Source organism: Hakea prostrata, chromosome 3 (genome assembly GCF_041222555.1).
Source record: "Hakea prostrata isolate BN-2017 chromosome 3, UWA_Hpros_2, whole genome shotgun sequence".
In the NCBI taxonomy this organism is placed as follows: domain Eukaryota; kingdom Viridiplantae; phylum Streptophyta; class Magnoliopsida; order Proteales; family Proteaceae; genus Hakea; species Hakea prostrata.
The window spans coordinates 51,379,653-51,451,741 of record NC_142602.1 but is presented as its reverse complement, the minus strand read 5'-3'; the positions used below and the strand labels follow the sequence as shown (position 1 = coordinate 51,451,741).

The following is a 72,089-nucleotide window of genomic DNA, read 5'->3' as shown; positions in this document are numbered from 1 at the left end:
GTTATGACGTATCTTTCGATATGATGATGTATCATGTATGTATGAAATGATGAACTGAGAATGTGATTGGATAAGTATGATTTGGGATTGGGGAATGTCTTTTTGACATTTCTATCCTTGGACATCAGAGGGTTGCAAATAGCTAGACTTGGGCTCACGGGCGCTCGAAGATCGGTGAGTCATATCCGTGAGAGCACGTGAGAGCTTCCCGTCTACTATTTGTGGATGACCAATAGGGTTGATGAGTCCGATGGGTAATATTTGTGACTCTAGTATGAAGGATACCGGAAAGGATCCCGGGATGGGAGGAATGGAAGTATCCAGATTTGACTTGATACGACTGAGTAGATGACTTGCATTGGGCTAGGCTTCATCTTGACATGCGCCAATACTTAGACCAAATGGTGATGTGAGAGAGTGGTGACCAAAACCCCAACCATGGATTTGTCCGAGAGGGTTGCAGGACCCAATTCCCCCGGGTATTGAGTGACTGAGACTTACCTAAAGAAGTATGGTGCTATGACTTAAAGCATGTCTACCATAGAGACTGGAATTCATAGAGTTAGAATCATACTTGCATTATGTATTTCATATCATATTGCATCATGTTATGATTTGTATTTATATGATTATGAATTATGGAATAACTGCCTTGCTGAGTTCTTGTGAACTCATTCCTTTTGTGCAAATGTTGTTAGATTTTCCCATAGGTGTTGAAGACTCCGATGGCACACCCTACGAGACGGACTCTGATCCCACACACTACCCTCCAGGTGTTAGCTATGGTGAAGATCAGAGCTATGGTGTCGAGGAGGATTACATTACGTACCAAGGTTAGCCCCACTATGGTGAGGGAGTGGCCGTGCTGGGCTTTCTTCGTCCACAATTTTGAAAATATAATTATTAAGATAGAAGAAACCCTTGCTTAGTGCCCCATTTCCCTGGATTTTTTATTAAACATATAGGATATGTAATTGACTTTCTTTAATTTACTCTTTAGATATGGGATTGTAACTTAACTTGATTTTACTACTTTTCCGCTGCCATTGAGAGAGTGACTTCCGCTCATTTTCTCTTTCTTATAATCAATCTTATATACTTGGTATCATTTATTTCCGCACTCTGATTATCTGTTCTTATCTTATTCATGATATCTGTTATTTATTGCTTTTACATTGATCATCATTGTTCTTGATTGTGTTATCGCGTATGTGGGAGGCATGGTCCCTCGATGCTTGATCCTTGGACTGTGGATCACATACCCGAGTATGCCAAATAGGGTACCGGCTGGGTGGATGTGACACATAAGGATCTCGCTAGTTGAAGTCTTGCGATAAGAGCCTTATACTCTGCTTCATTATTTGAAGCATGAAATCCGAAACAAAGAGCACTTTGGATTACAAAGCCAGCTGGACTTTGTAAAATTAAACCTGCTCCAGACCCTTGAGAGTGACTCGAGCCGTCAACATGGAGAATCCATCTGTGAAACCCATCCCTAACCTTGACCCGGAACCCTGTTGTCTGTAGGTCCGACAACCCGAAGTAAGGCAAGAAGTCAGCTTTGGCCCATTTCAATAGAAGACTTGGTGGCTGGATTGAAATTCAGGAGTGTTGATGTCAGTGTTCCATTTATGGAAACTGCACCCTGTTGAAAATCGAATTAGTTGATGGACCTGGAGTGCTCTCTGTATTGGTTCGAAGGAATTTCTACCTACTAGGTAAGTCACTTTAGGTGTGTGCAAAACCCCGTTATGTTTGGACTTGATCTGAGCCTTCAATTCCCTATTTTGGTCTTGCTGTTCTGATTGGTCGACTCATTGGTTGACTAGACCAGTCGACCAATCAATCGACCAATTGGTTCTGTTTTTGCTAATTAGGTCGTGGCTACTCTATTTAAATCTAATCTCGGGATTACTCCACCTCATCTGCCTCCTAAGCCTCTGGAACGAGTTAGAACTCCATTCTAATCAATTCCCTTGCATCCTTGGTTGATATCTCGCAAGAACTGAAGTAATCTTCATCTTGCTGCATCAAAGGTATGTCTATGCTCTCTTTCTCTTCTCTATCTCTGAATTTCTTTTCTTTAATATTGTTCTTGATTGATTTTAGGAAGAAGAGGCTGCATTCTTGAAACCATCTATTCCATGATCTCATTCTATGCTTTGAGATTTATGATCATCGTCATGATCTCAACCCTAGCCGAATTAACACTTGAAACCCTAACCCTTGTATGACCTTTCTGGAAACCTTTTGTAACCTCCCATGTAAGGGAAACCTCATGGGTAATATTTATGTTAATCTAAATTTGATCTTTCTATGGTTTTTCTTGTTATTATTGGCCAATTATTAATTCCATTTCATCCTGTGATCACAACCTTTGCATGGGAGCAATAAAGGTTGAAACCCTAGCTTCTTGAGTCAAATCAAGAGCCTATTTTGATCATGTTATTATCCAATCAATGTGTTTTCTTTTGTAACCTATCATCCTCTAGTTCTTTATCCTTGATCATACCATTACTTTCTTCATAATCCATGATTAACCTAATTAGGGTAAACTTTTGGTTCCTAATTTGTAACCTGGGAACTTGATTAAATTAGTGGTTTGATGACCTCTATATACTAGTATACTACAATTAAAGTTTCCCCCTGAGTTTGTACCCTTTTGAACCACCAAATTCGGTTCTATTTTTCCAAAATTCGGATTCTTGAAGGCCACTGTCTCGGTTGGTCGACTCATTGGTCGACTGGGTCAGTAGACCAATCCAATCGACCAATGAGTACAGCAACCTCATTATTGGTCTGTTTTGATTGTTTTGATATCTTTCCTTCTAGGTATCTTTCCTAACATGTTGTATACACTTGTTTAAGACTTTCTTCTCATGTTTAGTCAAGGTCTTACTTGATTCCCTAAGATTCCTTTGCGAGTTATAAGGTAAGGACAGTTATTCCTTAATTACATAGATCGCATACTCTCTGGTTTCTACCTTATGAAACTATGAGTTTGTTTACTGTTCTTATATTTTATATTTCTAATGTACTACTGTAACTACAGTAGCACTTCACTTATGTTTCCTTTTAATTATTTAAGCTTATATGAATTGCTTATTACTATATTGTTTAACCATTAGCTTATGCTTTTACATTCTCTTTTATATGATGAATTGTTGGTTGTGTATGACATGACTGATCTGAGAATGTGTTTGATTAGGTATGATTTGGGATTGGGAGGTGTCCTTTTGACACTTTTGTCCTTGGACATTTTTGGAAATAGTATGGGATGTTTCTAGGGTTGCCCATCGACGCTTTCCCGAATCATTGGTTGTCATACCTAGGGCTTTCTAGCAGTGTTTGCTAGGATGTCCCTGTTATATCAGACCCAAATCGGAAGGGTATTGAGACCGAACGACCCGTGGTAGTAGTGTGATTCACGGGCTCTTAATACCGGTAACCAACCCTGAGAGGATGGGAATCATATAGTAGGCTATTTATTGGAGAGTTGCATATGGCTAGACTTGGGCTCATGAGCGCTTAAGACCAGTAACCAACCCGTGAGAGGACATGAGGGCTTCCCGTTTACCATATGTGGATAACCAATAAGGTTGATGAGTCCGTAGTCCAGGACTATTAGGACTCTAGTGGAAAGGATATCAGAAAGGATCGCCCAGGGCGAAGAATGGAGGTATCTAGACCTGAGTTGATGTAACTGAGTAGATGACTTGCATTTGGGCTAGGCTTTACCCTGACATGCGCCAGTACTTAGACCAAATGGTGATGTGAGAGAGAGGTAACTTAACCCCCAGCCATGGATTGTCCCGAGGGATGTTGGACCCACTAACAACAGGAGCCGAGTGACTGACCTACCCAAAGAAGTATGGTGCTATAACTTAAAGCATGTCTGCCAATAGAGACCAGCATACATAGAGTTTAGAGGCATACATACATTATCTGTTTCACATTGCATTGCATCTTGTTATGTTCTACCATATGTTATTTATGTTGTTGTGGATTAACTACCTTACTGAGTTTCTTCGAAACTCATTCCTTTTTGTACATCTCTTGTTAGACTATTCTACAGGTACTGACTACTATGAAGAACAATACAATGAAGCGCAAGCCGATGAAGCGTACTACACGCAAGGTGTTGGCGACAATCAAGATTACTCTGATGATCCCTCAGGCGATCACATTCCGTACTACGATTAGAGGCAACGTGGAATTGGAACATCTCAGTTGGATTGATGAAGTCCACTATTTTGAAGATGTCATCTATAGGATAGAAGACTCTTAGTTTAGTTGTCTTTCTTACTTTCTTTCTTTTCAATTGTTATTCCTTTTAGACTTATACTACGTTTCGCTGTATTTGTGGAGGGAGTTTCCGCCTCTCTCTACTTCTTTTGATGTGATTACATCTGGTATCATTTTTCCGCACTCTGATTATATTGTTTATTCATTTCTTGATTTGAATCTTTGTTTATAATATTTAAACCTTGATTATTTCTTGTTTATGATTATGTTATTGTATATGTAGGAGGATGATTTCCTCGATACTTAATCTTTGGGGTTGTGGATCACACTCCCGGGTATGCCAGTTAGGGTACCGGCTGGGGGGATGTGACTGAGTGGTATCAGAGCCCAAAGTTCAAGGAAATGCTAACCACAGAAAACAATAATGAAACATTCCTAAGTCATAGATTCAGAAGTGACTCATCTACTCTTAGAAGTGATTAATAGAACACTTGGATTAGAAACTTAACTAATGAAGCATAACTGTATATTTCTAAATAACATAAAATTATATTTGAACAAATTTCACTTAATGCAATAAAAAAAAAAAAGTGCATAATACACAGTAAAAAAGTGAAACAATAAGAACTTCATTAACTTTAAGAAAAGTTTTTACAACGATTACATCAGTTAATGCATAAATGGAAGTCCTAAGTACAGTCTATCTAGGTGCTCTCCTCTGATCTTTGAAAGCTCTGAAGTCCTCTGCTAGCTGAGTCACCTAATACTCTATCCTATTCTGTCGTGACTCCATCCTCTCATACATCTTCTCCTGTCTGACCTCCATCCTCTCTAGCATGGAAGTCATCGATCTCATCTGTGCACCAAGATCTGAAGTCTCTGGAACTGCATGAGACGGACCCCCTGTCTCAAAGTGTGATGAAGAAGGAAACTCGTGATGCTCCCGCTCAACCTCATGCATCTCTGTATCATCTTCGGCCTGATCATCACTATCAGGACCGATCCTCCATCCTCTGACTCCTGCTCCTCATCCTCTGTCTCCTCATCATCCTCACCCTCTGGACTAGGAGATCTCACTGTCTGTTTCAGCCTCATCTGACAAATGGTCCTAGTCCCGATAGTGTACCCCAGTGAACCAGTGTCCACTGGTGTATCCTCAAAACTCACTCCGAAGTGCCTGAAGATCAAAGTGAGAAGCCTCCCATAACAAAGGTTCCGCATGCTAGGCCGCAGAACCAGATCCAGCATGACCTACTGAATGATGTAAGAAAGGTCTATCTCGAAGCCCATGTAGATGCGGTCGATGACTAAGGCCTCCATCACTGTGACCTGATGGTGATGTTCAACCTTCGGCATAGTGTTTCGGCCGACAATGTGACCGATAATCCGTGTTGAATCTGTCATCCGCCCGCTGTTTCACGGAGTGTGGCATCGACGATCATCCCACAGTGTAGTGCAAATCTCGTGCAGCTCATACGACATCAAGTAGTTGTCGATTCCTGGCCCCCGCAGTATCCACACGCACTGTCGTGGATAGTAAGGAACCCGCAAGATCTCAACCAATGATCTCGTGGAGAAGTGAATGTGTGTCTGAAAGACCCTGCTCCTGAGGACTAGCCGAAGAGGATTTCCTGGACCTCTAGACTCCTCTATAGATGTAAGGTTGTTGAAGAACAACCTCACTAGCTTCGGATATACCGGCAAATCCTCGGTGAAGAGATGTGTCCACTGCATAGTGTCGAATCTCTGCCGAATCCTGAAAACTCTGAGCTGACAAAGGTGAAATAGATGTCCCAGCTCGATACTGCGCAGTAGCTACTGAAGTAGGCCTTGTACAAGAACTCGGCCTGTGGAGTGTCAAATCTGGTCGGTCTCCGAACCTCCTTTCTAGGCTCTGAAGGAACCTGACCTCTACCCCTGAGTGCACCTACGATGCGACCTCGACCTCGTCCTCGTCCTCCCCTCGGCATAGTGAATATCTGTGGAAGAAACAAAAGACATTGTTTGTTAGTGCTATTTCAAGATTTCAGCCAAAAGGGTATTTTCGTAATTTTTTGGAAATTTTCAAATTTGGGGAAAATTTGATTTGAAGATACTAGCATGTGCAAAATACTTGGAATTGCATGGCTATGAAGTTTATTTGAAGAAAATCGACCGAAAACTTGGTTCAAAGTGGAAAATTCAGCAAGAAGAATTTGGGGATTTTTGCATTCTAGGTCAAAATTGGATTTTTGAAAAGTTGAAATTGGTTAAATCAAACTATATGGACATATCTACAATATCATCTTGAGCATGTAGCATTTGATTTCGTGCAAAAACTCCAAGCGGTTTGTGAGAAAACGAAATTTTTCTAAAGTTAACGATTTCGGTACGAAAACGTTGTGAGAAGTGTTGGAATGTGTTAGAACATGTTGTCTATGCATGGCATTGTGATTAAAACCTAGGGAATATGTTTCTAAGTATTCCTAAACATGATTTCTAACATTGGATACAAGCAAAACATGGATTTTGTTGAAATGCAAGCATGAGAAGATGAAAATGGAAGAAGGAATGATGGATTTACCTTGTATGAGATGAATGTTTGATGTGGTGTTGTTGTTGAAGCACTAGATCACTCCTAAAACACTTGGAAGAACCTTAGAAGTCTTTCCCCAGAGCTCTCTCACGTTTTGAAGAAGAAAGAATGAAGTTGGAATGAGGAAATGAGGCTTAAAATGCGAATTTTCGTATTCTGCGAGCATTGGTCAACTCATTGGTCGACTAGGCCAATCGACCAATCAATCTACCAATGGACCCAGTGATCTCATTTTTTGTTGAATTTTTGGAAAATGTGATTTATGTCCTATGGATTATTGTTGGATGACTAAATGGATGTATTTAAGCATGATTTAAATTTTCAAATCATTTGGACATGTGGAATGTGTTGAAACTTCGAAATTCGGTATTTTGATGTTTTCAATTTTTGCAAAATGGTTACTCTGAGAAGTGGACATGGGGAATCCAGTGGTCATGGTCGTGATGAGATACCTGAAGATGGTCATGATCAGCAGACCAATACTGGTGATCAGGGTACCCATGACATACCCAATGCCCCGAATGTTGGAAGTTTTCGTGATATTGCCAATATCATGGGCAATATGATGCAGCAGCAAGCAGCCCAGTTTAACCAGATGTTGACCGGTTTCATGACTCTGCACAATGAGACTCGTGTTGGTGTTAATGGAAATCTTCATATTGTTGTCCCGAATGCGGGAGGTTTAGCTGGAACTCCTCATACTCGCTTGATGGAGAGTTTTCTGAAGATGCAAGTGCCCACTTTCACTGGAGTTACCAAGGACCTCTTGTTTCCTAACAAGTGGCTTCGTGAGTTGGAGAAGGCTTTTCATCATTTGCAATGTACGGAAGCTCAGAAGATTCTTTTTGTTGAACAGAAGTTGCAACATGAAGCTGACGCTTGGTGGACCTCCACTCGGCCTGTTTTGGAAGGTTTACATGCGGGTGTTGTAACTTGGGAGTTGTTCAAGGAAGCTTTCTACATGAACTACTTCCTTGAGGCGGTAAAGGATGTGAAGGAAGCTGAGTTTATGGTTCTCACACAAGGATCTTTGTCTGTGTTGGAGTACCAACAGAAGTTTGAGGAGCTTCATTTCTTTGCTCCTGATTCTCTGATGCTTAACCTCGCCAAAGCGAAGAAATTCTTTAAAGGATTGCGCCCTGCCATTAAAGCTTACCTCACTGTCCAGCCTATAGTGAGTTATGCTCAAGTGGTGCAGAACTCGAAGAAGTTGGAAGAAACTGAGAAGGAGAATGCATGTGTGCAAAGGCCATGGCAGCCTAGGAACCCTGGATTGGTGGATCGTAATGATCGGCATTTTGTGAGACCTACACCCTACCCGACTCCTGCTTTTCAGCCTAGGAGTGTAGGTCAGAGCTCTGGTTTTCAGCAGCCCGGCCAGTTTAGACAGTATGGCGGGAATCGACAACCAGTGAATGCAAATGCTAGGCCTGTGAATGCGAATCCTAGGCCATTGGTTCAGAAGCCCCCTGTTGCACTTACTTCATTAGGACCTAGCAATCCTAGTTGCTTTTACTGTAAGCAGCCTGGTCATTTTGCTCGTGACTATTATAAGAAGCCTGCTCAGTAGCCTGCCCCTGTAGTGAAGAATGTCCCTGCTCCTCCCTCTGGTAGAGTGTTCAGTATCTCCAGTACTGAGCAAGATGCGAGCCATAATGTGATTACAGGTACATTGTTAGTCAATTCTTTTCCTGCATTTGTTTTATTTGATACGGGTGCATCTCATTTGTTCATATCATCTACATTCATCAAGAAGACTGACCTAATCCCTGAGAAATTGAAATGTCCTGTGTTGATTGGTGAGAAGAACTTGGAAGCCAATTTAGTACTTCTTGAGATGAAGGACTTTGATGTTATTTTGGGAATTGAGTGGTTGACAGCCCACAAAGCTGTGTTTCTTTGTTCCTCAAGGAAGATTCAGTTCCATGTTTGTGGAAATCCGGTTTTTGAATTTCAAGGTGAGAAAAGAAGGGTTTGTAGGAAGATACTGTCTGCACTGATGCAAATCTATGCCCTAGTAGATGATGCTCCATCTGAAGGCAAGAGTAAAGTGGAGAATAGAGTTGACGAAGTCAAGATTGTCTGTGACTTTGTTGATGTCTTCCCTGATGATCTATTGGGAGTGCCTCCGGATAGGGATGCTGAGTTTTCTATTGATCTCATCCCTGGTGCCGCTCCGGTATCTAAGGCTCCGTATAAGATGGCTCCTACTGAGCTGAAGGAGTTACAAAACCAGTTGAATGAGCTCATTGATAGAGGTTTTGTACAACCTAGTGTGTCACCTTAGGGAGCTCCAATTTTGTTCGTCAAGAAGAAGGATGGTAGTATGCGTCTGTGCATCGACTATCGGGAGTTGAATAAGCTGACCATCAAGAATAGATACCCGCTGCCCAGAATTGATGATCTCTTCGATCAGTTGAAGGGTGCAGCTGTGTTCTCGAAGATTGACTTGAGATCTGGATATCACTAGTTGAAAGTGAAGCCTAGTGATGTTTTCAAGACAGCTTTCCGAACAAGGTACGGCCATTATGAGTTCCAAGTTATGCCTTTTGGATTGACTAATGCTCCTGCAGTGTTCATGGACCTCATGAACCAAGTCTTACACGATGTGCTCAATAAGTTTGTGATCATCTTCATTGACGATATCCTGATTTATTCAAAGAGTGAAGAAGAGCATGCAAGGCATCTAGATTTCACCTTGCGAAGACTGCGAGAAAAGAAGCTGTACGCTAAGTTTAGCAAGTGTGATTTATGGCTCAAGAGTGTAGTATTCCTCGACCATGTGGTTTCAGCTGAAGGTATTCGTGTTGATCCTGAAAAAGTCCAAGCAATGGCTCATTGGGAAAGACCGAAGACGGTTACGGATATAAGAAGTTTCCTTGGATTGGCGGGTTACTACAGAAGATTTATTGAGAACTTTTTTCAGTTGGCTGCTCCAATGACTAAGCTGACCAGGAAAGAAGAGAAGTTTGTTTGGTATGACGCTTGTGAGAAGAATTTCCAAGAGTTGAAGGATAGATTGACAAGTGCCCCGGTTTTGATTATACCTGATAGTTCCGGTGATCTAATAGTCTATACTGATGCGTCAATGATTGGTTTGGGTTGCGTTCTGATGCAACATGGTAAGGTCGTAGCCTATGCTTCTCGGAAATTGAAGGATTATGAGCGGAATTACCCCACTCACGATCTAGAACTTGCAGCTGTTGTCTTCGCTTTGAAGATTTGGAGACATTACCTCTACAATGAAAAGATTGCCATTTTCACGGATCATAAGAGTTTGAAGTACTTCTTTACCCAAAAGGAGTTGAACATGAGGCAAAGAAGATGGTTGGAACTAGTCTCTGATTATGATTGTGATATTCAGTATCACCCTGGGAAGGCAAACATTGTTGCTGATGCTCTTAGTAGGAAGATTCAGAAGAAGACTTTGGATTCGAATACTTTGAGTCTACCCTTGTTGTCCTCTATTGAGAGTTTTGATTTGGAAGTTGTCCCTGAGAATTCTGATTGTTCTTTCTTCCATGACGGGAAGATCTAACCTCAGAGATAAGATTGTTGCCCTGCAGAGTTCTGATCAAGAACTTAAGGAGAAAGTTGAGAAGATTTCTTCGAATCCTGAGTCAGACCCCGACTTTGGTATATCCATGGATGGTGCTTTATTGTTCAGAGGTAGACTGTGTGTGCCAACAAATGAAGAAATTAAGAAGGAAATATTGAAGGAAGCACACCAGTCAATCTTTACAGTACACCCTGGAAGCACCAAGATGTACAAGGACTTGAGGATACATATTTGGTGGATTGGTTTGAAGGCCGATGTTGATGATTTTGTTGCCAAGTGTGAGACTTGCCAGCGTGTGAAGGCCGTTCATCAACCTCCATCCGGGTTACTTCAGCCCCTTCCTGTTCCTAGTTGGAAGTGGGAGGATATCTCTATGGACTTCGTGACTAGCTTACCTCAGACAAGTAAAGGCAATGACACTGTGTGGGTGATTGTTGATAGGTTGACCAAATCAGCCCATTTCATTCCTATAAAGATCACTCATACTGGATAAGCTAGCTAGGCTTTATGTGGACAATGTGGTTCGTTTGCACGGAGTGCCAATGAGTATTGTTTCTGATCATGATCCTAGGTTTACCTCAAGGTTTTGGAACAGTTTGCAGAAGGCCTTGGGAACCCAATTGAATTTGAGTACAGCTCATCACCCACAATCGGATGGACAATCTGAGCGAACAATTCAGACCTTGGAAGATATGCTCAGGTCTTGTGTGGTGGATATGGGTGGAAATTGGAATGAACACTTAGCTTTGGTTGAGTTTGCCTATAACAACAGTTATCAAGCAACGATAGGCATGGCTCCGTTTAAGGCTTTGGATGGTAATACTTGTAGGACACCATTGTACTAGATTGAGATGGGTGAAAGAAAGGTCTTAGGTCCTGAGATGATTGAAGCTACTAGCGCAATGGTCGATATGATCAGAGAAAGTTAAGTCTGCTCAGTCAAGACAGAAATCTTATGCTGATAAGATAAGGACTGATCTAAAATTTTAGGTTGGAGAGAAAGTTTTCTTGAAGGTTTCACCAATGAAGGGTGTGATGAGATTCAATGTTAAAGGAAAGCTTAGCCCTCGTTTCATTGGACCTTTTGAGATTTTGGAAAAGGTTGGACCTGTTGCTTATTGATTAGCATTACCTCCGTCTATTGCTGCTGTGCACAATGTGTTTCATGTTTCTATGCTCCAGAAATACATTGAGAGTCCAGAACATATTCTACAGCAAGCACGTGAAGGACTTAGTGCTGATCTTACCTATGATGAAGAGCCAGCTGAAATTTTGGATAAGAAGAACAAGCAGCTACGGAATCGCACCATCCCTTTGGTAAAGATTCAGTGGAAGAACCATACCCCTGAAGAAGCTTCTTGGGAGAAGGAAGAAGATATAAAGGAGAAGTTTCCTCACCTCTTTGGAAGCACAGGTACGCTTTCAATTTCGGGGACGAAATTTCTGTAAGGGGGGGAGAATGTGAAACCAGCCCTAACCTTGACCCGGAACCTTGTTGTTTGTAGATCCGACAACCCGAAGTAAGGCAAGAAATCAGCTTTGGGCCATTTCAGTAGAAGACTTGGTGGCGGGATTGAAGTCAGCTCTATTTAAATCTAATCTTGGGATTACTTCGCCTCATCTGCCTCCTAAGCCTCTGGAACGAGTTAGAACTCCATTCTAATCAATTCCCTTGCATCCTTGGTTGATATATATCGCAAGAACTGAAGTAATCTTCATCCTCCTGCATCAAAGGTATGTCTATGCTCTCTTTCTTTTCTCTATCTCTGAATTTCTTTACTTTAATATTGTTTTTGATTGAGATCAGGAAGAAGATGCTGCATTCTTGCAACCATCTATTCCATGATCTCATTCTATGCTTTGAGATTTATGATCATTGTCATGATCTCAACCCTAGCCAAATTAACCCTTGAAACCCTAACCCTTGTATGATCTTTCTGGAAACCTTTTGTAACCTCCCATGCGAGGGAAACCTCATGGGTAATATTTATGTTAATCTAAATTTGATCTTTCTATGGTTTTTCTTGTTATTATTGGCCAATCATTAATTCTATTTCATCCTGTGATCACAACCTTTTCATGGGAGCCATAAAGGTTGAAACCCTACTTTATTGAGTCAAATCAATAACCCATATTTTGATCATGTTATTATCCAATCAATGTGTTTTCTTTTGTAACCTATCATCCTCTAGTTCTTTATCCTTGATCATACCATTACTTTCTTCATAATCCATGATTAACCTAATTAGGGTAAACTTTTGGTTCCTAATTTGTAACCTGGGAACTTGATTCAATTAGTGGTTTGATGACCTCTATATACTAGTATACTACCATTAAAGTTTCCCCCTGATTTTGTACCCTTTTGAACCACCAAATTCGGTTCTATTTTTCCAAAATTCGGATTCTAGAAGGCCACTGTCTCGGTTGGTCGACTCATTGGTCGACTGGGGCAGTAGACCAATCCAATCGACCAATGAGTACAGCAACCTCATTATTGGTCTGTTTTGATTGTTTTGATATCTTTCCTTCTAGGTATCTTTCCTAACATTATGTACACACTTGTTTAAGACTTTCTTCTCATGTTTAGTCAAGGTCTTACTAGATTCCCTAAGATTCCTTTGCGAGTTATAAGGTAAGGACAGTTATTCCTTAATTACATAGATCGCATACTCTACGGTATCTACCTTATGAAACTATGAGTTTGTTTACTGTTCTTATATTTTATACTTCTGATGTACTACTGTAACTACAGTAGCACTTCACTTATGTTTCCTTTTTATTATTTAAGCTTATATGAATTGCTTATTACTATATTGTTTAACGATTAGCTTATGCTTTTACATTCTCTTTTATATGATGAATTGTTGGTTGTGTATGACCTGACTAATCTGAGAATGTGTTTGACTAGGTATGATTTGGGATTGGGAGGAGTCCTTTTGACACTTCTGTCCTTGGACATTATCGGAAATAGTATGGGATGTTTCCGGGGTTGCCCATCGACGCTTTCCCGAATCGTTAGTTGTCATACCTAGGGCTGTCTAGCAGTGTTTGGCTAGGATGTCCCCGTTATATCAGACCCAAATTGGAAGGGTATTGAGACCGAATGACCCGTGGTAGCAGTCTGATTCACGGGCGCTTAAGACCGATAACCAACCCGTGAGAGGACGGGAATCATATTGTGGGCTATTTATTGGAGGGTTGCATATGGCTAGACTTGGGCTCATAGGCACTTAAGACCGGTAACCAACCCGTGAGAGGACATGAGAGCTTCCCGTTTACCATATGTGGATAACCAATAGGGTTGATGAGTCCGTAGTCCGGGACTATTAGGACTCTAGTGGAAAGGATACCCGAAAGGATCACCCGGGGGGAAGAATGGAGGTATCTGGAAATGAGTTGATGTAACTGAGTAGATGACTTGCATTGGGCAAGGCTTTACCCTGACATGCGCTAGTACTTAGACCAAATGGTGATGTGAGAGAGAGGTGACTTAACCCCCAGCCATGGATTGTCCCGAAGGATGTCGAACCCACTACCAACAGGAGCCGAGTGACTGACCTACCCAAAGAAGTATGGTGCTATGACTTAAAGCATGTCTGCCAATAGAGACCAGCATACATAGAGTTTAGATGCATACATACATTATCTGTTTCATATTGCATTGCATCTTGTTATGTTCTGCCACATGTTATTTATGTTGTTATGGATTAACTACCTTACTGAATTTCTTCGAAACTCATTCCTTTTTGTACATCTCTTGTTAGACTATTCTACAGGCTCTGACTACTATGAAGAACAATACAATGAAGCGCAAGCCGATGAAGCGTACTACACGCAAGGTGTTGGCGACAATCAAGATTACTCTGATGATCCCTCAGGCAATCACATTCCGTACTATGATTAAAGGCAACGTGGAATTGGAACATCTCAGTTGGATTGATGAAGTCCACTATTTTGAAGATGTCATCTATAGGATAGAAGACTCTTAGTTTAGTTGTCTTTCTTACTTTCTTTCATTTCAGTTGTTATTCCTTTTAGACTTATACTACATTTCGCTGTATTTGTGGAGGGAGTTTCCGCCTCTCTCTACTTCTTTTGATGTGATTACATCTGGTATCATTTTTTCGCACTCTAATTATATTGTTTATTCATTTCTTGATTTGAATCTTTGTTTATAATATTTAAACCTTGATTATTTCCTATTTATGATTATGTTATTGTATATGTGGGAGGATGATTTCCTCGATACTTAATCTTCGGGCTGTGGATCACACTCCCAGGTATGCCAGTTAGGGTACCGGCTGGGGGGATGTGACACCATCTACTAGGGATTTCACTGGGATTTCCTCGATCCATGGATGGCGAGACACTCTCAGCAATGAAGTCTACAAGGACCTGTGCTTTTATAGTGGTTCTAGGTTTATATTCAATGTCATGCTCTGTTAATTCATCCGCCCAAGACACCAATTTCCCAACAAGATCAGGTTTGTGCTGGATTTTCTTTAACGGCCAGTTAGTCAAAACAATAATTGAATAAGCTTGAAAATAGGGCCTAAGTTTTCTGGCAGCTATTATCAAAGCCAGAGCTTATTTTTCAAATTTAGGATATCTTGTTTATGTATCTAATAGTGTATGGCTCACGAAATAGATTGGGTTTTGAAGCATACCTTCTTCTCGAATCAATACTGCACTTATTGCTACCTTCAAAGAAGATAAGTATATCTACAGTGTCTCTCCTGAAATTGGTCTAGATAATACTGGTGGACTGGTCAGCCTTCTTTTTAGCTCCTCAAAGGAAGTTTGACAGTCCTCAGACCATCAAAACTCGTTCAGAGCCTTTAAATTTTTGATCGCCTTGAAGAATGGAGCACATTTGTCACCATATTAGGATATGAATCTACTTAGGGCTGCTATTTCCCTGTCAGACTTTGGATTTGCTTCATGTTGCTTGGAGGTGGCATATCTAGAGTAGCTTTGATTTTTTTTTTCTGGATTTACTTCAATGCCTCTTTGGGTAACCATGTACCCTAAAAACTTCCCCTCCCTGATGATACTCCGAATGCACATTTTTCAGGATTAAGCCTCATCCCATTTCTTCTCAACACATTGAAGCATTCTTCCAAATCAGAATGATGATCAGCCTTAAACTGGCATTTCACTAGGAGATCATTCACATATACCTCCATATTATGTCCGATTTGATCAACGAACAACTTGTTCATTGCTTTTGATATGCTGCAGCATTTTTTAGACCAAAGGGCATAACTTTGTAACAATAGCTTTCGCAATTGGTCATGAATGTTGTATGAGGTTGGTCCTCTTTCTTCATCATAATCTTGTTATAACTAGAATATGCATCCATAAAGCTTAGCATTTGCTGATTTGAAGTGGCATCGATCAATTGATCAATTCTTGGCAATGGATAACAGTCTTTTGGGCAGGCTTTATTTAAATCAATATTCATGTGTCCAAAATCTGCTCAGCCCTTGGATCTCCACGTGATGTCCTGCAAAACGAAAGCGTCAGATGTGGCCCGACCGTTGGGGTTGGGAGTCCACCTCCGAAGGCTAAGTCAGTTGATGAACTTAATCACAAACGGCTCTGCTAGAAGCGCAGAGCTAAGGAATGAAGAACTGGGAAAGGTGATCTAGATAGCAGATCGAGGATAGTTTAGGTCTATCAGTATGTATCTGAACCTGAGTCTCAGATAGTATTCTTCTTGATCGATTGATCCGTCCCTCACCTTGTATGGTAGTGAGGTTTATATAGAGTGTACCTTCGAATCTCCTTCGTTGGATGCACTTGAGCCTTCTTCGGGTAGTCGTTGGATCTTATCAGTTAGATCCGTTGAGCGATAGACTTCTACTAGTTTGGGCTAGTAGAGGACTCCTGAGATAACCTTTAGGTTATGCGATAGTTATCCCTTCGATAATGATTATCCGCAGCCATCAGTTTGAGTCTGCCATCATCAGGGTGATTACCCTAATCCATAAGTAAGATTAGGGCACGCTTGTAGCCGAATAAGCTTTCTTCTTCAGCAAGCCATCTTCCGGATCAGGTTCGCTCGGGAGCGATTCGGTTTTCTCCGTCTCGACCGGGGTCGAGGGTCGGACAAGGTATGAACCCGGTCGGATCATAAACTCTCCATATCACGAGCCCCCCAGACCAAGCGTTCGGTCGATCCCGAGGGCTTGGTTTTTAACTAGGTTCGTCGTCAAGTGATGATCTCTACGTGCTTCATTAAATGTCATATCACATTTAATGCGGTGGTCACTTTTCCTCGAGCGTTGTGAGTGTAAGGCCACATATCTCGTTGCAGTTGATCTGTCGTGGCTCACGTCATCCAAGCGACGGTTTCGAACGCCTATTTCGGATTCGTGAGTTCAAACTTTCAAAACGTCTTTCAATCTTGATCGTTGATTTTGAATCAATCTCGATCGTTCAGATTCCCGAACACTCGTGCGGGAGTTTTAAATGCGGTTCGTTGTCTTCGTAGGTTTCATTCTTCCTGTCTGGCATTTGAACCTTTGTTGTCTGGTTCGCGCCTTCCTGCCCTCAAGCTTCCGTCTCACTGAATCAGTAAGTTTCTTGGTCTTTTTCCTTTTGTAGTTTATGAAACGAGTAATGGCGGACGATAGGGCTTCTTTAGTACCCCATGTTGGTAATAGCGGTGATGCTTTTGCTTCTCCTGCTCCCGAACAGATCGGATAGTGATAACAAAACCCTAACTCGTCCTCCGGGCAGAGTTCGCTGAAGTTTCTCAAAAAGATTTTGAAAGAAAAACCGAAACTTCTCCTGTCCTTCTCGAGTCTGGATCTTCCAAGATTGTCGAGTCTTCTAGGCAGCCTCAAACCTCCGGGTCCAATGGTGGACCTGGCTCTGTTCCCTCCATTTACAATGAGGAAACCCTTCTTTCAGCTGTCCAAGATTTTGATCTTCCTTCCTCATATCAGGTTAGGGCTCCCCACCCTGATGAGAGGGTTGATTCATCCCTTTCGGGTGAATTTTCTCTGTATATAGATGCACTGGAAAGCGGGGTTCGCTTTCCCTTTTTTAATCCTTTGTTCTCCGCAGTTTTGAATCACTGGAACATTTGTCCCGGAATGCTCCTCCCCAATAGCTGGCGTCTCATCGTCGGCTTCTTGGGTTTGTGTTTTGAGCTTGGCATTACGCCATCTCTTTCTCTTTTTGTACATTTTCATGTTCTTTCTATCTCCCATCCTCCCGGATGGGTCTTTCTTTCCAAACGCAATAAGGTTGATCTTGATTGGAGGGGCAGCATCCTTGTCAAAGGAACTTGCCCTTCTAACCACAAAAGATGGCGCGAACGATACTTTTTCTGTCGAGCGCCTCCATCAGATCTTAACTTCCCAACCGCCTGGAGGAGGTTTACTTCTTCGTCCGAGAGTAACCGGGGCCTTCCCTTATCCAGAGAAGACGAGGCGGCCATCAGGAAGATCAAATCCATTCTGTGGTATCAAGAGATACATGGATATGAAGTGGAGTATAACTCCATCCTTCATTACTGGGGCTTGGCTCATTGTGAGCTTCTAACCATCATCCTTTGATTTGACTGAAGTGATATGTTTTGAATTCTGACTCTTGTCCTTCTTCTTTGCGGTGCCTCCCGAATGAACCCCGAAAGCTCTGCGGGTGAAGGCCGCTAGGGCCATTGTGACAGCCGGAGCAACGATCGCCTGGGGTCTTGACCGTAGATCAAGAGGCTTCTCTTCCCTCTCCCGACCCCTCTTACAGGGGTATCAGGAATATCAGGCCTGTAGCTGATGCTTCGGGTAAAGGGAAGAAACCAATGGTGGAGAGGGCTAATGTCTCTTCCTCCGCCCGAACCAAGAGGAGGCATGACACAATTGATGCTCCCTCCAATAAAAAATCCAAAGCTTCGACGGATGGTGAGGAGGTCTTCATCCCCCAGTGGACTCTGAAGATGACCGACAGGGTTACTCGGGATCCCGAGAAAGCTGCAGAATGGAGCTCCCTATGTCTTGCTCCTTCTGATCGCCAGGAGTTTGAAGCCCTGGATGACACCTCGCTTGTTAGTCAATCTACAAGGTACCGGTCTTCTTGATTACTTATGTTTTCATAATTTCTTATGACTTCTTCTCGATATCTTCCGTCTTCCCTGGGAATGTTGTGTTGAGCTTTTATCAACACATGGAAGCATTGAGCCGGGTTGGTCGCACCGGTTCCTTTGCCGCAAACTTGTGAAGAGAAATTGGCCAAGGCCAATTCCCGAAATAGACCCCGGTGACCGCAGCCTACCGTGGAGCTGCAGAAAAGCATGAGGAAGAAGTGATCTCCCTCAAGGAAGCCCTCGAAGCTTCGAAAATTCATGTCACTGCTGCCGAGCGCGAGGCCAGGAAGCAAAAGGCAGCTGCCACGTTGTTTGGTGACAGCCTTGAAATCAAAAGTAGGGAGCTCGAAGAACATCTGAAGTTGGCGATCCCTAGCAAGCCTGAGCATATAAAGCCAGAGCTTTGGAAGGAGTGCATTCGGAAATACCTGAATAGTGTACCTTTCTCCGAGTTGCTAGGTCTCTAGAACATTCAAGCTTATCGCATGGGTCAGAACGACGTTTGGGAGCAAATCCTTGGAACGATCCCAGACTTCGACACTGCTCCTTTTCGTGAGGTATGCCACCAAGAGGTCTTCGGGAAAGTTGGTATGGATCTCCCGGACTGGGCTTAGGAAGAAGATGATCCTTTTCCAGCTGACCCTCAATATGAGGCATACCTAAATGACGAGCCGGCACTTCCAGAGGAGAAATCACAAGCCGAGTCTCAAGTTGTTGCTGTAGAGGACTCAGCCGATGCCACTCTTGAGGAAGGCTCTTCTCATGGTCCTGAGAAAAGTCCTCCCGACCAGGGTCCCTCGGGCAACAATGAAGAAAAGGCTTAGGGAGTTGTCCTTTTGTAAAGATTTACCCTCAATTTAATGAATAGACATTTCTTTTTTCATATTGGCCTCTAAATTTCCCCGTCTCCTGCCGAAATCTTGCCTTGAATATCGAAGTGTTAATGATAAAACTTATCACTTAACTTTTCATTCCTCGCCGAATAATAATCTTGTAGAAACATTGTGAAGATGCGTTTCGGGAAGATGCATTAATCTTCCCCACTACTTCATTTATTGCAAAGTCCACACGTTTCCCTTCTGCGAAGTTCAACGTTTTCCTGCTTTTGTATACCATTCACTGTTTCCAATGAATTGGAAATACATCCGTTATTTTAATGGCAGTGCGACGATTGGAGGTATCTCTGCATCAGGTGCTCGCTTCCACATGTTTCCATGTGGCATCCCTTCGACCGTTGATCTTGCTTTTTGCGGATTTCGAAGCGTCATTTCGATCTGGGTCGTCGGTTGTCCTCAGCCTTCAACCGTCGTCTTATACCTGAGGCTATTTAAAGCCTTCGTCGGTACTCTCCATCCATCCTGACTTCTGCAAGTTAGATTTGCTAAAGTGCCAAAGCGACCTTTCGTCCTTCGGCCTGCCTCCGTATTCCTCGTACTCCAACAACAGCTCTATCCACTTCTGAACAAGTGAGTTTTTTGATTACTCATCTCTTTCCCCACTTCCCCCCGAGTAAACCGCACGGTAGTTATACTTGGGGTTTAGTTTGTTGGTTTGTCGAAGTCGTAGAAAACTAGGGTTTCCCCACTGTTGCTGTCGTTTATTTCTGTACTGATACGGCTATTTTTTTTTTGTTGTTGTTGTGAATAGTGGCTCCCAAGATCAACCCGAACTTTATCAGAGCCAAATCGTGCAAGAAAATCGTTCCGTCAGTGGTGGTTGGGGCCAGTGCGGTGGTTTCAGGTAGTGAATCCTCCAAGCGTAAGGCGATCGCTGGTGGTGAATCTTCAAGTCGATTCCCGCAGTTTCTATTGATGCCGTCCTCGCGCCTCCTTTGCCCGAAGTGATCGCTCGTCTTTCCCGGGAAGATCTTGATCACTCGTTGCCGATGGTGCTGCTGGCGCTCCTGCTGGCGCTCCTGCTGGTGAGCCTGTTGGTGAGCCTGTTGGTGCACCCCCGAAGGAGACTCTTCGGGCATCCGAGGCAACTATGTTGGCGTCTGATGAAGGTGTGGTCCCAACAGGTGCTGCTCCTATTTCTAACTCTAGTGCTTGTTTGGCATCCTTCTCCTCTCCTTCTGAGTTGGAGGATTTTGCCACTAGGAAGCGCCGTCGGGTGACAAGTGATGAAGCTCATCCTTCTCTTGGTGTAGTTCATCCTTCTCATCCTTCACCTGAATTAGTGTCAAACGAGTTTGACAGAGCGTTGGAATGGTGTACTGCTTCTCGAATGACTTCTGAGAGCGCAGTTCTTTCCAAACTTCCGGATGAAGTCTTTACGAAGTCACCGGTGATGTAAGTCTTTCTTCATTATCCTCTAATTCTGAAAAATTACTTTTTCGCTCCTCGCTAACTCGGAAGTTGTTTGCAGGAGTCTTGTCGGTAACTTCCACAACCAAGTGGAAGTAGTTACTAGACTCGAAGAGGTTGAGCAATGAAGTTTCTAGGCTTCGGGAAATCTCTCGAAGCTAAAGATGTTGAGATTGCTCGCCTTCGGAATCTAGCTTGGGAGGTGGCAGGAGAAAAAAATTCGATGATTGGTCGTCTTCGGTCGAACTTGGATGATGCCAGGGAGAAGATCCGGCGACTGGAGCGAGCAGTTGGAAAGTCCAGGAGCCAAAGGATCTGAAACGTTACTTGAAAGGCAAGCTGTCGTTCCTTTGCCCGAATCCCTTCCAACTGATTTTCGCAGAGCCTGCGTCTTCAAGTATTTACACAGTAAGCCCTTTGTTGATATGTTGAATGCTTATAACTTGCAGGCGCATCGGGATGGTGAGAACGAAGTATGGGAATCAATATTAAGGAAGGATCCTCATTTTGATATGACTCCCCAAAGTCTTGTTTGCCATCCCGAAGTATTTACCAACCCGGGTCTTCCTCCTCCCGACCGGACCAAGGATAAGATTGATCCTCCACCTTCCGATCCAGATATTATGCAATATCTGGAAGATTCTCCTGTTTATTCTCAGCTAGAAGAAGTCAATTATGACGAGCTTGTACTGAATGCGAATTTGATCGAGGACCATTCTTCTCCTGGACAAGCTGGACAAAGAGTATGAAATTGCGGAGGATTTTATGCATACCGAAATATTTTTGTAATCCTCATTTCTTCTCTTCTTTTCCTTGTATCCCCACCAATGGTTGACTCATATGTTGGTTCTAGCAAAGTCGCGTCGATCTTGTATAACTTGTTAACAGACACCTGTAATGACTTTCTTCTTTGATCAGAGATTGTATCCAGCTCTTGTAATTGTTTTGATACTGGCCTCTTTGGATCTTTTGAAGAAATAAGAAATTACTTTATCTTCAACTTTGCTAGCCACTTGAATCGCCGTTGTATTAGGTCTTAGTTGTCTGAAACAATGCCTTTACTTAAGGATTTCCGGAGAAATACAATAATTCTGAGAAGGAACTCACTCGGGTTTTAAACCGATGCCTTTACTTAAGGATTTCCGGAGAAATACAATAAGTCTGAGAAGGAACTCACTCGGGTTTTAAACCGATGCCTTTACTTAAGGATTTCCGGAGAAATACAATAAGTCTGAGAAGGAACTCACTCGGGTTTTAAACCGATGCCTTTACTTAAGGATTTCCGGAGAAATACAATAAGTCTGAGAAGGAACTCACTCGGGTTTCAAACCGACGCCTTGCAAAAGGAACTCACTCGGATTTTCATCCGATGCCCCGACTTAAGAAAGTTCGAAAAATTTCCATAAGTGTTGAAGTGTTGAAGGACCCATACGAATTTTCATCCGATGCCTTATAGTTGGATCTTGTTCTTGAATGTGGTGTATGATGCCCCCAATCAAAAGATAGTTTGTTGAAAGCCAAAAATTGCATTGATTGAGTTGAAAATGATTACATCGCGAACAAAATTGAAATCATCCTCAAGGATAAAACTTTTTGAGATGCCTAGCATTCCACAAACGATCCAACTCTTTCTGGGACTCGATGTTCTTCAGCCTGTAAGCTCCTGAACCGACCGGTTTCACAACCATATAAGGTCCTTCCCCGGAAGGGTCCAACTTTCTCTGGTGACGCGGGTCGGAAGCTAGGGTGTTTCTCAACACCAGATCTCCGGCTAAGTACCGACGATTCTTCACTCGAGTATTATAATGAGACGCTATCCTTCTTTGATAATGTTGAGTTCGTGCTATTGCCTTTGCCCGAAATTCGTCCAACAAATCAAGACTATCAAGCAGTCCTTGTTCATTTGCTTTTTCCTCGAACTCACGATCCCGTAACGTCCCCGCCATTATCTCCATAGGTGCCAATGCTTCGGATCCATATGCCAACCTGAATGGAGTTTCTCCTGTGGGTGTTCGAACCGTAGTTCTATAAGCCCACAGTACATTATGTAGTTCTTCGACCCAAGAAGCTTTGTCGACTTCGAGTCTTCTCTTTATTCCTTCCAAGTAGCGTTCGGTTAGTAACCTCTACCTGGCCATTGCTTTGGGGGTATGCCACCGAGGACATACGATGCTCGATCATATATGTTCCACAGAATTGCTCAAATTGTGGACAATCGAACCGAGTACCATGGTCGATGACAATAATCTTTGGAATCCCAAAGCGATATATGATTGATTCAAGCACAAATTTCTCCACTTTTTTCTTAGTAATTGTCGCCGTGTAATCGGCTTCTACCCATTTTGTGAAGTAATCAATTGCTACTATCGGATATTCCCGTCCGCCTGATGCCTTGGTGAATTTGCCCATGATATCAATTCCCCACATTGCAAAGGGAATGGGATTTAGAATTGAAGTCATAGTTTCCGCCGGGCGCTTTGATACTGTAGCATGAATTTGACAGTTACTACATCGACGAACGTAGTCCATAGCAGCCTCTTGGATCTTAGGCCAATATAACCCAAGTCTTAGAATTTTGTGGGCCAGGGCTCGGCCACCCATGTGAGCTCCACAAATTCCTTCATGAACTTCAACCAAAGCTGATTTTGCTCCTTCGGGGCCTATACATCTCATAAGGGGTCCAGCATAAGATCTTTTGTATAGTCTCCCATTCTGAATGACAAATCTAGCTGATCGAATCTTGATCAACCTTGCCTCCACTGGATCTTCGGGTAATTTGTCATCCCTTAGATATTCGATTATCGGATCCATCCAAAGAACGTTCGCTTCAATATAAGAAATTTTTTTCTCATGATAACTTGGAAAAGTTATCTCTTCAATGTAGACCGAAGGGTCTAGATTCTTTTCCTTGGCATTGGCTAGTCGGGATAGCTCATCTGCCACTGAATTTTCATTCCTCGAAATCGAGATATCTTCAAATTCCGAAATTGGTTTTGAAATGCCCGCACTATCTCCCGATATTTTTGCAAGCGTGGTTCTTTAATGCCATACTCCCCCTGGACTTGGTTGACTATAAGCTGAGAGTCACTACAAATAGTAACATCTGTAATAGCTAATGTTTTTGACAACCGAAGTCCTGCTATCAAGGCCTCATATTCTGCTTCGTTATTACTTGCATCAAATGCGAATCTCAAAGCATATCGAATAATAAATCCTGCTGGACTTTTTAATAGAATTCCAAGTGCTCTGCTCCATCTTTATTACTCGAACCATCCACATATACCTCCCAAGTGGTTGGTATAATGGGATCTTCAATGGTGGGCTCCACTGGTGTTGTAGTTTCTACTACAAAGTCGGCTAATGCCCGAGCCTTGATTGCGCTTCGGGCTTAAAGCTCACTTGGAACTCGCCGAGCTCAACCGACCGAGGACACCATCCTTCCGGACAAATCAGGTTTGTTAAGAACTTTACTAAGAGGAAAAGTTGTAAATACCTCAATTGGATGAGCTCGAAAATATGGCCTTAGCTTCCTAGCGGCCATCATGAGAACCAGAGCCTCGCTTCTCAATCTGCGAATATCTCGTCTCAAGCATCTAGCAACACGTGGCTTACATAGTAAATCGGCCACCGTTTTTTATCTTTCTCCCGAACAAGTACCGCACCGACCGCCGAAAGGGACTTCGCTAGATATAGCTGTAATATTTCCCCCTTCTCTGGCCTAGACAGGATCGGTGGTTTTCCAAGTGCTTCTTTTAATTCCTCGAAAGCTTTCTGGCACTCCTCAGTCCACTTTGTTTCCTTATCGCCCTTCAGGTCTTTAAGTGCCTTGAAGAAAGGCAAACATTTTTCTCCGGACTTGGAGATAAATCGATTTAAAGCAAGCAACTCTCCCCGTCAAACATTGTACATCCCGAACGGTTTTGGGAGCCTCAATATCAATCGAGCTTGTATTTTGGCAGGATTAGCCTCAATTCCCCTCTCGTGATACCATGAAACCCAAAAATTTGCCCGAGGAGACTCCAAAGGCACATTTTTCTGGGTTTAACTTCATTTGATGTTTCCGCAGTACTGAGAAAACCTCAGTCAAATCTGCAATATGATTTGCTTTTGTAAAGCTTTTCACTAGCATGTCGTCAACATAAGCTTCAACATTCTTTCCAATCAGCTCTTTGAAAATCTTGTTGACGGCCCTCTGATATGTTGCTCCTGCATTCTTCAAGCCAAAAGGCATGACCTTGTAATAATAGCTCTCACGATCAGTCATGAAAGCCGTATACTTCTCATCCTCCTTATTCATAAGGATCTGATTATACCCTGAGTAGGCATCCATGAAACTTAAAGTTTCATATCCTGCAGTCGCATCTATCAAGAGGTCAATCCGAGGCAACGGGTAGCAATCTTTCGGGCAAGCTTTGTTTAGATCTCGTGTAGTCCGTACACATCCTCCACTTCCCATTCGCCTTTTTCACCATCACCACGTTGGCCAACCAAGTTGGGCACTCGATTGGTTCTATGAAACCAGAATTCTTAAGTTTTTCAACTTCGCTTCGAACGGCTTCATATTTTTCAATAGAGAAATTTCTTCTTTTTCGTATCACCTGGTTTCGCCTTAGGGTCTATCCGAGTTTGTGCTCTGCAATGACCCGATCGATCCCGTGCATGTCCTCAGCAGACCATGCGAATACATCCTTATTCCGTTGAAGAAATAACTTCAACTCATCTTTAAACTCTTCCAATTGCTCGGACCCGATATAAGTAATCTTTTTCTCATCTTCGGTACACAGCTGGATTTGCTCCAGCTTTCTCCACTAGTTCGGGCCTTTGCATCTCTCGTCTCTTCCCGATCATCTCGAACTTCTATGGGGAGGGCAGTAACCTTCCTTGGACCCTCCTTGTCTTTTAAATAGGCAACATAACACTGCCGAGAGATCTTCTGGTCAGAGGAGACTTGACCAATTCCCATGTCAGTCGGGAATTTTATCTTCAGGTGTTTTGTCGAAACAATAGCACCTATCTTGGATAAAGATGGTCGCCCGAGAATCATATTATAGGCTGGTAGTTCTCGAACCACCAAAAAATTGATTCGGACAGTTGTTTCCTTAGGAAAACTTCCAATGGATAATTCCAATTGAACCGATCCTTCCGCTAGTGTAGATGACCCTGCAAAGCCATATAGGTGTGTAGATGAAGGTTTCATCAAGTCCTAATCAACCTTCAATTTTTGATACACTTCGTAGGAAATTAGGTCAGCTGCAGACCCTGTATCAATCAATACTCTATGCACTTCCCGCCGTGCAATCTCTACCTTGATGACTATAGCATCATCATGAGGTAAACATACGTCTCTTTCGTCTTCCTCGCTAAAGGTGATAGAATCTTCACCATTCAGCTTCTTCCGCTTCTGCGCCTCTCCGGCTCCAACAAATTTAGATTTTGTTTTCAGACTCCGGAATGATTCGGGCTCTGGTCCCCCGAAGATGGTAAGGATCGGTGACTGAGTAGTAGCTTCAATCACCTCCTTGCCTTTTTTAGACTTCGGGGCCTCCCTTGATCGTTCTGAACTAACCGAACGATCCCTCTTTGGAGCAGCCGCACGTGGCCCACGTGGCTCCTCCCTTCTCCCGCTAACAAACCGGACAGATGTCCCCGAGATATCAATCTCTCAATATCTCGCTTCGGATGACGACAGTCATTAGTGTAATGACCATAGTTCTTGTGGAATCGGCAATACTTTTCCCGATCCTGCTACTCTCTGGGTTTCAAAAGAATTTTAGGCGGCCACTTTAAAATATTTTTTTCTTTTGAGGATATTCAAAATATCAGCCCGAGGAGCATTCAATGGAGTGTACTCACTTTTACCGGGGGATCTTTGGCGCCAAGGCTGGGATTTTCCAACCCGATCGCGAACATTTTTCGTTGGCTTCTCGCTTCTCGCTCTCAAGAGCCTTTTGTTCCTTATTGGAGACTTTATTATCTCCTTGGCGCGCATCTAGAATCTCCATGACTTCAGCCGCTTCTCGGCATCTCTCGTACCAACTCAAAGCATAAGTCGTAGGTATATCCCGTAGTAATAACTCCAGGAGTTTCCGATTAGTGAGTCCCGTGAATAGAGCGGTTCGGCTACTTGTTCATCCAAGTTTTCTATCTCCATCGTCACTTTGTTGAATCTTTTCTGGAAACTCTCTCGATCGATTCGCTCTTTCCTTGTTTGACAAGAAACAAGGTTTTTTCCGTTTTCTTGACCTGTATCCCACTCTGGAATCGCCCTATGAATTGGCGCGCCAATTCGTCAAAGTTTACGATCCTTCCAGAGGGGAGGTTCGAAAACCACTTTTGTGCTGCTCTAGTTAAAGATGAACCAAAAACCCTGCATAAAATTTCATCGAATTACCGAAAGCGCCATGGTCTCGTTGGTAATAGCCGATGTGAGCTGTTGGATCTCCGGAGCCATCGAATGTTGAGAAGGTAGGCAAACGGAAGTTATGGGGAAATCGATATCCCGCAATTGGCTCAGCAAAAGGAGTCTTCCGAATGACTGAGTAAATATCCTCAGTTATTCTTCCCTTAGCCAACTGCCCTAATTTCTCATTGATGTTGGCCAATTCTTGACCAATCTGGGTCGGGTGATCTTCAGCAATATGATCACGACTTCGATTAACACGATCATCCCGTGCTACTCGATCATCACGAACAACCCGTCCTTCCCGAGCATTCCTTTCGTCACGAACTGCTCGATCATCACGAACGGTTCTTCTGACAGTGGGTGAGTGAGTTCTTACCCCTGTATCCAACCTTGTGTTTGAATCAGTTGTACTCTCTTGCGGTCTATCTAACCGATCGTCTCGCCTCGGTTGATCATCGATCCTCCGAAGTCCTCGGTCTCCTTCACGGAAATTCTGATCAACATTCCGGTCTTCAGCCATTCTCTGGTCACGTGGCAATGCACGTCTCCCTGAATCGCGTTGATCAGGCTCTTGTGGTAAAACCACTCGTCTGGTGAGCATGCGGAGTGCTTGGCTCACCTCCAAGAGTTGAATCTTTACCTGATCCAATTGATCTTGGATTGTATCAGGAGGAGGATTACGTCCTCCCTGGTCATCATCCACTTCGATAGGATTTTGGCTTTCCTGGGAATATCTCGGATTATTCACCCCGGATATCTGAACACCGGAATTGCGTTGTGTAGCGGCTGCTGATCTAGTCACCATGGCTTTTCAAGTCTTTCCCACAGACGGCGCCAAATGATGAGTCCAAAATCTGCTCAGCCCTTGGATCTCCATGTGATGTCCTGCAAAACGAAAGCGTCAGATGTGGCCCGACTGTTGGGGTTGGGAGTCCACCTCCGAAGGCTAAGTCAGTTGATGAACTTAATCACAAACGGCTCGCTAGAAGCGCGAGCTAAGGAATGAAGAACTGGGAAAGGTGATCTAGATAGCAGATCGCGGATAGTTTAGGTCTATCAGTATGTATCTAAACCTGAGTCTCAGATAGTATTCTTCTTGATCGATTGATCCGTCCCTCACCTTGTATGGTAGTGAGGTTTATATAGAGTGTACCTTCGAATCTCCTTCGTTGGATGCACTTGAGCCTTCTTCGGGTAGTCGTTGGATCTTATCAGTTAGATCCGTTGAGCGATAGACTTCTACTAGTTTGGGCTAGTAGAGGACTCCTGAGATAACCTTTAGGTTATGCGATAGTTATCCCTTTGATAATGATTATCCGCAGCCATCAGTTTGAGTCTGCCATCATCAGGGTGATTACCCTAATCCATAAGTAAGATTAGGGCACGCTTGTAGCTGAATAAGCTTTCTTCTTCAGCAAGCCATCTTCCGGATCCGGTTCGCTCGGGAGCGATTCGGTTTTCTCCGTCTCGACCGGGGTCGAGGGTCGGACCAGGTATGAACCCGGTCGGATCATAAACTCTCCATATCACGTATAATCTACACACATCCTCCATTTGTCGTTAAGTTTCTTAACCATCACCACGTTTGCAAGCCATTTGGGACATTCGATTCACTCTATAAATTCTATATTTCCTGAGCTTCTCCACCTCTACTTTGATTGCTTCGTGTTTTTCTAATGAAAAGTTTCTTCTTCGTTGTTTCACTAGCTTGACAGTGTGATCAATCCAAAGAGAATGTTCCGCAACTTCTCTGCTCATCCCTGGCATGTCTTGGGCTAACTTGGCAAATACGTCCGCATTTCTCCAAATGAATTCTTTCAGTAATACTTTGTCCTGATCTGGCTGATCAGCTCCAATCATGGTTCCCCTTTTTGGATTTTCAAGATTTAATGAGAGTTTCTCCAGCTTTTCCACTGGTTCTCCTCTTTGAATTTTTTCTTCGTCTCTATTATTCATAATTTCAACAGTTAAGGCCACAACCTTACCTTGGGACTTTGAATCTTTCAAAAACATTGTATAGCATTGTCTTGAAAACTTCTTAGCAGATTTGCATTCTCCAATACTTGCTTTTGTTGGGAATTTCATTTTTAGATGTCTCGTCGAGACAACAACACCTACTGAGTTTGGAGTTGGTCTTCCTAGAATCACATTGTATGCTGACAGATTTCTTATCAGCAAGAACTTAGTGACTGTAGTCATTGTTTGCGGATGAGACCCCGACGTCACTGTTAACTCCACCGTTCCTTCAACAAGAGTGGATTCTCCAGAAAATCCAAACAGCCTGGTTCCGCATTGCTTCACCTTTACTGAATCCAGCTTTAAATGTAGGAAAGCTTCATAAGACATGATGTCTACTAAAAATCTTGTATCTACTAAGACTCTGTGAATATCTCTTTTTGCCACTTCAATGATAACTACAATAGCATCATCATGTGGCTCTTGGATCCTAGTCATTTCTTCCTCCGTGAAAACTATTTCCTTCCTCTTTTTAATTCTTTTTGGAATAACATGAGACTCAACAAAGTGTACGAACCTGGCATGAGCTTTGGATTTTTAAACTGAAGTTAAGTCTAAGCTCCCCAATATGGTCATAATTGGTGACTATTTTTGCTGAACTCTCTAATTTTATTGATCTCCAAGATTTTCTGCTGAAGAATTAGATTGAGAGTCGTTTCTTGCCTGATCCTCTCTTTTTGGTTTTCTATTATTCCATCTCTGAGGTTGATCAACGGCATTTCTCTAGGCTCCTCCATTTCTCCTTTGAACATATCATTCTAGTCGCCCCTGACTGATCAATCGTTCAATTTCATTTTTAGAATTCTGTAATCGTCTATCTCATGACTATGATCCCTGTGGTACCTGCAATATTTATTTGGATTTCTCTCCTCAGCTTTCGCAATCATCGTAGTTGGCCACTTCACGAATCTTTGATGTTGAATTTACATAATTTTTGATCTCCTAGAATTTAGAGGCATGTAATTTTCTGGAAACGGACGTGGATGTCCCTCTGGTCTACCGATCATTCATTGGATAATTCTTGTTTCTCCTTCGGTCTTTCTGATCTAACCGCAGTGTTCCACTCTCCTTCCTTTTGCTACTATCACCTTCAGTTTCTTTTCTCGCCTACAAAATATCCTTCATGTTTGCGTACTGATTGCACCATGATGTCAACTCCGTGATATTTGCAAGTTTATTCATGATCAGAAACTCCAGCAGATGATCGTCAGTTAATCCTCTAAACATAGCATCATAGACCACTGCCTCGTTGAGATTCTTAATTTGAAGAGATTCAATCATTGATTCTTGATTGAATCTCTTCATATAATTTCGCACTGATTCTCCTGGTTTTTGACTAGTTCCTGCTAGATTATCTACTGTCTTCTTGCTCTTCATGCTGCTTTGAAACCTTGACAAAAATATTCTAGTAAAGTCTTTGAAGTTTCTGATTGAGTTTGGTTGCAGGCTGAAGAACCAAGTTGTTGTAGGACCTTTGAGAGATGAAGGGAATGATATGCACTTTATCACATCCGAATTCCCCGCCAACATCATGATAGAATTGAATTGACCTAGATGCTCCAACAGGTCAGTGTTCCCGTCATACATAGTAAACACTGGAAGTTTGAAATTGTGTGGTAGCGGAGCTGTCATTGTTTCTCTTGAAAATGGATTGATATCCATATTCTTTTCTACATTCTCTCCATTGTCTTTATTTGTCAGTCGTTGAATTTGATCATTCAGGATCCTAAATCTTTTACTAATCTCAGATCCGTGAACCTCAGAATGACTACTCACATACTGCTCCTTTTCCTTATGATCTCTACGACTTCCAGGAGTCTTACTTCTACTACTTTGGCTTGTCTGGTCATTTCTACTTGAAAATTGATCATCAAATTCCAATGGAATGTAATTTGGATAAGATCTTTCTCCCTCACTTTCTCTGAGGCTCGACTTCTTTGGCTTTGTCTCAACTCTTGCATCCGAGGATTTTGGTCAGAGACCGCCTCAATTCGGGAAAGAGTTTGAGATCTGATGACTGGTGTTATTGGAACTCTCCTTTCTTCCAAAATTCTATGATCTCATCGATTCTTGTGTTTCCAGAATTTGACGTTGCATGTTCTCAAATTGAGCCGCAATCTAATTTGAATCAAGAGTTGGTTGAGAAGCTGTGATAGGTGCTTTTGCAAGTTGTTTCTCTTTGTTACTGATTTCAATCAGATGTGGTGAACGCTCCTCCATAGTTCTCTGCTTCTGACGAGTTTGAACTGTCGGAACTTGCAGTAGTGATGTTGTCTCCTTCGTTTTCCTCTTTGGATTGATCCATCACGGCTCTCTTTGACTAGCCTCCTCCGTTTCATTCACCAGAATTGCTCCTTCTTGCTCAGGTGACTGAGCCATAGCCTTTGTTCGAATTTGCTTAAACTCTTTCCACAGACGGCGCCAAATGTTGGTGCAGATTTCGCCTGGATCTGTGAACCGCAATCTCGCACCAATCTCTCAGATCTGGATCGATCTAGTTCAAGCTGACACCTCCTGTAAAACAAGTAATCAGTTAGAAATGGAGCCGATCAGCTGGATCGGCATTCCGTCTCCGACGATCTTGTCAATAGTCGATAAGAACTAGGGTTTTCAGAGCTCTCTGGGAGCTTTAATGGAAAAAGCGGGAAAAGTATGAGCTATCTCAAGAATTTGAAATTACTTACTTGTTGCGCATGCTTCATTCTTATTTATAGCTTTTCCGCTCGATTCCTTATTGTTGATAATCGTCGGATGGAAAGTATATATTGGATGGCTATGATTAAGCCTTGTTTTATATTCGGGCAAACCCATATGATAGCTTTGTGACTTTGGCTGAATCTGGTTGGTCCGGTTTGAACCGGTATTAGGATATTTATTCACAACAATGGGTGGAGATGAAGTGGAAGTTGGGGCAACCCTAGGTTCAGCTAGACTTGTTGGGGGGAATTGCCAGAAATATCCTTAACAAAGACTAATGCAGTGCCAAATATCATCTCCCATACATGGTTACATCAAATGCTGCCAAATATCATATCACATACATGATCACATAAAATGCTGCCAAATTATCAGAGAGAGATCCAGATAGATAGAGAGAGAACAATTGCACAGCTAGTATCGCGGCACACTATTATGGAAACACAGCAAATTACATTTCCTGTGATAGTGATACAAGTTGCATTAAGGATAAGAATAGCTCCTGTACAATCTCTCTATCAAAACGCTTGCATAGTAAAGTGGTTGTGTACTTCATGATTCATTCAATCGCACTCCTTCGAAGGCTCTCTCTCTCTCTCTGGCATGGCATTGAATGTTTACAGGACAAGATAATTCAAGTACGGAATATTTTTTTTTTGGGGGGGGGGGGGGGGAATGATATTTAAAAAACGAAAAGAAACGGGGAATGATATTTAAAAAACGAAAAGAAACTTTCTCCCTTAAAAAAGAGAAAGAATCAAGAGAAAACTGCATCGCATTTAAATTGTGCTAGATTTATGAGAACCAATAAACATATCTAATTTGTCTACTTATACATGTCTTTCAATGATTTCAGAATATCATCACACTGATAAGTATACAATCATCTTCAATCAATGGAAAACATAAATTTCAGTATCTACAATTGGTTGTTCCACCGAATTCATAATGGTCTAAAAGTGATTTATCCTAGGATAGAACAAACTACACTAAAGTTCAAGGAAATTGGCATTGGGCATTGTGAAAAGAAAACCGCGTTGGGAATAGCAAGAAGTCCTGATTAAAAGTGTTTTAGGGCACTATTGTTTGGTTGATTGAACAAATTTCTGCAGCAGTGTTAAGATTAATAGCATTAATCATGTTACAGTTGTTGCTCCCGCATGAATATTGTTATGCTTCACATCATGACAATATACACCTAGACTAGGGGTGTACCCAGTAAAAGTTTGCCATTTCACCCTCAATACCTATTAAAAATCGCCGGAGTAGGAGGGGGGGAATTCATGCAAGAAGGATGTAAAGGTATTCCTAGGTAGTATTAAGATGAACAGTGAGATTTCACGAATAGAAGCATAGATAAATCAAAGCAACTAGAGATTTAATTGGTTTATACACCAACTTAGAAATCCTAAGGTGAAAAATCTAATATCTCACAATAAATATAGGAGAACATAAGTGACCTATTTATAGAGCTTTAATTAGGTGAATGGATCGACCCATCAGGTCTGACCATATATGCCTCAGAAGTAAATCATTTGGATCATGCCAACATATGTCAGTGCAGTTTAATCTTCAAAGTCCGGATATAAGAATTCGAGCCCAACATAATATTTATGAATAGAGATTTTGAGACTGTATATGATATTTGATTTGATTGATAATTATTCTTGGGAAAATACCCAATAATTTTTATTTATTGATCCAATGTTCACAGATATAAAAGATGGAAACTGCACAGTTACTCAAAACATATTAGAGGATTTTTTTTATATATAATTTCTGGTAATCTGTTTTGTGCGGTGATGTGGGGCGGTGGAGCTAGGCTTTTTAACATTTGAAGGGTGAAGGTGAGGTGCCGTACTAGACCTCTCTCTTCTACCATTTCGTTAAATATTAAGTGTAAGAAGTTTAAGTGATGAATAAGGGCAAGACAAAGCTGAGGCTGAGCAGGGATATGTCTATGTGGTAGATTGTTGTGTTGTAATGATTAATGGGCACACATGTGAATAGGTTGGTACGTGGTTTGTCTGTGTGGAATGGAGACAATGTTGGAAGCAATGTAACAACCAAAATATTTAAGTTTCCCATATGGAGTTGCTCTGAAAGTACTATATCTATCTCGTGATCAAAGCTCTTCCCTCTTCAGGACCCCATCCTCATGTATGTCTCGTGCTTCTAATCCACTCTTTTCAGGAAGAAAAAAATAAATAAATAAATTCAGTTTCTTAATTTCAATAACTGCAGCTTATACTTGGATAAGCTTAACTATATCAAGAAACTAAGAGTTGCAAGGACAAACACCTTTTACCATGCAGAGAAGAGATATAGCACTACATGAAATAACAGTCGTCAACATATATTCTTTCTCTTGATGTTTCGATTATGATTTACTTAAGCCTAATTGATATTGGGCAAGCCATTTCTATGGCCATCCTTGCCTGTTGATCAGCTCTATTTGAGGTTCAACTTAGTACGATTCTAAGATATGTATATCTTTTCTCTTCACTTCAGGCAATATCTTTTTGGGGTCTTCCCAACTCTTGTGTTCCTCTTCAATTTAAATTGAATTGAACAATCCTCTATATTGGAACATCTAACTAAAGGCCTCATGGACAAGGCATGCCATATCAAACAACTTTCTTGAGTATCATTTTTCCAATCCACATTCAAACCATCTCAAAAATAATTATTCATTTTTATTTTCTTCTCTCTAGTTTGGCACTCATCCATCTCTTGTACCATGTTGAGTTTATCTTTTTTTTTTTGGTAACCAAGTTTCATTAAGAGGAGGCAAAAGTCGAGGCTGAGGAATACAGCCAAGGAGTGGATAATGGCCAAACTGTCGAGCCTCTAATCGACAGTGCCTTCCAGGCTAGGACATGAGCAATTACATTGCTAGACCTAGGATGACGACCGGAAAAAAAGAACCACCAGAGGGGGAGGGGCGGGGTAAGGTACACGCCACAACAGTGGAAAGAACGGAAGCGCCGACGTCCAGAATACCCTTATAAGTTACAGGACATCCACAAGACCTTAAATTTGGTGTGGGTGAGCTCATGTGGATGTCAGTGGGTCACACGCATTTTCTTTGGGAGAATAAAAATATACCGTAACCAGCCCATAAAGGAAGGAAACAAGGGGGAGGAGGGAGGGATGAACCACAACGCTAATAGTGCATGTCGAAGATAACTAAGGAGAATCTAGACCCCAGGTAACAACAATGTATGTGTTCCTTGGAGAGTCTTAACAGAAGTTTTGGGGCAAGAAGAGAGACTTTGTAGTAGACATCCTTACAATTGGACTTCCAAATCCACTAAGGATAATGGGATTTAGGGGTCCCTAAGAAGGTTTTGCTCCAACCAAATGTAAGAAACACACAGGTTAAAAAGAAGGTTTCCCACTTTATCAGCACTCTGTTTCACAGTGTTGTGTGCATCTAAATTGACGCCAGATATGTAAGGCCATGGGTCCAAATGGGTCTAGAAAACGGGCAGGGGAACAAAAGGTGGTTAGAATCTTCGGCATCAAGGAAAAAGATGCAGGAGGAAGAAGCTAGATAGATTGCCTGATAAGTATGGTTTGGGGTAGAAAGCAAAGGATAGGGCTCTCGAGCAGCAAAAGCTTGGCAAGGGATGTGGTCCATAATCATACTAAATTGCTCTAGAAAAACTTAGTAAAAGGGGTCCAAGTGTGATTTCAAGAGGAAGCTGTGGAGAAAGAGCTTTTCTTGAAGAGAAGCTCCAGGAGGCTATGAGAGGGGAAAGGGGATCTAGTTAAGTTCGAGGGGATGAATTGAGAGGATATCTCAGACTCATGATAGAGATGAAGCAGGAGAAGGCATTTTTTTTGGATCCCACAGGAATAGATCCCCATATCGACTTTTAAGGTGCACTAGCGAGAAGCTAGATCTCTTAGTCTCTTGCCCATAACAGAGCCAATAAATCCTTCATTCTACACTTCAGTTTTAGTTAGAACTACTTTTGAAATGTATTTAGCTCTGGGGCAATATATGATCCCTTGAACATGCATGGTATGGATTATTCTTGCATGCCCTCTCGTGAGAGAACCGAAAAGCAAGTATAATAAGCATATTCACCAATAGAACTCTAACTCTGGTAGTGGTAGAAGTATGGATGCATAGGTTCCATTTACTTAGAAGTAAAGCACATATAAAATATAATCAAATTAAAAATAAAATAAAAATTTTCTATTCATTTTCCATAATAATTTTTTTTTTTTGGAAATTGATAAGAAAAATTATTATTTCCAATGTTCTGGAGACAAATCCAAATATAGTGACGACACCAGCCATGGCGAAGGGAGAAATGATGAAGCGGAAAATTGTTGAGGAGTGAGAAAGCTTGGTAGAATGGGACGTGTTAGTGAGTAAGAGAGAGAGGACAAAAGGGTGACGGCGATGGTGGGAAGAGAGAGACTCTCATTCTCCCGTGAGGAGTATTTGGAGCCATTCACAGCTAAACTTCCTTTGACGCTTCGTTCACTGCTTCCCATGGTGCCTCGAACGATCACGAGCAGATTCCCACCCATCTTTCCCGTTAACCCCCACTCTCACTCTCTCTCTCTCTCTCTCTCTCATCATAATTTACCATAAGGCCCCTCAATGTGAGCTGCCTAGCATGCATGGTCTCCAAGCTTGCATATAGAAGCCTCTCGATTGCATGGAAATGACTCTACCTTCATAGAAATAGATCAAGATACAAGAGGACAAGGTGGTCATTTTCAGGTTGCAGATCTGTAATTGTGTTCAGCTGTAGAAGTCATGTTAGACACATGATTGACTGGCATTCTTTCTGCCGTAATGAAAATTTCTTATAGAAATTTATTTTTCTCCATAGTTGGTGAAGGAAAAGCACACCCACCCAGAGATGAGAATGACTTCAGGTATTTTCTACACACCATCTGAACCCTTTGGTCGTTTTCCTTCACAGTGGGTGAAGAAGGGCCAACTTAGATTTTCATGCATCCAACAACTCAAGTAACCTGTTTACCAAAAAAAAAAAAAACACCAAAGTAACCTAGTTAGGTGGGTAGTCCTCCACACTCAGAAGAGCTTTCATTTTTTTATAAAAAAGAATATTTTGAAGCATAACAGTACACCGCCATCTCCTAATAGTTGGGATATGTCGACTTAGTTGAGCTGGTATACTTGAATAAATCACTGGAAAAAAATATTGTACAAATTGAAGTCACAACTTTCAATGATGGAATTTTGAATAAATAGACAGCTTATACAAGAATTTGACAAGAGCAAAATGTGGACAAAATTATTTATCACATCCACCTCATTAAAGATAAGTTTGTGCAGTGTCTGTTTAAATTATATGAGTCTAGGTCCCTTGTGAGTATTCATAAACAATTCAGATAATTATTTTTCTCTGGCATTAAAAGATTCTCATTATCCTGTCCTTAGTACAGCTGGGGCAATGTGGTAAACTTTAGTAGATACATTATATATATAATTTTCTTTTGAGCAGAAGCTGTGACACTCATGTGGAAAGCAAACAGAAGATCACATTGATTTGAGGGCTCATCTCTTTATATAGCCCCAAGGAATTGCAGTTTGTTGGTGGATGTGCCTCTGAGTGAGAGTAAGGGAGAGAGAAAGAGAGAGAAAGGGTGAGAGAGAGATGGTGTCTAGGGAGCACAAGAGAGCAGCTCTGTATGAGAAGTTGCAGCTTCTTCGTTCGGTCACAAACTCTCATGCAGTTAAATCCCTGAATTTCTTAAGCAGTTGATTTCATTGCCATTCATCTCCTGTGATTTTTCACTTATGGTTTTACACAAACCTATTTATACAATGAATTAGCTGGGTAGCTGGGAGAAAGTTGATTGTTTGATTCTCTTTTCATTAGTTTCTTCTTTCTTTTTAACTTTTTGTGATCAGGCTCTTTCTGAGTTTCAAGCTCTGAGCCTTCTAAGCTTCCATTAGTAGTAGTCTTTCTTTTGTTCTTCACTTTCTAATATTATTATACGATTAGGCAAAATATTTAAGATCACTACCTCTCACTTTCCAGAAAACCAATCAAAATGATATTATCTTAATTTCTTCACTATTTTGGTATGACATCTGGGAAAGAGGTCAAGCAAATAATAGAAGACATAACTCAATGACCAGTGAATGTTTTGAACCTTATTAAGGGGGGGGGGGGGGGGTTTGTACAGAAAACCCATTAGGTTTTTCTAAGCCTCTCTGTGTTTGGAATGAATATGAAGTAAGCTAGAAGGGAAAGGGGAGGACAGAAAACGAAACAAATATGAAATCCAGAAAGCTTATATCTATGGTGCAACAATTTTTTTCCCCGGTAAACTGGTGCAACAATTCTAACTACTGTATCTAATACAGTGCTACTTTCTGTGTATGCATTTGGCAGCTAAACAAAACCTCAATCATAGTTGATGCATCCAAATATATTGAAGAGTTAAAGCGTAAGGTAGACAGATTGAATCAGGAGATTGGAACTGCACAAAACTCAAATGATCCAAGTTCACTGCCAGTGGTACACTTGTGACCCGCTTTTCAGTTCAATCAATTTTTCCTTTTATTTTTCATTTTCTGAGTAGTTTTTCATTGCTTGTACTTAAACATTTTTTTTGTATTTTACCTTTTGTTTAGCAGGTTGCAGTACAAACAGTGAAAAAAGGATTTCTAGTTAATGTGTTTTCAGAGAAGTGTTGCCCTGGTTTGCTTGTCTCCATATTGGAAGCCTTTGAGGAGTTGGGTTTGAATGTGCTTGACGCTAGAATTTCTTGTGCAGATAATTTTTACCTTGAAGCAATTGGAGGAGACGTTAGTAGTAAATTCTTCCATTGTTTTATATGAAGTATAATCAAGTATTACATGGCTGCATGCATCCATTCTCTCTCTCTCTCTCTCTCTCTCTCTCTCTCTCTCTCTCTCTCTCTCTCTCTCTCTGTGTGTGTGTGTGTGTGTGTGCTTATGTGTGGCGGGTGTATGTGTATCAAACTCCAATTTAATTGGACATGTGAAACCAGCCAGTACAACAGAAAATGAGCATCATTATGGAGTGGGGTTTCCTTCACATTATAGCTAGGTCATACATGAAGCCTGATAATGTTTGAGTCACATTATAGGAATCTGCTTGATACAGTAATTAGATAACGGACATAGATGCGAATGCGTGTCTTAGTGTATGGGTTATGAATTTATTCAATTCATTTTGATCATATTCTCCTTAAATTCTTGTGTGTATATGTATATTTCCTGTTTACATTTTTAATAATCTGAGGAATCAAAATTTTGTAATTTTTTCAGAATGAAGAACAAGCAAGCATTGATGCTCAAATGGTGAAACAAGCAGTATTGCAGGCTATCAAGGACTGGAGTGAAAGCAATGAACAGGAATAATAAAGAATCAATTCTTACCTCTCTCTCTCTAGCTTTTCTTTTATGTTTTCTTTACAAATTAATATTATTTACCTGAAGATCTATGCCTACAAATTTTAATTGAACTGTCAGCAAGCACTAGATGAGCAATTAATGCAGCTGCAAGAAGTTGCCTATGTGACTAAAGAAAATTATGAACCAGTTTATATATGGAATTCTTGACTACTCACTCCCTGATTTGCGTCAGAGCTATGTTTGCTTCTGTACAGCTTATCATTGATGCTTCTACACCACATTTTTCCTTGGATGCTTGGCAACACATATAACTGTCAATTGCAAAAAACAAAAAAACACTAATGAGTAAGCTTTTCCTTGAGTGTATCAATAAAATATGTTATATCTTCAAATACGTCCTGCTAGTGTATTCTTACCTGAGCAACCATAATGAAAATTTCTATCTGCCCTTCTAAACCGTCCTAAATATTGAGAAGGATTCCCCTCGAAGAACAGTTGCTGAAGGGTGGATCCATGGAGATATGGAGAAAATATAATCGAACCGGGTTCAACCTTGGTTCGACCCTCGACTCCGGTCGGGACGAAAGGAATCGACTCACTTCCGAGCGGGCCGGGTTCAAAAGGTAGCTTGCTAAGGAAGTAAACTAATTTAGTCCAAGTACGCCCTAATCCGTTATGATCGGAATGGACTCATTGTCAAAGAGACGGGTAGCAACATTTGCGGAAGATGCTTATCGCTAATTATATGGATAACTACCATATAACTATCGTATTATCAAAGGAGTTATCTAATAGCCCAACCTAGTACGGATCTATCACTCAACGGATCTTTTTGTTAAGATTTAATTGCTATCCGAAGAAGGCTCAAATACATCCAACGAAGGAGATTCGAACATACACTCTATATAAGACATCGCCTACCCACAGGGTAGGGGGACAGATACATTCTAAATCGTATTATCATTATTCATTCCTTAGCTCTGTGATCAAGCAGAGCCGTTTATGATAAAGTTCATCAACTGACTTAGCCTTCGGAGGTGGACTCCCGATCCCAACGGTCGGGCCACATTTGACATTCGTTTTTGCAGGTCATACACAGGAGATCTAAGGGCTGAGCAGATTTTGGATGCATCATTTGGTGCCGTCTGTGGGAAACGCTTCAGAAAGCCATGGTTACCATATCATCGGCAGTAGCAACAGCAGCTGCGGCAGCCCAGCGAGAGGCTGGCGTTCAAATTGCCAGAGCAAATAATCCAGATATCCCTGAGGGAAGTCGACCTTTTTGAAGTACGGGAAGATGGTGGTCAGGGAGGTAATAATTGTAACATCCAGCCCAAACCTAGCCCGGACACCCTATTTATTTTGGGATAAGGAAAGACTTGTTCAATGTTAGACCTTACAAGTTGGACTTTAATTTCAATATTATTATCTTTGAAAACCTTAGGAAGCCATGTCAGACCTTTCCCTTAGGGTAGATCTGTAATGTTTGGCCTTATCCTAAACTTGACCCGGCCCGGGACCTGTTATGTTTGTAGGTCCGAAAATCCGAAGTGGGGGAAATGAGACTTGTGGACCCTTTTGGTTGAAGACATGTTGTTTGACCCGAACCCATGGGCATTGACGATGATGCTCCTTGTTTGAATGCATTGTTAGTGTTTAAGGAAAATCTGTGCATCGGAGAAGATTAATCTAGTTGAAGTACCTAATGACCTCTTGTGCACAATTCGAAGATATTCCCTGAAACTAGACTTTTCTTCATTGAATTGAAGAAGAAAACCTCACTCAAATTGACCTTGTATAGCCTTTCGAAACCCTACTTGAAGTTGCTGAACTAAACCCGTTTTTCTGCTGAGAAACATTTTGGTCGATCCTTTTGGTCGATACCATCGACCAAAGTTTCCCAGTCTGCCAAGTTAATGATTCCATGGAATATTCCCATTCTATTTATTATAACCTCGAGCCTTGAGCCCTATTGCAATCATTTTCTCACCTAAAAACGTGGGGGGAGCTTCCCAAAGCAACTCCTTGGCTAATGTGAAGGGTACTCCACCAAAAACTCCTTGTTTATCATTGATTCTTGTCTATATCTTCAACACCAAGGTATGAATCACCATTCCACTCTATATCCTACCATTTTCTATTCTTTTCTATTCCTATCTTGCTGATGAGACATTGGAGATGGTGCTGCAACCTTGCAACCACCACTCCAAGTGTCTACTCATGCTCAATCCATGATTTTCTTAGCCATTCATTGATGCTATGCCTCCATCTCATACCTAGCATATGTATTCTTTGATTTTTCTATTAACATCATGCCATTTTGTACCAAACTGAGTTGTATGGTATGTTATGTTCATGTTTATCACTATTATATGATTCCAATCGAATTTCTATTAGTTCCCCTAGCTATTACATGCCATTTCCTTGTCAATGCAATCAATTCCAACTCATGCCATGATGTTTGTCACTTGAACTTGTTAGCTCAATTTGGGGCTTTTTGTTTGGACCATTGGATTGGGTTAATTTCTTGACTTATAGTGTCCTACTACTGTTGTTAAGCATTCCTCCAAGTTTCAGATTGATCTGAACACCGAAAAACCAATTTCGGATGAAAACCCCCAAAATCCACTATTATGTCCCGAAGAGAATTTTGGTCGATCCTTTTGGTCGATACCATCGACCAAGGACCATCAACCAAAGTTGTTTCTAACAACAACCTTGGCCAGTTTTGATCCAATTGACATCCGATCTTCCCGACTTCTTCTCTAACTTATTATTGATGTTTGTTTAGGGTCTTAACAATTCTTTTGGACTAATTCTTGGTATTCTCAATTCATCATCAACTCAACCTAAGGTAAGGATGGTTATCTCCATAAACATATAGATCATCAACTTATGATTCACGTTCTTATTTATGAATAGAATCTCTTGATTACTTTTAATCTTTATAAGACTGTTATGTATGTGTTAGAATAGTAGTATTGAAATCTTTATACTCTTGTCATGCTACATTACTATTCTTGTTTACTTATGTCTATGATGATTCATTTCAATATCATGATTTAACTTGTATTATGAAGATGTATTGGATGCATGAGAAGTGATGAACTTGAATATGTGATTGCCTACGTATAACTTGGGATTGGGGAGTGTCCTATTGACGCTTCTGTCCTTGGGCACCGGAGGGAATAGTATGGGATGTTCTCCGAAGGTGCCTATCGACTCTTTCCCGGGTTATTGGATGACATACATAGGACTGTCTAGTGGTTTGGCTAGGATGTCCCTGTCGTATCAAACCCGAATCGGAAGGGCATTGAGACCGAACGACCCGTGGTAGCAGTGGGGATTTGTGGGCACTCAAGACCGGTAACCAACCCGTGAGAGGTCATGAATCTCATTGTGGGAACCATTTATTGGTAGGGTTGCAAATGGATAGAGTTGGGCTCACGGGCACTCAAGACCGGTAACCAACCCGTGAGAGGACGTGAGAGCTTCCCGTTTACTATTTTTGGATGACCAATAGGGTTGATGAGTCTGTAATCCGGGATTACGCTGACTCTAGTTTGAAGGATACCAGAAAGGATCGCCGGGGGCGAGGAATGGACGTATCTGGATCTGAGATGATATGACTGAGTAGATGACTTGCACTGGGCTAGGCTTTACTGTGACATGCGCCAGTACTTATACCAAATGGTGATGTGAGAGAGCGGTGACCGATCCCCTTACCATGGTTTTTTAGATGACTTTACCGATATTCCCCTGGCATTCCCAAGATATGGAATGGGAGAGTGACAGACGACCCAAAGAAGTATGGTGCTATGACTTAAAGCATGTCCACCTTAGAGACCAGCATTCATAGAGTTAGAACCATATTTGCATCATGTGTTTCATATCATTTTGCATCATATTATGGCTTGTATCATATGGTTTATATTTTATGGAATGACTACCTTGCTGAGTTCTTTTGAACTCACTCCTTTTTGCAACATAATTTGTTAGACTTTTCTACAGGTAGTACCACCGTTGGATTGTGGCGATCCAACCCTCTCGGAGGCCGAGTTGAAGACTTGTATCATACTGGTGGCGATGAACCAGTTGATAAAGACGAGTAGACCGAGATCGGGACTTGTTTGTAGCAGTTCAATTTTATATTTGTGTGTTAGGGATGGGATGTTGCCTCATTCCCTTTTTAACCCTTTTTTTTTGAATTGTCGGGACTATAGCTTAGTTGTTTCACTTGTTATTTGGTGAATCGGTTGTAACCTTTACTTTTAGTCGTTTCATCTTCCGCTAATATTATAGGATGGGTTTCCTCCCTCCTTTTCACACTTGATTGTTTATACTAATGAAATCCTTTCCGCACTTTGATGTTATTTGTGAATCCTTCTGAGGTACTTTCTCGACTTTTATTATTAAATTATTTGGATACAAGGAATTGTTCTTGCTTTTGATTATATTATTGTGCTAAGTGACTATGATCGTTCCTAAACTTGATCGGCAAGACTGTAATTCACTCCCCGGGTAATCTAGATAGGGTATCCCCTTGGTGGATTTAGGGCGGGATGTGACAATAATCCTCCAGATCCACTCCAGTATCAACTGGATCAACTGAAACTCCAGTTATTGGAGGTGAGTCAAACGCTCCGTACGTTGACCAAGAAGGTGGTGGCGCCGCAAGCACCTAATCAATGTGATGCGGGAGGCGCACATTAAGAAGGGAGCAAAGACTGTTCGATGACCAAGAATGTCGGTCGAATTTCCGGGAAGGCGACCGGAGGCGAGAAAGAGAACCTAGGAGAACTGGAGAACTCCCTAGGAGAGATGAGCGGTTTGAAGGACCGCAAGGAAGCACAACCGATTCAAATACAAGGTTGGGTGCAGGAGTACGAACTCACTCACCAACTATCAGGCGTGCGGTTCGGGAGAATGATCGTGTCGTCGGAGATCGATCAGCGCATATTGGTCAAGAATTGGCCAATATTAATCAAAAACTCAGACAATTGGCGAGAGGGAGAATAACTAATGATATTTATTCGGTTATTTGAAAAACTCCGTTTTCCGAGGCCATAGCCGGATATCAATTTCCTCACAATTTCCGTTTGCCAAAACCTTTTCCACGTTCGATGGTTCGGGAGATCCTGTCGCTCATATCAGTTACTACCAGTAGACAATGGCAGTTGCAGGTAGTTAAGATGAAATCCTTTGCAGGGTTTTCGGTTCATCCTTGACGGGAGAAGCACATAAATGGTTTTTGAACCTCCCGTCGGGAAGGATCGTGGATTTTGAAGAATTGGCGCAAAAATTCATAGGACGATTCCAAAGTGGAATCTAGATCAAAAAGACCGAAAAAAAACCTTGTTCACTATCAAACAAGGAAAAAGTGAATCGATTCGGGAATACCTGAAAAGATTTAACATGGTCACAATGGAGATAGAGAATCTAGATGAGAACAGGTAGTTACTACTTCAAGACCTACCACTTATGCTAAACTAGTGCAAATGTCACATCCTCCCAGCCGGTACCCTAACTGGCATATCCAAGAGTGTGATCCATAGCCCTAAAGATCAAGTTTAGGAACGATCATATCCATTTCGCACAATAACATAATCAAAAGCAAGAACAAATCATAATGTTCAAGTAATTTATAATAAAAGTCAAGAAAGGATCTCAGAAGGATCACTATAGAATATCAGAGTGCGGAATAACAAGATACCAAATCAAAAGACAACTATAGAGTATAGCGGAAATATACCCTACAAACACATGTGGAAGGTAGATCAAAATCTAAGTAAAGCTCTAAGCTAATACAAGTAAAGTAAAAGATACGTCTAGAAGAATGTAGAGAAAACTATTCCACATCTTCAGTCAGCTCTTCTTTTCTTTCAGTCTTCATCTTCTTCACTTTGTGCTTCCTTATATGGACCATCAAAGAAATCCGAACCTGTAGAGATGTCTAACAACAGATTGTACAAAAAGGAATGAATTTCAAAAGCAACTTAGTAAGGCAAGTTAATCCATAACAACACTAATAACATGTGGCAAAACATAACAAGATGCAATGCAATATGGAACAGATAATGTATGTATGCATCTAAACTCTAGGTATGCTGGTCTCTATGGTAGACATGCTTTAAGTCATAGCACCGTACTTCTTTGGGTAGGTCAAACACACAACGCCGATTGGTAGTGGGTCCTTCATCCCGCGGGACAATCCATGGTTAGGGCTTAAGTCAACACACTCTCTCACATCCATTTGGCATAAGTACTGGCGCATGTTAGGGTAAAGCCTAGCCCAATGCAAGTCATCTAGTCAGTTATATCATGTCAGATCCAGATACTTTCCCTATGGCATCGACCAACTCGGTTCCGTATCCTTCACACTAGAGTCACGTATCCTATGGCACCGACCAACTCGGACTACGGACTCATCAACCCTATTGGTTATCCACATATGGTAAACGGGAAGCTCTCATGTCCTCTCACGGGTTGGTTACCGGTCTTGAGCGCCCATGAGCCCAAGTCTAGCCATATGCAACCCTCCAATAAATGGTCCCCACAATATGATTCCCGTCCTCTCACGAGTTGGTTACCGGTCTTGAGCGCCCATGAATCACATTCGCTACCACGGGTCATTCGGTCTCAATACCCTTCCGATTCGGGGTTGATATAACAGGGGTAAATCCTAGCCAAACACTGCTAGACATCCCTAGGTATGACATCCATTGATTCAAGAAAGCGTCGATGGGCATCTTCGGAGAACATCCCATACTATTCCCTCCGATGTCCAAGGACAGAAGCGTCAAAAGGACACTCCCCAATCCCAAACCAAACTTAAGCAAACACATTCTCAAATCAGTCATGACATACTCAATCAGTAGTTCATCATATACAAGAGAATGTAAGAGCAAAATCAGATTAAGCAGTAATAAGTAATTCATATAACATGAATAATGAAAAAGATAATATAAACAAGTGCTACTGTTCTCACAGTAGGAGATCAGAATTATAAAGTACAAGAATAGTAAACAAACTCATAGTTTCATAAGGTAGAAACCAGAGAACAAGCAACCTATGTAGTTAAGGAATCAACTGTCCTTACCTGATTATCGAAGAATATGATCCAAAACCAAAGAGAGCAACTCCAAACTTAGCAAATAGACTCCTAACAATCATAGATACAACATTAGGAAAGATGCCTAAAAGATTAGAGAGAAAACGAATCAATTCGGGCGAAAAACGAAGCTACTGACTCCTTTGGTCGAGTGCCCCACTCGACCAAGGAGTCGACCAAGCAAGTCAGTACGGAATTGTATAGATTGCTTTGGCCATAACTTCCTCGTTTGAAGTCGGATTGATCCGAAATTCGAAGGGGAACTTCCTAGGATGTATTAGAATCATATGGGAAGATAAAATCATCAAGTCATGGTCAAAATATGGGTTCTTGATTTGACCCAAGAAATTAGGGTTTCAACCTTATGGTTCCCATAAAAAGGTTATGATTACAGAATGAAAGGGAATAAATTGTTTGGTCAAAAGCAACAAGAAAATCATAGGAAACCTAATTTAGGTTGATAGAAACATTGCCCACGAGGTTTCCCTAGCATGGGAGGTTACCAAGATTTTCCAGAAGATGATACAAGGGTTAGGGTTTCAAGAAAATCTTCGGCTAGGGTTGATATCATGATGATGATCATAGATCTCGAGGAAACGAAGGAGCTCACGAAGGGATGGTTGCAAGGATGCAGCATCAACTTCCTGATCTCAATCAAGAACAAGATCAAAGAAAGAATAATTAGAATTTCAGAAGAGATACTAACCTTGAATTGTCAGATCAAAGAAGAGAGGTTTCAGATCTGCAGAGGAATCGTTCGAAATCACCAGAGAGAGTTTCGGAGAGGTCTTCTCACGTTCAAAAAGTGTTTAGGAGGCTGACGTAACTAAGAAACTCGAAGTAGGGTTTAAATAGAAGTGAAAAACCCTAAAAATTACAAATTCTCGGATTTGGCAAACCCTTTGGTCGAGTGCTTGGTCGAGTGGTCCAGTAGACCAATTAGTCGACCAAGCACAACAACAAGGTTCAAACAAGGATTCGGAGGGCTATACAGGATCAAATTGAGTGAGGTTTTCTTCTACGAGTCAATCAATAAGTCTAGTTTCCAGAAATACTTTCAGATCAAGAATTTCAGTTCATTAGGTTCACCAACTAAGCTCATCTTCTTTGATGCGCAAGCAGGATTTGAAAGACATAGTTCAGCAACTTCGGACAGGGATTTGAAAGGTTATATGGGGTCAAATTGAGTGGGGTTTTCTCCTGGAAGTCCATTACGAAGTCTAGTTTTGGGAAATATATTCGAATTGAGCACAGGAGTTCATTAGGTATTTCAACTAATTCACCCCTCTTCGGTGCGCAGATTCAGAACAAAATTGATGGCTCTCATGGAAAGGCTAGGGGTAATCAAGATTCACCCTAGGAAAAGAGAAACAAAGAATGCACAATCTGAAAAGGTGTTGGGAAGTTTCCAATAGATAAAAGAACATTAGGGTTCAGATATGGTTACCTCTCATAAGAGTTGGTTACCTCCCATGAGAGTTACCCATAATAAACTCTCACAAAAGACAACCCAAGATAGATAAAGGAACATCTCATTAATATTTCAAAATCAAGAATGGAAATAGGAAGGGTGTACCAATGAGAGAAAAGAATGTAAATAAATTCAAAGGAAAGAAATCCTAATATCCCATGGGAAGACTAGGGAGAATAAAGATTCACCCTAGGGAATAAAGATAAAGAAATCATAATAAAGAAAGTCTTGGGGAGGATCCAATGAATTAATAGAAAATAGAAGGGTTGCCAATTGGTCCAAGGAAAAACAAGGATCAACTCCTCAATCATGAGGACACAAGGGAAGGTCATGGTAATAGTATGAGACCTTCCCCACAATCATAAAGAGAGGTAGAAAATTCAGGGAAAGTATCATCAAGATTGTTGGTGGAATCAAATTTAAGAATCATCGCCATATGGCTTCAAGAACATAAAGTGAATTGGGGAATTCACTTTAGGGCTAAATGAATTAGAGAAGAGGTCATTACAGCAGTGTGATACCCTTCTCATAATCAGAATATCAGAAGTAGAGAAGAAAGAATGAATTAATGAAGAAACGAATTGAATACTAGCCTTTTAGAAGAGAAACCGATGAAGAAATCTGAACAGATGTTTGAGGGTCTTTCTTGGCTTCGAAGGAGAGGATCTAGGGCTCTTCCCACGTTCTCCAAAGGTTTAGAACAGATTGGGATTGAAAAACATGGAGTTCCCCCTCTTTAAATAGCACACAGAGTCCAAGAATTACTAGGATTTCACCAAACTGACCAAACTCACCCTGTTGATTGATTGGTTGCCAAAGAGGAAGTTCTAAGGTCCTTTCCACGTTCTCTAGAGAGTTAGAAACCTAGTGGGATTGTTTACCACGAAATTAAAAGAAATAAAGCTTTTAAAAACCTTCAAAACAGAAAATTACCAAAATGCCACTGCCTAGACAGCTTGTTCAAAAATAGGGATTTAATGGGCCTAACTTCAATATTTTTGGATGGGCTTCTTTCAACGCATCATACTACTTACCTAGTATGGAGGGATGTCTTCAAACCAGGTCCAACTAAGCTTTAGGTCCATCAACCAAGTTCTTCTTCACCAATGAGTAGTTCAACACCAAATCAATTAAAGTTTCCATAAGGAAACACCATCATCAATATCCATGGGTTTTGGGTCAAACACCATATCTTCTACTGAGATGGCCCACAAAGACATCATCCCTCATTTTGGGACATTGGATCAACCCTAAGAGAAAGGTCTGACATGGCTTCCTAAGATTTTCAAAGATAGTAAAACTGAAATCACGGTCAAACTTCAAAGTCAACATTAAACAAAACTGAAATCACGGTCCAACTTTAAAGTCAACATTTAAACTAACCATTCTTTACCCAAAACAGATAGGGTGACCTGGCTAGGTTTGGGCTGGATTTCACATTCTCCCCCCTTAAAATAATTTCGTCCTCAAAATTGGGAGAGAACTTGGTTTCAAAAAGGCAGGGGTACTTTCCTATTATCTTGGCTTCCTTCTCCCAAAGTCCATGGAAAACAAATAACAATAAGTCTTTTGTAATAAAACAAGGAGTAAATCTGACATGCTTTGAAATCAAAACGAAAGTATGATCATGGCTTCATGAAGATTTCACAAGGATCATGGCGAAGATTAATATGAAGATCATAAAACTTTAAGAATGAAAGGAGATTGTAGAAGAGATGGTTGCAAGGATCAATATGTTGCAAGGATGCAACATCTACTTTATAATCTCAATCTCAAAGAATAAATCATAGCAAGAGTAGATCAATACAACACAAGAGAGATTACAATTCTTTGATTGAAGAATAGGAGATGAAAAGCTTGAAGTCTTGAAAGAATTAGAAGGAATAACAAATCATGAAGATCATACTTGATTTCTCTTCGAAATCATCATGTGGAGAATTCACAAGGTTATAGAGTGTATGGAGATCCACTCTAGAATAGCAGGGATAGAAGGATCATTCATGGGAATGATTTAAGATCATCCTCCTATCAAGGGAATGTAAGGCACAAGAAGAAATCATGGAGAGAATAGATCAGCTTTGGGGTAAACTTCTACCAAACGAAACTAGGCAATTCGTACAGCAGAGAATAAATCGAACAATGCATAAGGTATGTATGCATTTGGTTCAACAACAAGGTTACGGAATAGGTGGGATCTCACAGCAAAGGTGTCAGAAGCAAGCAGATGTGACGAAGATCCTGGATGCACGCCAGGGGGATAATAAAGCCTCTACAAAAGAATAGAAGGCCCCTGAGAACAAGCAGAGGTCGAGGCAGAATGTTCATGATCGAGTTGGAAAGCCTCACCAAGCATTGCGGCAAAGATCTCTTGGCAAAAGTGAGTATACTCCATTAAATACTCCTCGGGCTGATATCTTAAACATTATCAAGAGACAGAATATCTAGAAATGGCCACCAAAGCTTCCCACGAAGCCTGGGGAGCAAGATAGGGAAAGGTATTGCCGTTTCCACAAGGATTACGGTCATTATATCAATGATTGCAGACATTTAAAGGCGGATATTGAAAGATTGATATCTCAAGGACATTTGTCCAATTTCGTTAGAGGAAGATGAGCGAAACCGCGAGACACAGGTAACAAGAGGGAACGTTCGGTTAGTCCGGAACGACCGACGGAGGCTCCTAAATCTAAGAAAGGTAAGGAAGTAATCGATGCTACTCGGTCACCCATACTAACAATATTTGGAGGTCCCAAACCTAAGTCACTCCGGAAGTTGAAAGGCAAATCCAAGTTTGTTGGAACCGGAGAAACACAGAAGCGGAAAAGGCCAAATGGTGAGGGTTTGATCACCTTCGGTGAGGAAGATGAAAGAGGCGTCTGTTTACCTCATGATGATGCCATAGTCATCAAGGTAGAGATCGCGTGTCGAGAAGTGCATAGGGTGTTAGTTGACATCGGGTCTGCTGTAGACCTTTTATCTTATGCAGCTTATCAAAAGCTTAAAGTGGATGAAGACTTGATGGATCTGTCCTCTACACACTTGTATGGTTTTGTGGGATCGTCCGCAATAGCGGATGGATCAGTGCAGCTAGATCTGTCGATTGGAAGCTTCCCTAAAGAGGCTACTGTTCGGGTAAATTTCTTGGTGGTTTGAGAACTTTCGGCTTATAACGTCATCCTCGGAAGGCCATCCTTATCAAAGTTAGGTGCTATAGTTTCAACAAGGCACTGAAGATAAAATTCCCAGACAGAAATGGGAATTGGTTAGGTTTCTTCGGACCAAAGAATCTCTCGACAGTGCTATGTAGAATATTTGAAGGATAAGAAGGGCTCGAAGAAGGTAACTATGTTACCAATAGAAGTACGAGATGATCGGGATGAGGCAGAGATGCAAAGGCCAAAGCCAGTCGAGAAGTTGGAACAAATTCAGCTGTATCCCGATAACGAAAAAAGAATTACTTACATCAGGTCTGAGCAGCTGGAAGAATTTAAGAAGGAGCTGAAGTCTTTTCTTTAGAAAAATAGCGATGTGTTTGCATGGTCTGCAGAGGATATGCCGGGAATTGATCGGCAGGTTGCAGAACATAAACTTTGGATAGATCCAAAGGTGAAACCGGTAATTCAAAAGAGGAGAAATCTCTCCATTGAAAAGCACAAAGCCGTTCGGGTGAGGTTGAAAAATTGAAGAACTCTGGTTTCATTGAACCCATAGAATGCCCAGTCTGGTTGGCCAACGTGGTGATGGTCAAGAAGGAAAATGTAAAATGGAGAATGTGTACAGATTACACAAATCTCAACAAGGCTTGTCTAAAGGATTGTTATCCGTTGCCATGGATAGATCTGTTGATAAATGCCACAGCAGGATATGAAACATTGAGTTTCATGGATGCATACTCATAAAGAAAGAGGATGAAAAGTTTACTTGTTTCACGACCGATCGCGAAAGCTTCTATTACAAAGTCATGCTGTTCGGCCTTAAAAATGCAGGGGCTACTTATCACAGGGCTATCAACAAAATTTTTGAAGACCTTATCGGGAGAAATGTGGAGGCATATGTTGATGATATGCTGGTAAAGAGTATTGCCAGGTCAAAACACATTGAGGATTTAGCGGAGGTATTTTCAGTACTACGAAAGTACCAAATGAAGCTGAATCAGGAAAAGTGCGCCTTCGGAGTCTCGTTGGGCAAGTTCCTGGGCTTTATGGTATCACAAAGAGGTATTGAGGCTAATCCGGCCAAAATGCTGGCTTTGATTGATATGGAAGCACCCAAGACTGTTCAAGATGTGCAATGCTTGACGGGAAGAGTAGCCGCGTTGAACCGGTTCATCTCATAGCCGGGAGAAAAGTGCCTACCTTTTTTCAAAGCACTCAAAGATCTGAGGGGTAGTAAGGAGGCGAAATGGAACTGAAGATGTCAAAAGGCGTTCAAAGATCTAAAGGTAACGCTGGGAAGACCACCGCTATTGTCCCGACCAGAAAAAGGAGAAATTTTGCAACTATATTTAGCAACATCTCCCTCGGCAGTAAGCGTGGTGCTTGTTTGGGAAAAAGATAAAAAGCAGTGGCCAATCTATTATGTCAGCCACGTACTACTCGACGCGGAAACGCCATATTCCCAAATCGAAAAGTAGGCCTTGGCTCTTATGATAGCAGCCAGAAAACTATGGCCATACTTTCAGGCTCATCCAATCAAGGTATTTACAACTTTTCCTCTTAGTAAAGTTCTTAGTAAACCTAATTTGTCTGGAAGAATGGTAGCTTGGTTGGTTGAGCTCAACGAGTTCCAAGTAAGCTTTAAGCCTCAAACGACAATTAAGGCCCAAGCATTGGCCGACTTCGTAGTAGAGACTATTGCACCAATTGAAGAGATTGTCGAGCCTAGTATTCCAACCATATGGGAGGTGTACGTGGATGGCTCGAGCAATAAACAAGGAGTAGGAGCGGGAATTCTTTTGAAAAGCCCGGCAGGTTTTATTATTCGGTATGTGTTAAGATTCGTGTTCAAAGCAAGTAACAATGAAGCAGAGTACAAGGCTCTAATAGCTGGACTCCGCTTGTCAAAAGCATTGGTGATAGCGGAGGTAACTATTTTTAGTGACTCACAGCTTATTGTCAATCAAGTACAAGGGGAATATGGTGTCAAAGAACCCCGATTACAAAAATATCAGGAGATTGTGCAAGCATTGCAGAAAGAATTCAGGAATTTGAAAGTATGTCAGATCCCAAGAAGAGAAAATACAATGGCAGATGAGCTATCAAGACTAGCTAACGCCAAGGAAAAGAATTTAGACCCTTCGGTCTATATAGAGGAAGTAACTTTCCCAAGTTACCAGGATAAGGAGGTATCCTATATTGAAGCTGAACGATGCTTGGATGGATCGATCGTGGAATATCTAAGAGATGATAAGTTGCCAGAAGATCCGAAAGAGGCGAGATTAATCAAAGTATGAGCAGCACAATTCATAATGAAGAATGGAAGGCTATACAAAAGCTCCTATGTTGGACCCCTCTTAACATACTTAGGTCCCGAGGGATCGGAAATAGCTTTGGCTGAGGTTCATGAAGGAATTTGTGGGGTTCACATGGGCGATCGGGCCCTAGCCCACAAAATCTTAAGGCTCGGCTTGTATTGGCGAAGCTCCAGCAAGCTGCTATGGAATATGTTCGTCGGTGTAGCAATTGTCAAATCCATGCTACGGTATCTAAAAGACCAGCTAAAACCTTGACTTCGATTCTAGATCCCATCCCTTTTGCGATGTGGGGAATCGATATCATAGGAAAATTCACCAAAGCATCCGGCGGAAGAGAATATCTAATAGTAGCGATTGATTACTTCACCAAATGGGTTGAGGCTAGTGCCCTGGCAACCATCACTGAAAGAAAAGTGGAGAAGTTTGTGCTCGAGTCTATCATTTACCGATTCGGGATGCCAAAAATACTTGTGACCGATCATGGCACACAATTCGATAATCCACCATTTGAACAATTTTGCAGTACATATCTGATCGAGCAGCGTTTGTCATCAGTGGCATACCCCTAAAGCAATGGCCAAGTGGAGGTTACAAACCAAACATTACTTGAGGGGATAAAGAAAAGACTCAAAGCTAATAAAGTTTTATGGGTTGAAGAATTGCACAACGTTCTGTGGGCCTACCGAACTACGGTTCGAACTCCCACAGGAGAAACTCCTTTAAATTAGCCTACGGATCTAAAGCATTGGCATCTGTCGAGGTAATGGCTGGAACACTACGGGAAAGAGATTTTGAGGAAAAAGCAAACGAACAAGGGTTGCTAGATAGCCTTGACTTATTAGATGAAGTTCGTGCAAAAGCAATAGCACGCACTCAACATTATCAAAGAAGGATAGCGTCACATTATAATTCCCGAGTGAAGAGTCGTCAATACCTAACGGGAGACTTGGTATTAAGGAATACCTTAGCTTCGGACCCACGCCACTAGAGGAAATTGGACCCTTCATGGGAAGGCCCATATATGGTCATTAAACCAGTCGGTTCGGGAGCATATAAGCTGAAGAACATGACAACAAACAAAGAGCTGGATCGTTTGTGGAATGCTAGACACTTGAAGAAATATTATCCTTGAGGAGATTATCATATTCATTCATGATGTAACATTATTCAACTAAATCAATACAATTCTCAGTTTTCAACACACTATCTTTTGATTGGGGGCAACACACAACACTCAAGATCAGATCCAGCGGCAAAATCGAAAGGCATCGGTTTAAAACCCATGTGGGACCTTCTACAAGGCGTCGGTTTAAAACCCGAGTGAGTCCTTATCAAACTTATTGAATTTCTCCAGAAATCCTTAAGTAAAGTCATCGGTTTAAAACCCGTGTGGGACCTTCTACAAGGCGTTGGTTTAAAACCCGAGTGAGTCCTTCTCAAACTTATTGAATTTCTCCGGAAATCCTTAAGTAAAGGCATCGGTTTAAAACCCGTGTGGGACCTTCTACAAGGCGTCGGTTTAAACCCCGAGTGAGTCCTTCTCAGACTTATTGAATTTCGTCGAAAATCCTTAAGTAAAGGCATTGGTTTAAAACCGGTGTGGGACCTTTTACAAGGGGTCGGTTTAAAACCTGAGTGAGTCATTCTCAAACTTATTGAATTTCTACGGAAATCTCTAAGTAAAGGCATTGTTTTAAAACAACTAAGACCTACTGCAACAGAGACTCAAGTGACTAACAAAGTTCATAGATGAAGTTAATTCTTTATTCCTTTAAACGACCAGAAGGGGCAAACCTTTACATCAAATATACATATGAGATAACAAGTGTTGGAATACAATCTTCGTTCAGTCAAGAAGGAAAGTCATCATTGGTGATCGTGGAGAACTCCAAAATGGGATCAAAGCAGCTTTGTCAAAAGCAACACAGAGTCAAGAAGAACAAAGTCGGGAAAACATATGATGGCTATTGGCTGCGGAACATGGTTCCTCTCATCATTTGTTTCTCTTCCTCGGGGATTGCGAAGAATTCTGTAAACTCCAACCTACAAAAATCCTCCACAATTCCATACTCTTTATCCAGCTTTTTCTGAAGAGGCCTGGCCTTTGATCAAACCTGCATTCAAGGCAAGCTCTTCATAGCTGAATCCTTTAAGAGGAGACAAAGGAGGAGAGTCATCAAGATGATGCATCATATCCGGATCTTGAGGAGGGAGGTCCACACATCCTTGGCCCAGACAGGAAGTGGAAGTCCCAGCTTTGCAAACACTTCGGGATGACAATTTGCGTGGTGGGGAGTCATGTTGAAATAAGGATTTCTCCTTAATATCGATTCCCATACCTCGTTCTCACCGTCCCGATATGCTTGCAAGTTATAAGCGTTCAACATGTCAACAAAATGCTTACTTTGCAAATATTTGAAGATGCAAGCCCTGCGAACATCAGTCGGAAGGGACTCGGGCAAAAGGGTAACAGCTTGCCTTTGTGGTGGTGATGCAACTCCAGACCCTTTCACCCCTGCTGAAAGCTTTTCAACTTCCCGCTCCAGCCTTTGGATTTTCTCCTTGGCACCATCCAAATCCGAACGAAGACGCTCATTTTCAGAATTCTTCACTCGGGCAACCTCCCAAGCGTTGTTTCCAAGACGAGCAATCTCAACATCTTTGGCTCTGGATTCTTCCCGAAGCCTAGAAAGCTCATCACTCAGTTTACCGAGTCTAAAAGCTGCTTCCACTTGATTGTGGAAATTACCAGCAAGGCTCATGTTTTAAGCATATAATAAAGAATCATGAATAAGATAAAATAAAAAATCAGAGTGCGGAATAAATATGATACCAAAATATATAGAATCCAAAAGGAAAGAGAGAGAGAGAGAGAGAGAGAGAGAGAGAGAGAGAGAGAGAGAGAGAGAGAGAGAGAGAGAGAGAGAGAGAGAGTGATCAAAAGTCACTTCCTCACACGGCAGCGGAATGTAGCAAATTTATGTTAAGTTTACAAAACCAAAATCTAAGGAGTATATCAAGAAAGTTAAGTTACAGATCCGGTCTTAATAAGAATTCTAAATACAACATTAAATAAATGTTTCATCAGTCACATAAAATACGTCCTCAAAAGTATAGATATCCGAAGTCCAGTATAGCTGCTCCAACACCAGTGTCGGGCTAATCCTGGTGTGCAGCATAGGCCTCTTCGGTACCCCCACAATAATCTTCATAGTAGCCACTACCCTAAGGGTAGTGTGGCTCATCATAGGGTGCTTCGAAGGACGTGCCTTCGGACTTTTCAAAACCTGTGGAATAGTCTAACAAAGCAAATGCACAGAAAGGAATGAGTTCGAAGGAACTCAGCAAGGCAGTTAATCCATAATACATAAACTATATGATACAAGTCATAACATGATGCAAATGATATGAGACAGATGATGCAACTATGATTCTAACTCTACATATGCTAGTCTCTATGGTAGACATGCTTTAAGTCATAGCACCATACTTCCTTGGGTAGGTCTCAAATCGCTCTTCCCTCAACCATTAGGTATCTTGGGTTCTCCGGTGTGAATTGGGTCATGCATCCATCTTAGACAATTCCACGGCTGGGGTTTAGGTCACCACTCTCTCACATCACCATTGGTATAAGTATTTGCGCATGTCACGGTAAAGCCTAGCCCAATGCAAGTCATCTACTCAGTCATACCATGTCAGATCCAAATACATCCATTCCTTGCCCCGGGCGATCCTTTCCGGTATCCATCACACTAGAGTCACGGATATTACTCACCGGACTCATCAACCCCATTGGTCATCCACAAATAGTAGACGGGAAGCTCTCACGTCCTCTCACGGATATGACTCACCAATCTTCGAGAGCCCATGAGCCCAAGTCTGATTATTTGCAACCCTATCAACAATGGCCCCTTTCGGGTATCCGTAATATGATCTATGTCCTCTCATGGGTTGGTTACCGGTACAAGATTCTAGTAACCAGCACAGAAAATCCATTGGGTATCCGTAATATGATCTATCTTTATGGTTGGGTGCTTAAGTGGTCCATGTTCAACCCACTCGATGGATCTATTTGGCTGACTTTGCTGAGCTTTTCATCATGACCTGGCCTTTTTGAAGCCAGAATTGTCATTGCTTGTTGTGCTATTCATAACTTCATCCGGGATGAGCAAATTGCGGACAAAAAGTTTGAGCAATTCGGAAACCCGCATTGGATATCTAAAGAAGTAATATCGGATCCTGATATTCCCCCTGATAACACCCAATCAAAAGCAAGACAAATGGAAGAGAAAAAGAAGAAAATTGCAAATGAGTTGGCAGCAAGAGCGAGACTCCCATTAATCACTTGAAAACATTATAATCTCACTTGATTTTATGTAAGCACCTATGTATGAAATGAACATGCATGTTTAGTTATTTTTAATGTCTTTTATGTTTATCTTTTTAAATTTTTTTATTAAAAAATTGTACCCATTTTGGCACAGAAGTTTTACATACCATACAAGATTCTGTGCCAAGATGGGCCAAAGAAACGTGCCCATCTGTAGGTTACCATACAAGATTATGGCAATGATTCTGTGCCAAATGTGCCCACTTCAGCACAGAAGCATAAAAAATGGATTCTGTGCTGAAGTGGGAATTTGGCACAGAATGGTTACCATACAACCCCTAAAAGGCCAAGTCACTAAGATTGAATTCAACAAAACTAAATTTAAACTAAATCTACTAATTAATGCAAAAACGTTAACTATGAATATGTGAAGATCTTTGGGATTTTGAATCCCCAATGCTTTTCCCTAACTGATATAACTCTACATTTCAAAGTACATTAGGGATGGTCTTCCTAGATATGCCCTATCTTCGCAAGACTATCGTCCTTCGCGGAAGCTTGGCACGCTTAGTTCGCTGAGCTATAGAACATCTTTGGCCAAACTCAAACACAATCAACTAGAAGAGATAGAACAATCAAATTAATGAAATAAGCATGGTTCATCTACATCTAAAGAAAAGGAACTAGCTACTCATTATCACAACGTTCATAAAAAAATAAAGATGAAACATAGGGAGAGAGAGAGAGAGAGAGATGTGGTCTTCTTCTTCACCAATGAGAGAGATGAGAGCCGCATTCGCCGTCTTCTTCTCTTCTCTATGGTTGGCTTCCCTTTTATGTCTCCCGCACACAATGAATCCCCTCTCTTTACCCGTCGATTTGACCTTTATTCTTTCGGATTTTGGAAAAACTCAAAACTGGAAAGTTGTAGATATTTTCAATCGTTTCATAGCATCTTGAATCACCGCAATCCAAACTCATATGAGAGAGATATGCCCAAAATACTGAAGGTAGGTTTGTTTACCTGATTTTCAGATTTATTACCAATTTTTTTCCTTAGACCTCCACCTGTTTCCAATTTGGCTAAGATCTCACTTTTCATAATTTCTTGGGCACCAAGATTGAATGCCATGATTTACAATCCACCAATATCTAATATATTTGCCAACTTTACTCCATATTATCTCTAATATCCAAAATCACCTTATTCCTGAAAAATACACAAAAATACTCAATTAGCTCTCTTTAATTAAATAAGTATGGGGAATTAAATCAAATAAATAATGGTAAATGCATGCTTAATGTGAAACCCAGCCCTAACCTTGACTCGGAAACCTTGTTATTTGTAGGTCCAGTGACCCGAAGTAAAGTAAGAAGTCAGCTTTGGACCATCCCAGTGGAGGACTTGGTGTCTGGCTTTGAATCCATGAGAGTTGATGATGAGGTTCTATTTATGGAAACTGAATCTTGATGAAGATCGGATTAGTTGATGGACTTGGAGTGCCCTCTATCATGGTTTGAAGGCATTTCTACCTATTAGGTAAGTCACTTAATATGTGTGCAAAACCCCTTTAGGATTGGATTTGATCTGGGTCTTCAATTCCCTGTTTAGGAGTTGCTGAACCGATTGGTCGATCGATTGGTCGACTGGACCAGTCGACCAATCAACTCGACCAATGGGTTCTGTCTTTGGCAATTAGGTCTTGCTTGCTCTATTTAAATCCAATCTCGAGTCTACTTCGTATTTTCTGCCTCCAAACTCTTTGGAACGAACCAAAGACCTCTGCAAGTCATCTCCCTTGCATCCTTGGTGTTTTTCTTGACGGATCTTCGTCAAAACTCTTCCTCTTGCATCAAAGGTATGTCTACACTCTCTTCTTCTCCTCCATCTCTGTTTTTCTTTCCTTTTTGAGTTGAGACAGTAGAGGAGATGCTGCATTCTCTATTGCAAACATCTCTGGACTTGTCTCTCATGATCTTCCTAAGGATTAATGGCTAATGCAATGATCTTAACCATGATCATTGCAAGCTTTTGAAGGAATCATGATCAAATCATGATCTTGTCTTTGTTCATCTTTTGATTTGAATTCTGAACTTCTTAGATCTACTATACTGATCATGTTAGTAGTCAATTGCTGTGTTTTCTTTACATGATCCATGATCTATCAATCTCTAGTTGTTTCTCTTCTACCATACCATGCTTTCTTCATGAATCATGATAGTTACATCTATGGTAGGTTTTGTTTCCTTATTTAGATTTATGCTCTTAGGTCTATTTTCTTGAAGATCTAAGTATGCCTTCCATGATATCTTTATCTGAATCAATGATTCATTCTCCTATTGTTCTTGTCTATGATTTCTATCTTGAATTCTTCAAGAACCATGATTGATCTAATTATGGTAACTTTTTGTTTCCTAATTTGTATCTTGAAGACTTGATTCGATTAGTGTTTTGAGGTGCCCTATATGTTAGGATACTACTAATGTAGTTTACCCCTTGTTTAGTACCCTTTTGAACCACCAAATTTGGATCTTATATCTTAAAACTCTGATTTTGTAGGGTACTGTCTTCATTGGTTGACTGGGGCAGTAGACCAATCCAATCGACCAATGAGTACAGCAACTCCAGATTTGGTCTGTTTTGGATGTTTTGATATCTTTTTTGATAGGGATCTTTCCTAATATGTTGTATACACTTGTTTAGGACCTTCTTCTCAAGTTTGTCAAGATCTTACTTGATTTCTTAGGATTCCTTTGCAAGTTATAAAAGGTAAGGATGGTTACATTTTTAACAACATAAATTGCATATCTTAGTTTCTATATTTGAATCTTGTTAGTTTATTTCTTTAATTAGATTCTTATAATGTTATACTACTGTGGTACTGTCTTGATATCAGTAGCATTACTTATTTATATTGAATTGACTCATGTATGATTTACTTACCAGTTATATACAAGTTGATTGTAATTATTGATTTCTTTCCATATATGAAGTTATCATATATGTGATGTTATGAATTGATGCTTGTGTATGCTTAAGTATGGTTTGGAAAGGAGAGGTGTCCTTTTGACACTTCTGTCCTTGGACTACTACGGGAATATTATGGGATGTTTCCGGAGATGCCCTCTGGACACCTTCCTAAACTGTTGGATGACATATTTAGGACTGTTTAGTAGTGTTTGGCTAGGATGTCCCGTTATGTCAGACCCTAATCGGAGGGGTATTGAGACCAAACGACCCGTGGTAGCAATGGGGATTCATGAGCGCTCAAGACCGGTAACCAACCCGTGAGAGGACAGGAATCACATTGTGGGGGCCATTTATTGGTAGGGTTGCATATGGATAGACTTGGGCTCACGGGCGCTTAAGACCGGTAACCAACCCGTGAGAGGACGTGAGAGCTTCCCGTTTACCATATGTGGATGACCAATAGGGTTGATGAGTCCGTAGTCAAGGACTATGAGGACACTAGTGTGAAGGATACCGGAAAGGATCGTCAGGGATGAGGAATGGACGTATCTGGATCTGACTTGATGTAACTAAGTAGAAGACTTGCATTTGGCTAGGCTTTACCCTGACATGCGCCGGTACTTAGACCAATGGTTATGTGAGAGAGTGGTGACCTATACCCCCAGCCATGGAATGTCCCGAGGGATGCCAGACCCATTACCAACTGATGATGAGTGAATGAGACTTTCCTAAAGAAGTACGGTGCTATGACTTAATGCATGTCTGCCAATAGAGACCAGCATATATAGAGTTAGATTCATACATTCATTGTTTGTCTCATACCATATTGCATCTATGTTTGTTTTGTAATCCTGCCATTTATGTTATTATGGATTTAATCGCCTTCTCGAGTTTCTTTGAAACTCATTCCTTTATTGTACAATGTTTGTTAGACTATTCTACAGGTTCTGAATATCATGACTGCTCGTATGAAGAAGCGCAAGGAGAAGAGGCATATCTCCAGGAAGGTGATTGCGGTTATGACAATTACACTGAAGATCCCGTGAGTGGTTATGCTCCGTACGATGCTTAGTCCGACCATAGAGTGGAAGCGCCCTTGTGCCATTTATGAGATTTATACTTATAGGGATATTGTCTATAAGATTGAGAACAATTTAGTTACCTATTGTACCTGCTATTGGGATTAGATTCTATCCTGTTTATTCTCTTTTAGAATTACTTTTCCGCTGGTTGTAGAGTGGGATTTCGCCTCACTTTACTTATCTGATTTAGACACTCTGATTATATTTAGTACTCTGATTTATATATGATTCATTCTTTCCTTATTTGGATCTATGGTTTATCTTTCGCACTTCGATTATTATTGTTCATGATTATGTTATTGTTTATGTGGGAAGTTGATTACTCGATACCTGATCTTCGGGCTGTGGATCACACTCTCGGGTATGCCAGTTAGGGTACCGGCTGGGAGGATGTGACAGATTGGTATCAGAGCCCAAGGTTCGAGGAAATCCTAACCACAAAAGACAATAACTGAACATTCCTGAGTCATAGATCTGAAATGACGCCCTTACTCTTAGAAGTGAATAATAGAACCCTTGGATTAGAAGCTTAACCTATGAAGCATAACAGAACATTTCCGAATAACATACCATAATTATACTTAAACAAATGTCACTAATGCAAATAAAAGAAAGGTGCATAATATACAATAATTAAGTGAAACAAAATGAACTTCATTAATTTCAAAAGCTTTTACAACGATTACATCTGAAATGCATAAATGAAAATCCTAGGGTACAGTCTATCTAGGTGATCTCCTCTGATCTCGGTATGCTATGAACTCCTCCGCTAGCTAAGTCACCTGATGCTCTATCCTATCCTGTCGTGACTCCATCCTCTCATACATCTGCTCTGTCGACCTCCATCCTCTCTAGCATGGAAGTCATCGATCTCATCTCGTGCCCCAAGACCTGAAGTCTCTGGAACTGCAGGAGAAGGGCCACCTGCGTCGAAGTGTGATGAAGGAAACTCGTGATGCACTGGCCCAGCCTCGTGCATCTCTGTATCATCTCCGACCTGATCATCACTATCAGGACCGATATCCTCTCCTCCATCCTCTGACTCCTGATCCTCATCCTCTGTCTCCTCATTATCCTCACCCTCCGGACCGGAGATCTCTCCCGATCGCTGTAGTCTCATCGACGAATGGTCCGAGTCCCGATGACATATCCGTGAGCCGGTGTCCACCGGTGTATCCTCGAAACTCACCCCGAAATGCCCGAAGATCAAGGTCGGTAGCCTCCCATAGCAAAGGTTCCGCATGCTAGGCCGCAGAACCAAGTCCAGCATGACCCCGCTGAATGATGTAGGAGAGATCGATCTCGAAGCCCATGTAGATGCGGTAGATGACTAAGGCCTCCATCACTATGACCCGATGGTGATGTCCGGCCTTCGGCATAATGTTTCGGCCGACTATGCGACCGATAATCCGTGCAGAATCTGTCATCCGTCCGCTGGTCCACGGAGTGAAGCATCGACGACTATCCCATAGTGTAGAGCATATCTCGCGTAGCTCATAAGGCATCAGATAGCTGTCCAAATCTGCTCCTGCAGGTATCCACACACACTGCTGTGAATAGTAAGGAACCTGCAAGATCTCAGCCAGTGCTCGGGTGGAAAAGCGAATCTGAGTCTGGAAGACCCTGCTCCTGAGGACAAGTCTAAGTGGATGTCCTTGACCTCGAGCCTCCTCTGTGTAAGTAAGGTTGTTGAAGAACAACCTCACTAGCTCCGGGTATACCGGCAGATCCTCAATGAAGAGATGTGTCCACTGCAACTTGTCGAATCTCTGCCGAATCCTAAAGACTCTGAGCTGGCGTAGGTGGAGCAGACGTCCCAACTCGATGTTACAGTAACTGAAGTAGGCCTCGTACAAAAACTCGGCCTGAGGTGTGTCGAACATGTCCGGTCTCCGAACCTCCTGTCTAGGCTCTGAAGGAACCTGACCTCTGCCCCTAAGTGCCCCTACAATACGAGCACGACCTCTACCTCGTCCTCGCCCTCCCCTCTGCATAGTGTGTATCTGTGGAAGAGACAAGAGATATTTCCAGTTAGTGCTACTTTAAGATTTGAGCCAAAAGGGTATTTTCGTAATTTTTCGAAAAATTTCAAATTTGGGGGAAATTTGATTTGAACATACTAGCATGTGCGCAATACTTGGAATTTCATGTCTATGAAGTTGGTTTGAAGAAAATCGATCGAAAACTTGAATTAAACGAAAAATTCAGCAAGAAGGAAAATTTGGGGATTTTGCAATTTAGGTCAAAATTGGATTTTTGAAAAGTTGAAATTGGTTAAATCAAATCTTATGGACCTATCTACAATATCATCTTGAGCATGTAGCATTTGATTTCGTGCAGAAATTTCAAGTGGTTTGTGAGAAAACGGAAATTTTCTAAAGTTAACAATTTCGGTATGAAAACGTTGCGAAATGAACACCAATATGTTAGAACTTGTTGTCTATGCATGGCATTGTGTTTAAAACCTAAGGAATATGTTTCTAAGCATTCCTAAGCATGATTTCTAGCATTGGATACAAGCAAAGCATGGTTTTGATTGAAATGCAAGCATGAGAAGATGAAAATGGAAGAAAGAATGAAAGATTTACGTTGTTTGTGATGGTTGTGTGTTGAAGTGTTGTTGTTGAAGCACCAAAACACCTCAAGAGCACTTGGAAGAACCTTTGGAGACTTTCCCTAGAGCTCTCTCACCTTTGAAAGAGGATAAAATGAAGTTGGAATGTGGAAATGGGGCTTATAATGCGAATTTTCGCATTCTGTCTTGATTGGTCGACTCATTGGTCGACTGGGTCAGTCGACCAATCACTCGACCAATGGTCACAGAGACCTCATTTTCTGTTGAATTTCTGGAAAATGTGATTTTTGCCTTATGGATTATTGTTTGATGACTATATGGATATATTTAAGCATGATTTAAGTTTTCAAATCATTTGGACTTGTGGTTTATGTTGAAACTTCGAAATTCGGTATTTTGATGTTCTCAGTTTTTGCAGAATGGTTACTCTGAGAAGTGGGCGTGGTGAATCCAGTGGTCAAGGAGGTGGTGAAATACCTCAGGGAGATGGTGAAATACCTCATGGGGTTGGTGAAATACCTCATGGAGGTGGTGAGATACCTAATGTTGATCAGGGTACCCATGAGATACCCGGTGCCCCGAATGTTGGAAGTTTCCGTGATATTGCCAATATTATGGGCAATATGATGCAGCAGCAAGCAGCTCAGTTCTACCAGATGTTGGTGGGTTTCATGACTCTGCATAATGAGACTCGAACTGGTGCCAATGTGAATCCTCATGCCGCAGTCCTAAATGCAGAAGGTTTAGCTGGAACTCCTCATACTCGCCTGATGGAGAGTTTTACGAAGATGCAAGTACCCACTTTCACTGAAGTTACCAAGGATCCCTTGTTTCCTAACAAGTGGCTTCGTGAGTTGGCGAAGGCTTTCCGACATCTGCAATGCTCGGAAGCTCAGAAGATTCTGTTTGCTGAACAGAAGTTGCAACAAGAAGTTGATGCATGGTGGACCTCCACTCGGCCCGTTTTGGAGGTTTGCATGCAGGAGTTGTAACTTGGGAGTTGTTCAAAGAAGCTTTTTGCTTGAATTATTTCCCCGAGGCGGTGAAAGATGCGAAGGAAGCTGAGTTTATGGTTCTCACACTAGGATCTTTGTCTGTGTTGGAGTACCAACAGAAGTTTGAGGAGCTTCATTTCTTTGCTCCAGATTCTCTGAAGATCGATCTCGCCAAAGCGAAGAAGTTCTTCAAAGGACTGCGCCCTGCCATTAAAGCTTACCTCACAGTCCAGCCTATGGTGAGCTATGCTCAAGTGGTGCAGAACACGAAGAAGTTGGAAGAAACAGAGAAGGAGAGTGCACGTATGCAAAGGCCCTGGCAGCCAAGGAACCCTGGGTAGGTGGATCGTGGTGATCGGCGTTTTGTGAGACCTATACCCTACCCCACTCCTACTTTTCAGCCTAGGAGTGTAGGTCAGAACTCGGGTTTTCAGCAGCCCGGCCAGTTTAGACAGTATGGCAGAAACCGACCACCAGTGAGTGCAAGTGCTAGGCCTGTGAATGCGAATCCTAGGCCTTTTGTTCAGAAGCCCCCTGTTGCAGCTACCCCAGTTGGACCCAGCAATCCTGTTTGCTTTTACTGCAAGCAAGCTGGTCATTTTGCTCGTGCCTGTCGAAGCGGCGGCCGTCCAACAGCTTGCTCCGGTGGTGAAGAGTGCTCCTACTCCTCCCTCTAGTAGAGTGTTCGGTATTTCAGTCTTGAGCGCGGGATCCAAGCCATGAAGTGATTACGGGTACATTGTTAGTTGCTTCTATTTCCGCATTTGTCTTATTTGATACGGGTGCATCTCATTCGTTCATGTCATCGCATTCATCAAGAAGACTGACCTAATCCCCGAGAAGTTGTCTAGTTGTTTATTGATTAGTACACCCTCTGGTCCTGTTGTGAAACTAGATAAGGGGTTATCTAAATGTCCTGTGTTGATTGGTGAGAAGAACTTGGAAGCCAATTTTGTACTTCTTGATATGAAGGACTTCGATGTTATTTTGGGAATTGATTGGTTAACAGCCCACAAAGCTGTGTTTCTTTGTTCCTCAAAGAAGATTCAGTTCCATATTTGTGGATGTCCGGTCTTAGAATTTCATGGTGAGAAGAGAAGGGTTTGTAAGAAGGTGGTGTCTGCACTGATGCAAGTCTATGCCCTAGTGGATGATGCTTCGTCGAAGGCAAGGGTAAAGTGGAGAAAAGAGTCGATGAAGTCGGGGTTGTGCAGTGACTTTGTTGATGTCTTCCACTGATGATCTATCGGGAGTGCCTCCCGAGACGGGGGATGTCGAGTTTTCTATTGATCTCGTCCCTGGTGCCGCTCCGGTATCTAAAGCCCCGTATAGGATGGCTCCTACTGAGTTGAAAGAGTTGCAAAACCAGTTGAATGAGCTCATTGATAGAGGTTTCATACAACCTAGTGTATCACCTTGGGGAGCTCCGGTCTTGTTTGTCAAGAAGAAAGACGGTAGTATGCGCCTGTGCATCGACTACCGTGAGTTGAATAAGTTGACTATCAAGAATAGATACCCGCTGCCCAAAATTGATGATCTCTTCGATCAGTTAAAGGGTGCAGTTGTGTTCTCAAAGATTGACTTAAGATCTGGACATCACCAATTGAAAGTGAAGTCTAGTGATATCTTTAAGACAGCTTTCCGAACATGGTATGGCCAATACGAGTTTAGGGTCATGCCTTTCGGATTGACCAATGCTCCTGCGGTGTTCATGGACCTCATGAACCGAGTATTTCACGATGTGCTTGATAAGTTTGTGATTGTGTTCATCGACGACATCTTGATCTATTCGAAGAGCGAAGAAGAGCATGCAAGCCATCTAAGTTTCACTTTGCAAAGGTTGCGAGAAAAGAAGTTGTACGCCAAGTTTAGCAAGTGTGATTTCTAGCTTAAGAGAGTCGTATTCCTTGGCCATGTGGTTTCAGCCGAAGGTATTCGTGTCGATCCTGAAAAAGTCCAAGCTGTGGCCGATTGGGAAAGACTGAAGTCGGTAACGGAAATAAGAAGTTTTCTTGGATTGGCGGGTTACTACAGAAGGTTTATTGAGAACTTTTCTCGGTTGGCTGCTCCTATGACTAAGTTGACCAGGAAAGAAGAGACGTTTGTTTGGTCTGACGCCTGTGAGAAAAATTTCCAAGAGTTGAAAGATAGATTGACAAGTGCCCCGGTTTTGACTATACCTGATAGTTCCGGTGGTATGACAGTTTATACCGATGCGTCAAAGATTGGATTGGGTTGCGTACTGATGCAACATGGCAAGGTCATAGCCTATACTTCTCGGCAATTGAAAGATTATGAGCGGAATTACCCCACTCACGATCTAGAACTTGCCGCTGTTGTCTTTGCTTTGAAGATTTGGAGACATTACCTCTACGGTGAGAAGATTGCCATTTTCACGGATCATAAGAGTTTGAAATACTTCTTTACCCAAAAGGAGTTGAACATGAGACAAAGGAGATGGTTGGAGCTAGTCTCCGATTATGATTGTGATATTCAGTATCACCCTGGGAAGGCAAACATTGTTGCTGATGCTCTTAGTAGGAAGAACCAGAAGAAGACTTTGGATTTGAATGCTTTGAGTCTACCATTGTGGTCTTCTATTGGGAGCTTTGATTTGGAAATTGTCCCTGAGAATTCTGATTTTATTCTTTCTGCCATGACGGCAAGATCAGGCCTTAGAGATAAGATTGTTGCTCCTTGAAGTTTCGATCAAGAACTTTTGGTAAAAGTTGAGAAGATTTCTTCGAATCCTGAGTCGGACCCCGACTTTGGTATATCCATGGATGGTGGTTTATTGTTTAGAGGAAGACTGTGTGTGCGTGCAAACGAAGAAATTAAAAAGGAAATATTGAAGGAAGCACACCAGTCAGTCTTTACTATACACCCAGGAAGCACCAAGATGTACAAGGACTTGAAGGAACATTTTTGGTGGATTGGTTTGAAGGCTGATGTCGATGATTTTGTTGCCAAGTGTGAGACTTGCCAACGTGTGAAAGCCGTTCGACAACCCCCATCTGGATTACTTCAACCCCTTCCTATTCCTAGTTGGAAGTGGGAGGATATCTCTATGGACTTTGTGACTAGCTTGCTTCGGACAAGTAAAGGCAATGACATTGTGTGGGTGATTGTTGATAGGTTGACCAAATCAGCCCACTTCATTCCTTTGAAGATCACTCATACTCTGGATATGCTAGCAAGGCTTTACGTGGATAATGTGGTTCGCCTGCATGGTGTGCCATTGAGTATTGTTTCTGATCGTGATCCTAGGTTCACCTCAAGGTTTTGGAATAGTTTGCGAGAAGGCCTTGGGAACCCAATTGAACTTGAGTACAGCTCATCATCCACAGTCTGATGGACAATTTGAGCGGACAATTCAGACATTGGAAGACATGCTCAGATCTTGTGTGGTGGATATGGGTGGTAATTGGGATGAACACCTAGCTTTGGTTGAGTTTGCCTATAACAACAGTTATCAAGCAACAATAGGCATGGCTCCTTTCAAGGCTTTGTATGGAAGTACTTGTAGGACACCTTTGTACTGGACTGAGATAGGTGAAAGAAAAGTCTTAGGTCCTGAGATGATTGAAGCTACGAGTGCTATGGTAGATATGATAAGAGAAAGGATTAAGTCTGCTCAGTCAAGACAGAAATCTTATGCTGATAAGAGGAGGACCGATTTGGAATTTCAAGTAGGAGAGAAAGTTTTCTTGAAGGTTTCACCAATGAAGGGTGTGATGAGATTCAATGTTAAGGGAAAGCTTAGCCCTCGTTTCATTGGACCTTTCGAGATTTTGGAAAAGGTTGGACCTGTTGCGTATCGATTAGCATTACCTCCGCTTCTTGCTGCTGTTCACAATGTGTTTCACATTTCGATGCCCGGGAAATACATAGAGAATCCGGAACACATTTTGCAGCAAGCGCCTGAAGGACTTAGTGCTGATTTGACCTACGATGAAGAGCCGGGCGAAATCTTGGATAATAAGGACAAGCAGCTGCGGAATCGCACCATCCCTTTGGTGAAGATTCGGTGGAAGAACCATACCCCTGAAGAAGCTTCTTGGGAGAAAGAAGAAGATATGAAGGAGAAGTTTCCTTACCTCTTTGGAAGCACAGGTACGCTTTCAATTTCGAGGACGAAATTTCTTTAAGGGGGGGAGAATGTGAAACCTAGCCCTAACCTTGACCCGGAAACCTTGTTATTTGTAGGTCCAGTGACCCAAAGTAAAGTAAGAAGTCAGCTTTGGACCATCCCAGTGGAGGACTTGGTGTCTGGCTTTGAATCCATGAGAGTTGATGATGAGGTTCTATTTATGGAAACTGAATCTTGATGAAGATCGGATTAGTTGATGGACTTGGAGTGCTCTCTATCATGGTTTGAAGGCATTTCTACCTATTAGGTAAGTCACTTGATATGTGTGCAAAACCCTTTAGGATTGGATTTGATCTGGGTCTTCAATTCCCTGTTTAGGAGTTGCTGAACTGATTGGTCGACTGATTGGTCGACTGGACCAGTCGACCAATCCACTCGACCAATGGGTTCTGTCTTTGGAAATTAGGTCTTGCTTGCTCTATTTAAGTCCAATCTCGAGTCTACTTCGTATTTTCTGCCTCCAAACTCTTTGGAACGAACCAAAGACCTCTGCAAGTCATCTCCCTTGCATCCTTGGTGTTTTTTGACGGATCTTCGTCAAAACTCTTCCTCTTGCATCAAAGGTATGTCTACACTCTCTTCTTCTCCTCCATCTCTGTTTTTCTTTCCTTTTTGAGTTGAGACAGTAGAGGAGATGCTGCATTCTCTGTTGCAAACATCTCTGGACTTGTCTCTCATGATCTTCCTAAGGATTAATGGCTAATGCAATGATCTTAACCATGATCATTGCAAGCTTTTGAAGGAATCATGATCAAATCATGATCTTGTCTTTGTTCATCTTTTGATTTGAATTCTGATCTTCTTAGATCTACTATACTGATCATGTTAGTAGTCAATTGCTGTGTTTTCTTTACATGATCCATGATCTATCAATCTCTAGTTGTTTCTCTTCTACCATACCATGCTTTCTTCATGAATCATGATAGTTACATCTATGGTAGGTTTTGTTTCCTTATTTAGATTTATGCTCTTAGGTCTATTTTCTTGAAGATCTAAGTATGCCTTCCATGATATCTTTATCTGAATCAATGATTCATTCTCCTATTGTTCTTGTCTATGATTTCTATCTTGAATTCTTCAAGAACCATGATTGATCTAATTATGGTAACTTTTTGTTTCCTAATTTGTATCTTGAAGACTTGATTCGATTAGTGTTTTGAGGTGCCCTATATGTTAGGATACTACTAATGTAGTTTACCCCTTGTTTAGTACCCTTTTGAACCACCAAATTTGGATCTTATATCTTAAAACTCTGATTTTGTAGGCTACTGTCTTCATTGGTCAACTGGGGCAGTAGACCAATCCAATCGACCAATGAGTACAGCAACTCCAGATTTGGTCTGTTTTGGATGTTTTGATATCTTTTCTGTTAGGGAGCTTTCCTAATATGTTGTATACACTTGTTTAGGACCTTCTTCTCAAGTTTGTCAAGATCTTACTTGATTTCTTAGGATTCCTTTGCAAGTTATAAAAGGTAAGGATGGTTACTTCTTTAACAACATAAATTGCATATCTTAGTTTCTATATTTGAATCTTGTTAGTTTATTTCTTTAATTAGATTCTTATAATGTTATACTACTATGATACTATCTTGATATCAGTAGCATTACTTATTTATATTGAATTGACTCATATATGATTTACATACCAGTTATTTACAAGTTGATTGTAATTATTGATTTCTTTCCATATATGAAGTTACCATATATGTGATGTTATGAATTGATGCTTGTGTATGCTTAAGTATGGTTTGGAAAGGAGAGGTGTCCTTTTGACACTTCTGTCCTTGGACTACTACGGGAATATTATGGGATGTTTCCGGAGATGCCCTCTGAACACCTTCCTAAACTGTTGGATGACATATTTAGGACTATCTAGTAGTGTTTGGCTAGGATGTCCCGTTATGTCAAACCCTAATCGGAGGGGTATTGAGACCGAACGCTTTGTGGTAGCAATGGGGATTCATGGGCGCTCAAGACCGGTAACCAACCCGTGAGAGGACAGGAATCACATTGTTGGGGCCATTTATTGGTAGGGTTGCATATGGATAGACTTGGGCTCACGGGCGCTTAAGACCGGTAACCAACCCGTGAGAGCTTCCCGTTTACCATATGTGGATGACCAATAGGGTTGATGAGTCCGTAGTCAGGGACTATGAGGACTCTAGTGTGAAGGATACCGGAAAGGATCGTCAGGGACGAGGAATGGACATATCTGGATCTGACTTGATGTAACTAAGTAGAAGACTTGCATTTGGCTAGGCTTTACCCAGACATGCACCGGTACTTAGACCAATGGTTATGTGAGAGAGTGGTGACCTATCCCCCCAGCCATGGAATGTCCCGAGGGATGCCGGACCCATTACCAACTGATGATGAGTGAATGAGACTTTCCTAAAGAAGTACGGTGCTATGACTTAAAGCATCTCTGCCAATAGAGACCAGCATATATAGAGTTAGATTCATACATTCATTGTTTGTCTCATACCATATTGCATCTATGTTTGTTTTGTAATCCTGCCATTTATGTTATTATGGATTTAACTGCCTTACTGAGTTTCTTTGAAACTCATTCCTTTATTGTACAATGTTTGTTAGACTATTCTACTGAGTTCGAATATCATGATTGCTCGTATGAAGAAGCGCAAGGAGAAGAGG

General features: G+C 41.6%; 2 protein-coding genes across 4 annotated transcripts; one reads left to right on the top strand and one right to left on the bottom strand.

Annotated features, from left to right (window-relative positions):
- Positions 1-28,749: 28,749 nt before the first annotated feature.
- Positions 28,750-29,634, bottom strand: LOC149022437 (uncharacterized). Its single transcript, XM_089147623.1, has one exon. The coding sequence runs from the start codon at positions 29,632-29,634 to the stop codon at positions 28,750-28,752; it is 885 nt and encodes a 294-aa protein (XP_089003749.1).
- A 7,771-nt stretch (positions 29,635-37,405) lies between these two features.
- Positions 37,406-40,745, top strand: LOC149022436 (transcription factor bHLH61-like). 3 transcript variants are annotated; one of them, XM_089147282.1, is made up of 4 exons: positions 37,406-37,619; positions 38,286-38,411; positions 38,531-38,701; positions 39,188-40,745. In XM_089147282.1, exons 1-4 carry the CDS (start codon positions 37,542-37,544, stop codon positions 39,278-39,280), a joined length of 468 nt encoding a protein of 155 aa, XP_089003408.1. In that variant the 5' UTR covers positions 37,406-37,541; the 3' UTR covers positions 39,281-40,745. The 3 variants fall into 3 exon arrangements, with proteins under 3 accessions (XP_089003408.1, XP_089003407.1, XP_089003409.1); XM_089147281.1 differs by having other exon boundaries at positions 38,528-38,701; XM_089147283.1 differs by having other exon boundaries at positions 38,528-38,708; positions 39,188-39,277.
- Positions 40,746-72,089: the final 31,344 nt, after the last annotated feature.

What these genes read in the sequence shown, in the direction of transcription:
- LOC149022436 (XM_089147281.1), top strand. Translation starts at nt 37,542, where the DNA reads ATGGTGTCTAGGGAGCACAAGAGAGCAGCTCTGTATGAGAAGTTGCAG. An exon ending in CGGTCACAAACTCTCATGCA is followed by an intron (nt 37,620 to 38,285) that starts GTTAAATCCCTG and finishes TGCATTTGGCAG; the next exon opens with CTAAACAAAACCTCAATCAT. An exon ending in TTGAAGCAATTGGAGGAGAC is followed by an intron (nt 38,702 to 39,187) that starts GTTAGTAGTAAA and finishes TAATTTTTTCAG; the next exon opens with AATGAAGAACAAGCAAGCAT.
- LOC149022437 (XM_089147623.1), bottom strand. Translation starts at nt 29,634, where the DNA reads ATGACTAGGATCCAAGAGCCACATGATGATGCTATTGTAGTTATCATT.